The 64,587-nt window shown below is 43.9% G+C and overlaps 4 protein-coding genes across 7 annotated transcripts in view; 1 reads left to right on the forward strand and 3 right to left on the reverse strand.

Moving 5' to 3' along the window:
• Positions 1 to 6,914, forward strand: part of rad54l (RAD54 like) — an 11,877-nt gene extending 4,963 nt beyond the window's left edge. Inside the window, exons 8-18 of the mRNA XM_069151020.1 lie at positions 880 to 1,004; positions 1,085 to 1,235; positions 1,322 to 1,448; positions 1,930 to 2,004; positions 2,714 to 2,844; positions 2,922 to 3,032; positions 4,184 to 4,307; positions 4,407 to 4,485; positions 4,565 to 4,744; positions 4,991 to 5,154; positions 5,859 to 6,914. Of these exons, the coding sequence (XP_069007121.1) occupies positions 880 to 1,004; positions 1,085 to 1,235; positions 1,322 to 1,448; positions 1,930 to 2,004; positions 2,714 to 2,844; positions 2,922 to 3,032; positions 4,184 to 4,307; positions 4,407 to 4,485; positions 4,565 to 4,744; positions 4,991 to 5,154; positions 5,859 to 6,060 (1,469 nt within the window). The 3' untranslated portion in view covers positions 6,061 to 6,914. The remainder of the gene's footprint in view (positions 1 to 879; positions 1,005 to 1,084; positions 1,236 to 1,321; positions 1,449 to 1,929; positions 2,005 to 2,713; positions 2,845 to 2,921; positions 3,033 to 4,183; positions 4,308 to 4,406; positions 4,486 to 4,564; positions 4,745 to 4,990; positions 5,155 to 5,858) is intronic.
• A 10,849-nt stretch (positions 6,915 to 17,763) lies between these two features.
• LOC138199089 (prohibitin-2-like) lies at positions 17,764 to 27,939 on the reverse strand. Of its 3 annotated transcripts, none has more exons than XM_069151022.1 (10): positions 27,834 to 27,939; positions 26,488 to 26,617; positions 25,771 to 25,855; positions 24,761 to 24,840; positions 24,258 to 24,442; positions 23,264 to 23,393; positions 20,781 to 20,884; positions 19,703 to 19,780; positions 19,447 to 19,526; positions 17,764 to 18,287 (listed from the first exon to the last, which is right to left on the reverse strand). In XM_069151022.1, exons 1-10 carry the CDS (start codon positions 27,852 to 27,854, stop codon positions 18,263 to 18,265), a joined length of 918 nt encoding a protein of 305 aa, XP_069007123.1. In that variant the 5' UTR covers positions 27,855 to 27,939; the 3' UTR covers positions 17,764 to 18,262. The 3 variants fall into 3 exon arrangements, with proteins under 3 accessions (XP_069007123.1, XP_069007122.1, XP_069007124.1); XM_069151021.1 differs by lacking the exon at positions 27,834 to 27,939 and adding an exon at positions 27,602 to 27,802; XM_069151023.1 differs by lacking the exon at positions 27,834 to 27,939 and adding an exon at positions 27,478 to 27,798.
• Positions 27,940 to 29,039: 1,100 nt separating this feature from the next.
• pde6d (phosphodiesterase 6D, cGMP-specific, rod, delta) lies at positions 29,040 to 49,613 on the reverse strand. 2 transcript variants are annotated; one of them, XR_011178311.1, is made up of 6 exons: positions 49,379 to 49,613; positions 35,995 to 36,083; positions 34,902 to 35,027; positions 31,955 to 32,060; positions 30,261 to 30,392; positions 29,040 to 30,129 (listed from the first exon to the last, which is right to left on the reverse strand). XR_011178311.1 is itself a non-coding variant. In XM_069151024.1 (5 exons), exons 1-5 carry the CDS (start codon positions 49,537 to 49,539, stop codon positions 30,311 to 30,313), a joined length of 564 nt encoding a protein of 187 aa, XP_069007125.1. In that variant the 5' UTR covers positions 49,540 to 49,613; the 3' UTR covers positions 29,040 to 30,310. The 2 variants fall into 2 exon arrangements, 1 of the variants encoding a protein (XP_069007125.1); XM_069151024.1 differs by having other exon boundaries at positions 29,040 to 30,392.
• Positions 49,614 to 53,679: 4,066 nt separating this feature from the next.
• rpl36 (ribosomal protein L36) lies at positions 53,680 to 55,755 on the reverse strand. The gene is made up of 4 exons (XM_069151025.1): positions 55,685 to 55,755; positions 54,852 to 54,946; positions 54,060 to 54,194; positions 53,680 to 53,802 (listed from the first exon to the last, which is right to left on the reverse strand). The coding sequence occupies exons 2-4, from the start codon at positions 54,942 to 54,944 to the stop codon at positions 53,713 to 53,715; spliced, it is 318 nt and encodes a 105-aa protein (XP_069007126.1). The 5' UTR covers positions 54,945 to 54,946; positions 55,685 to 55,755; the 3' UTR covers positions 53,680 to 53,712.
• Positions 55,756 to 64,587: the final 8,832 nt, after the last annotated feature.

Here is a 64,587-nt window from a genome sequence, read left to right on the forward strand (position 1 = left end):
GAGGGAAAGAAAAACAGGGTTCACACTAGAGGTCAAAGGTCAAACTCCCCAACGGTCAGTGACTGAAACGCTGAAACTCCACGACCCGTAGTAAACAGAGAAACATGCTGCCGTTGTTCTGAACCGATAAGAAACAAACGTGTCTGTTAAAAACAGGCTGACACGTTCATCTGTTGGATATTAAAACTAGTTAAATCCATCTCTAAATCCTGGTTTCAGAGGGAAATAATTGATCTAACAATAACAGTAATTAGCTCACAGCCTCATAAACTACATTTTAATTTGTGTCAGTGAGCACTAATGCTACCAAACACAAACACACTGACAATAACTAGATAACTAACGTTACGGCTACAGACATGGAAGATATTACATTTGATTACATGAAAACTAAAAGTTTTAACATGGAAACAAATTCTGGAAAAGAGTTGTTAAGATTCCCTGATTCCCTGAAGTTCACCGACCTGTGGGAAACCTGAGAAAAGTTCATCGCACTCAGAGTTGAAGAGACATTGAAATTTGTAATGGGGCAGCTCATTTAGTGGAAAACAGCCCGGCTAACTTCACTTTAGAGCCTGATAAGTTGGTGGAGACCCAACCAGAGCGCCAAGGGGAGTGAACACTGGACATCACATGGACACAAACAGGAAGTGAAGTCCGTGATGATGTTGCTCTCCGTCTGCTGGATGTGTAGAATTAAAACAGTTTGGGTGACTTCAGGCGCCCAAAAGAATATCCTGATTCCTGTCAGCACTTCAGGTTCCCTTTTAGACGCCTTTCGGATTTGTTTCTGTTATTAAAAGTTCAAAATCCCAAACTTCAGATGTTGGCTTGAATCGCTGTGTGTGTGGACGATATTGGGTTTTCTGTGGTTTCTAGTGAACTTCATGTCTCAGCGCGGTTTAAGAGTGCCGACCCCCATCCTGATCATTTCATACGAGACCTTTCGGCTGCACGCTGCCGTTCTGCACAAGGGCAAAGTCGGACTTGTCATCTGCGACGAGGTAATTCACCTCATCCTTAATAATTCAAAGATATATGACAACAACAACAATGAGATAACGTTCATAGTTGTGTCCCGCAGGGCCACCGGCTGAAGAACTCTGACAACCAGACGTACCAGGCTCTCAACGCCATGAGCGCCCAGAGCAGAGTGCTGATATCGGGCACGCCGATCCAGAACGACCTGCTGGAGTACTTCAGTCTGGTCCACTTTGTAAATGCCGGCATCCTCGGTAAGCAGCACGCACACACACAACAGGTGGCACGTATCGGCCTCGTTTCTCATCCTATCTCTTTTGATCCTCCGCTTGGACGGCAGGTACAGCCCAGGAGTTTAAAAAGCATTTTGAGCTTCCCATCCTGAAGGGTCGCGATGCGATGGCCAGCGATAAAGAGCGACAGAGTGGAGAAGAGAAACTCAAAGAGCTGATCGGCATCGTCAACAGGTGAGCTCGGAAACTTTTACAAAGGTCGTCTGTCCTTCTCACTTTATTCTCTGATTTTCATTCTTTATTTTCCTATTTCATTTTCCTATTTTTTTCTTCTATTTAATTGATGGTATGTTTGTTGCATTATAAACTGGCTTTAATAGCCATTCGGATAGTTTAAAGTAAGATTTGTCAATATATATTAATATATTAATATATATTAATATATATTAATGATACAAATAATTTGAGATTATACAGCAAGTTGTTTGACAGTATTTATCAAAGTAGCTCACTCTTTTCTCTCCTCCATTAAACCTGTTTTCAAAACTCTTCCTATAATTAAACATTCGTGCCCAACTGCACATATTTGGAGGAGAAAAAAAAAAGTCTTCTTTAAGCAAATCTCATATTTTGCACCGTTTTCTTTCTTTACATACGTTATCGTCAGTCAAATTTCCTTTACTTCTGTCATACAGCCCATAATCTGTGTCCACAGGTGCTTGATAAGGAGAACGTCTGATATATTGTCGAAGTATCTTCCTGTGAAAATCGAGCAGGTTGTGTGTTGCAGGTAGGTTTCTTCACCTGCTTTCAGGTTTTGTTGCAAAAGCAGAGATGAAACATTGAAGAGATTTTTTTCATATATATCCGAGTTTCACTACCAATTCTATAATAGGATCTTTTTCGATGCGTTACTTGTAGGTTTCATTTACAACCATGTTTCCCAAAAAGTTGGATTTTGTCAAATGTAAACAAAAACAGAATGTGACGATTTGTAAATCACGTGAACCCATATTTAATATCAAATTAGATCAAAGACAACAAGACACATGTTGAAAAAGACATTTTATTGTTTAGTGAAAAATATGTGCTCATTTTGAATTTGATGCCAACAAACACATCTCAAAGAAGTTGGGACAGCTTCTTCTTTTAGCAACACTCCCGAAACGTTCGGTGAACTGAGGACAGCAGCTGCTGGAGTTTTGAAAGGGAAATGTTGTCCCATTCTTGCCTGATGTGGGCAAAACATCATTGTTTTTATTGACATTTCCCACAGCGTCCCAACTTTTTTTGGTAAACTCAGTTATATTCTTATAACCTTCAAGACAGTGATGCAAACAATACTTACATTTATTTTTAACTTGATTTAAATGAGGAAATATGTCTAGCGATACATATGTGTATTGTGATATTCTTTACAACAATATAATGACAATAATATCTGAAGGAAGATGTTACATTGAAGCATGTATGGAGGTAATGTGGCTGCTGCCCTGCAGGCTGACTCCTCTGCAGACTGAACTGTACAAGCGCTTCCTGAGGCAGGCCAAACCCATCGAGACCTTACAACACGGCAAAATCAGTGTCTCGTCTCTGTCTTCCATCACATCACTCAAGAAACTCTGCAATCGTAAGTGCTGAAAATGTGACATATAACGATTCATGTGTGGACATAATAAGGTAAGGATGTGTGTCCTCTGTCCTCAGACCCAGCTCTTGTGTATGAGAAGTGTGTTCAGGGCGAGGAGGGCTTCGAGGGGGCGCTGGATCTGTTTCCTCCCGGCTTCTGCAATAAAGCTGTGGAACCTCAGCTCTCTGGTAAGAACGTGTTCTTTTACATTTCAGTGCAGCTCCGATGGTGTTAAACACGAATCCAGACGTGGAGCAGCATGAAGGCGCCCACATGTCAGCGATCAGACAGACGTTTAACGTTGATGGATGGTTTATTACATATTAACTGTCATTCGCATCCTGTCAAAAGATTCAGATAAACCTGAAAGAATTAACAGGTAAATTCACGTTATTTTTTACCTGCTGTATTTCCCATAAAAGGGACGGTGGCTCAGTCATCATGTGATGTGGCGCTCCGAGAGACGAACACTCACTCTGCAGTGTTCCTCCGATCTGGAGAGCTTTTTCTTTTATTGGTTTTCTTCATCTCACAGAAATGCCACTCTGTTGGTTGAGTCTCAGGGCTCTCATCGGTCAGATAATAATGGTCTCAGGAGTGAAGTTGATGTTGGACACGAATGAATGCTCATTTTGCTCTGTGCTGCTACGATGTCTGATCTCTTAACTGTTTCCAAGTTTGCTATAACCAGAGTTCCCACTGGGAGGGAATTTTAAAAACTCTTTTCCAGACAGGGAAAGTCAGGAGATTTGATCATTTTTTGGGGCCAATTCCTGGAATATCAGGAAGTTATCCATTTGGTCTTTTTTTCACATGTATTTCCTGAGAGGTTTTATCGTCTTTCTGTACGTTCAGTGAAGACGTGTCTTCTCAGGAAGGCAAACATGCAGGAAAATGTAGATTTGAAGAGCTTTGACTACAAAATGATGAGTTCAAAGACCGGGTGATAGAAATAGACATAAAATCTAAATGTAAAGTTTGTAAAACTACTTTAGATCTATAAATGATGGGCGAGAAAGCCCTCCGTTGCTACGGCAACAGTAAGGAGCATGCTGCCTTCCTACCGTTCCCATTTGAAAACATTTTTGCACTGAGCGTCGGTGTTTTTGAGGGTGAACGGACCTCGTTGTGCGTGATCATAATTGTTCTGTTAGTTTTGTAAGTTGATGTGAATAACAAAGTGTCTGTTTCTCGTCTGCTCAGCATGTTTTTCTGTTCACGATCAGTCGTGCAGTTTCACCTTTTCAGTCCTTAAAGTTTGACATTTGAGAGTAGGAACCCTGTATCACGTCGTCTCAGGTCATAATGTGTCTGTTATTTCTGTCTTCCACTGTTCCAGGGAAGATGCTGGTTCTTGACTACATCCTAGCGATGACCAGGACGACGACGAGTGACAAGGTGGTGCTCGTCTCCAACTACACTCAGACACTGGACCTGTTTGAGAAGCTGTGCAGATCTAGAAGGTGCTTTGTTGGGGGAGAAACAAGCATTTAACTGTGCCTGAGAGTAGGATTGATTAGTCAGTTTAAGTGAGCACCAACCGTGTGCTCGGTCTGTTTCAGATACCTTTATGTTCGACTGGACGGCACCATGTCCATCAAGAAAAGGGCCAAGATTGTGGAGAGATTCAACAGTCCATCGGTGAGTTGGAGACTGTTTGAAACCACAGAGAGCTTTAATAACAACATGTGAACAGCATCTGAATCCATGTGTTTCTCAGAACCCAGAGTTTATCTTCATGCTGAGCAGCAAGGCTGGTGGGTGTGGCCTCAATCTGATTGGCGCTAATCGCCTGGTGATGTTTGATCCCGACTGGAACCCGGCCAATGACGAGCAGGCGATGGCTCGGGTGTGGAGGGACGGCCAGAAGAAGACCTGCTACATCTACAGACTTCTCTCTGTCAGTCCAACACATCACATCCAACCCGTCATCACCACACGTTGGGCCTCATTCACCAACAGAGCGTACCAACGTTTCACAAACAAATTTCTCCGCACATGTTAGTGAATGAGGCCCGGTGTGTTTCCACAGAAATGTGTTCACACAGAAAGTGGGCCTGACTTCCCTGCTGATAGATTCTGGACCTGTATTGACTGCTGCTCTGTAGAGGCTCCACAGTTGACCGGCGGTGTGTTTGTTTGACAGACGGGGACCATCGAGGAGAAGATCCTGCAGAGACAGGCCCACAAGAAGGCGCTGAGCAGCTGCGTGGTGGACGAGGAGCAGGACGTGGAGCGCCACTTCTCTCTCGGGGAACTCCGAGAACTCTTCACCCTCAACGAGGAGACCGCCAGCGACACGCATGACAAGTAAGAAACACTTTAGTCATGAAAATGAAACATCATAGCAGTGTCGAGCTTCTCAGTACAACTGGATGTCAGGACCCAATCCTACCTCCTCAGGAGGGTTCTCAGGTGGACTCACGTATCCCAAACTCTGACCTGTGGTGTTTCACTGCAGTCAAAGGTTAGAAAATATTCAATTCAATTTGATTTCTATAGCGCCAAATCACAACAGAAGTTATTTCATGGCACTTAACACATTAAAGTCCTTACAGTTGAACTTTACATCATTATACAGAGAAACCAACAATTCAACTGTCAAATATGTTTATAATAGTTGTTCAAAGTCAAATGTCTGCAAACACAGAGCTGCTAAATGTCAAGAACAGTGTGGGAGTGTTCAGTCCGTTCAGCTGCACCGCTGCGATCCTCCCTCACCCCCCTCACCCTCAAATCCTCCCTCACCCTCAAATCCTCCCTCACCCCCAAATCCTCCCTCACCCCCAAATCCTCCCTCACCCCCGTGTACACAATCCGTCTGACTTTGAGTTACTGTTGTTTAAAGAACAGAAGTCGTTTTGTTTTTGCTGACATATAAATCTATAACATTTTTGTTCAAATTGTATGTCATTTAAATTAATAATGACATATTTTTCAGTATTTTGTCATATAGTCAAGAATATTGTTGTCACAGAAATGACTGATCAGCCTGTCTTCCTCCCTGGTGGCAGGTTTCGCTGCCGTCGCTGTGTGAACTCCAGAGAGGTGCGGCCTCCTGCCGACGACTCCGACTGCACCGGCGACCTCTCCCAGTGGAACCACTGCTTCGACAGGAAGGGCCTGAGGGACCCGGTGCTGAGGGCCTCCTGGGAGGCTGCCGTCTCCTTCGTCTTCCACCAGCGCTCACACGAGGACCAGAAGGGCATCGTATAGCAGCAGGAACAGACCTCCACGTATATATTGTACATACTTGTTGTATATACTATTTATTGCTTGCTTCTTTTTTTCTTTTTCTTTTTTATATCAAATCAGGAAAAAAATTACAGATGAAAATAATCTGTCCATCATTAATGCGGGGACTTTAACGACATTAACCCATTTGTGCTGAGTCATCGATAGGTATACGATGACATGCACATAACTCCTTTCATGGTGTTTTAGTTTAATGCTGCTAACAGCCACTGCAGTCCTGATCTGTCCTCAGCAGGACGTTTTCATGGTAGACATGCTGACACGTCAGATATATTAATGATGGCTGCTTCCCTTCAGGTCCTGCTGTTGTGTGTGCAGGTTTACTGTCACGTGTAGCTGAACTGAGCCATCATTTCATCCTGCTGTTTGTTCCATCTTTGCATCTCCTGCTGCGACAAGTCAAAATATCTGCTGGTAAAAAGTCTCTGAATGAATGGGATTTACGAGTTTTAGCATTTTATCTTTCTGCTCAGACATTTTAAAGATCGATTGCACCCGTTTAATAATATTCTCTGTTCTGCCAACTAGTGGAGACGATATCATCTTTACACAACCCGTGCAGTTGAAATGCAGCATGCAGATAACCTCAGCCTCCATGGAGGTAAATCATTTCCTGTGTTGTCGGGGTTCCAGTCCAAACGACCCTGAATCTGTTTGTGTGTCTTCATCAGCCGCCGTTTAAACAGAATCACTAAACTTGTGTACAGTTCACTGTTTGCAGGTAGAACTTAAAGCTGCTGTACACCTGGTTTACCTGAAGTTGAAGTTAATAAAGTTTAGAATAAAGAAGGTTTATACAGCTCTGATTGTTTTATTCATGTTCAACATTTCAAATCTCTGTCACTGCTACGGTGGAATCACCCTTAATGGCTGCATTCTGCCGGTATCAGCTGTGTGTGTGTGTGGTTATATCTATATCTATATCTATATGCAGATATAGTTATCTAGATATATATATATATATATATACAGTGGGTACGGAAAGTATTCAGACCCCTTTACATTTTTCACTCTTTGTTTCATTGCAGCCATTTGCTGAAATCAAAAAAGTTCATTTTATTTCTCATTAATGTACACTCAGCACCCCATCTGGACAGAAAAAAACAGAAATGTAGAAATTTGTGCAAATTTATTAAAAAAGAAAAACTGAAATATCACATGGTCATAAGTATTCAGACCCTTTGCTGTGACACTCATATTTAACTCACATGCTGTCCATTTCTTCTGATCCTCCTTGAGATGGTTCTACTCCTTCATTGGAGTCCAGCTGTGTTTAATTAAACTGATTGGACTTGATTAGGAAAGGCACACACCTGTCTATATAAGACCTTACAGCTCACAGTGCATGTCAGAGCAAATGAGAATCATGAGGTCGAAGGAACTGTCCAAGGAGCTCAGAGACAGAATTGTGGCAAGGCACAGATCTGGCCAAGGTTACAAAATAATTTCTGCAGCACTCAAGGTTCCTAAGAGCACAGTGGCCTCCATAATCCTTAAATGGAAGAAGTTTGGGACGACCAGAACTCTTCCTAGACCTGGCCGTCCAGCCAAACTGAGCAATCGTGGGAGAAGAGCCTTGGTGAGAGAGGTAAAGAAGAACCCAAAGATCACTGTGGCTGAGCTCCAGAGATGCAGTAGGGAGATGGGAGAAAGTTCCACAAAGTCAACTATCACTGCAGCCCTCCACCAGTCGGGGCTTTATGGCAGAGTGGCCCGACGGAAGCCTCTCCTCAGTGCAAGACATATGAAAGCCCGCATAGAGTTTGCCAAAAAACACATGAAGGACTCCCAGACTATGAGAAATAAGATTCTCTGGTCTGATGAGACCAAGATTGAACTTTTTGGCGTTAATTCTAAGCGGTATGTGTGGAGAAAACCAGGCACTGCTCATCACCTGCCCAATACAATCCCAACAGTGAAACATGGTGGTGGCAGCATCATGCTATGGGGGTGTTTTTCAGCTGCAGGGACAGGACGACTGGTTGCAATTGAAGGAAAGATGAATGCGGCCAAGTACAGAGATATCCTGGAAGAAAACCTCTTCCAGAGTGCTCTGGACCTCAGACTGGGCCGAAGGTTCACCTTCCAACAAGACAATGACCCTAAGCACACAGCTAAAATAACAAAGGAGTGGCTTCGGAACAACTCTGTGACCATTCTTGACTGGCCCGGCCAGAGCCCTGACCTAAACCCAGTTGAGCATCTCTGGAGAGACCTGAAAATGGCTGTCCACCAACGTTCACCATCCAACCTGACGGAACTGGAGAGGATCTGCAAGGAAGAATGGCAGAAGATCCCCAAATCCAGGTGTGAAAAGCTTGTTGCATCATTCCCAAGAAGACTCATGGCTGTACGAGCTCAAAAGGGTGCTTCTACTCAATACTGAGCAAAGGGTCTGAATACTTATGACCATGTGATATTTCAGTTTTTCTTTTTTAATAAATTTGCACAAATTTCTACATTTGTTTTTTTCTGTCAAGATGGGGTGCTGAGTGTACATTAATGAGAAATAAAATGAACTTTTTTGATTTTAGCAAATGGCTGCAATCAAACAAAGAGTGAAAAATTTAAAGGCGTCTGAATACTTTCCGTACCCACTGTATAGCAAATCTCCAGAACTGCCTTCTGTCTAAAGGACAAATCCTCATCAAAGATGACTCCAAGGTTCCTCACAGTTTTGCTGGAGGCCAAGACAACGTCATCTAGAGTAACTAAGTGATTACAGAAAGAGTTTCTGAGGTGTTTAGGACCAAGTACAAGAACTTCTGTTTTGTCTGAATTTAGAAGCAGGATGTTTTTGGTCATCCAGGCCTTTATGTCTTTTAGACAGGCTTCAAGTTTTACTAACTGATTAGTTTCATCTGGTTTTATAGAAAGATATAGCTGAGTGTCATCTGCATAACAATGGAAGTTGATGCAGTGCTTCCTGATGACGTCTCCTAATGGAAGCATGTACAAAGTGAAAAGTATTGGGCCTAACACTGAGCCTTGTGGAACTCCATAACTAACTCTTGTTTGTCTGGATGACTCATTGTTGACATGGACAAACTGGAATCTATCTGATAAGTAGGATTTGAACCAGTCCAATGCAGTTCCTTTAATCCTCGTAACGTCTTCTAATCTCTGTAATAAGATCGTATGATCAATCGTATCAAAAGCAGCACTGAGGTCCAGAAGAACAAGTACAGAGACGAGTCCATTATCTGAGGCTAATAAAAGGTCATTAGTAACTTTCACCAGAGCTGTTTCTGTGCTATGATGAACTCTAAAGCCTGAAAATCTTCAAACAGATCATTCCTTTGTAAATGATCACAAAGTTGATTTGAAACAACTTTTTCAAGGATTTTAGAAATAAACGTCAGGTTGTAAATTGGTCTGTAGTTTCCTAAAACAGCTGATTAAGAGTCGGCTTTTGAAGTAAATGTTTAATTACTTTAAAAGCCTGCGGTACATAGCCGGTTACAATAGATAGGTTGATCTGATCTAATATGGACGTATTAATTAAAGGGAAGACTTCCTTAAAAAGTTTAGTTGGGATGAGATCTAACAGACAGCTAGAGGATCCAGATGAAGAAATAATTCTACTTAACTCAGAGAGCTCAACAGGAGAGAAATGTTCCAAGTTTACATCTGGTCCTACAGTTGCTTTCAGGGCTGCTGTTGCTTAGCAACACATCAGTGATGGTGTCAGGAAGGGTCGGCCCGATTCTCTCCCTGATAGTAAGAATTTTATTAGTAAAGAAGTTAATGAAGTCATTACTGCTGAGAGCTGAAGGAATAGAGGACTCAACAGAACTGGGACTCTTTGTCAGCCTGCTACAGTGATGAAAAGAAACCTGGGGTTGTTCTTGTTGTCCTCTATTAATGATGAATAATATAAAGGAGTGTCTTCGGGACAACTCTGTGAATGTCCTTGAGTGTCCCAGGCAGAGCCCAGACTTGAACCCGATTGAACATCTCTGGAGAGATCTGAAGATGTCTGAGCACCGACGCTCCCCATCCAACCTGATGGAGCTTGAGAGGTCCTGCAAAGAAGAACGGGAGAAACTGCCCAAGAATAGGAGCCAAGCTTATAGCATCATACTCAAAAAGACTTGAGGCTGTAATTTCTGCTAAAGGTGCTTCAACAAAGTATTGAGCAAAGGCTGTGAATACTTATGTACGCGTTTTATATATATATATATATATATATATATTTTATTTTATTTTATTTTTTTTAATTATTTATTTATTTATTTTTAATAGATTTGCACAAATTTTAAACAAACTTTTTTCACTTTGTCATTATGGGATATTGTGTGTAGAATTTTGAGGGGAAAAAAATATTTAATCCATTTTGGAATTTATTACATTACATTACATTTATCTGACTCTTTTATCCAAAGACTTACAATAAGTTAATTTCAACCATGAGGGTTCAAAACCAGAACAACAGGAATCAAGAAAATACAATTTTCTTCCAGAAAGCCAAACTACAAAGTTCTATCAGTAAGTTCTATTTTAAGCTACTAAAGTTCTACTGTTCAAGGTGAAGGAGGAAGAGGTGTGTTTTTAGTTTGTGGTGGAAGATGTTCAGAGTTTCTGCTGTCCTGATGTCGGTGGGGAGCTCACTCTACCATTTAGGAGCCAGGACAGCAAACAGTCGTGATTTTGTTGAATAAGGCTGTGACAACAAAATGTGGAAAAAGTGAAGTGCTGGCTGTGAATACTTTCCGGATATATACAACGCCTATACAAATATTCATATATTCATATAATTTGGCTTTTCTGACAAGAATTTGCAAAAAAAAAGCTTCTTTCATGTCAAAGTGAAAACAGATTTTTACAAAATAATATCAATTAATTAAAAATATATAGTGTAAAATAAGTGTTTGCATAAATATTCACCCCCTTTAAAGTGACTGATCTAATCCAACAGAGGTCCAGCGAGTTGATGCCAGCAATGTCACATTAGTGAAATGGAGATCAACTGAGTGCAGATGATGTGTGTCCAGTGATTGTAGTATAAAAACACCTGTCTGGGAGGTCCAGTCTCTGGTTCATCAGTATTCATGCTACAACTGCAACATGAAGACAAAAGAACACTTGAAGCAACTCAGAGAAAAGATCATTGAAAAGTATAAGTGAGGAGATGGCTACAAAAAGATTTCCAACTCACTGGACATCCCACAGAGTTAAATCCATCATTAAGAAATGGAAGGAGTATGGCTCTTGTTTAAATCTGCCTAGAGCTGCCGTCCTCACAAACTGAGTGACCGGGCGAGAAGAAGACCGGTGAGGGAGAACACCAAGACACCTACGACACCACTCTGGAGGAGGTGAAAGCTTCAGTGGCTCAGATGGGACAGACTGGACATACAACAACTGTTGCCCGGGTTCTTCACCAGTCGAAGCTGTATGGGAGATGGCAAAGAGGAAGCCACTGTTGAAAAGAGCTCATGAAATCTGGCCTGGAATTCACCCAAAGGCATGTGGAAGACTCCAAGGTCAGTTGAAGAAGGTTCGTTAGTCTGATGAGACAAAAACGGAGCTTTTTGTCCATCAGACGAGACGCTATGTTTGGTGAACACCAAACACTGCACATCTCCACAAACACCATCTCCACCGTGAAGCATGGTGGTGGCAGCATCATGCTCTGGGGAGGCTTCTCAGCAGCAGGCCCTGGAAGGCTTGTAAAGGTAGAGGGGAACATGAATGCAGAAAAATATCCCCAAATCCTGGAGGATAATCTGACTCAGTCTGCAACAGAAAGACGACTTATTTTATTTGTTATACTTTCCAGCGAGACAACGACTCCAAACATCCAGCAAAAGATACACAGAAATGGTTCAAAGACAACGAGGTGAATGTTCTGGAGCGGCCAAGTCAAAGCCCAGATCTCAATGCAGTCAAGAATTTGTGAAACACAATGCAGCTGGGGAGGAAATCAATCTGGATTTGGTTTGTAATTTTAAGGGAGTTTCTTTGTGCTTATATTTTTCAGGTGACAACTCAAATTCACGTTGTTCTTTCAAATCTTCCACGGTTTGATCGGCTCTGTGGAAGATAGCTTTAATCGTTCAATGATGTTTTTATGGACTCTATTGTTCGTCTCCAGCTGGCTGATAAGAACTTCATCCTCCCAGCTCCTTGTTACATTGGCATTGTCATCTTCTAAAACCTTCACTCTGGCCTTTATAGCTTTTACCTTCTTCTGGAGAGAGAGCTTTTTACCCTTCTCAGCTTCCATTTCCTGTTTTAAAGTGGAGATTTTTTGGTGATGCTCTTCCATCACGGTCTGAAAATCAGGATGTTTAGAGATGGGTGTAACGTGGACTCCCTGTGGTGGTGGTTTCACTGCTTCAATCAACTTGTCTGCAGCAACAGTTTGTTTTCTTATCATTTGATTTTGTTTCTCTCTGTTTTTGAGCTTTGGAGAGATCCTTTTGTACCTTACTGCATTTTAATTTCAACGCTTTCTCTTCTTCATCTAAACGTTTAAACAAATCACTTTTCTCTTCTTTGAGACAGGAATTATCATTTTGTAATTGAGTCACTTTCAGTTTTAGTTCTGTCTGATCTTTCTTCAGTAATTTAATCTCATTGTCTTTTACATGAACATCTTTTTCCAGCGTTGTGCAATTTAGTCGCCATTTTGGGCGATTCTGACACGTTGTACTTTGTCGAACTCCTCTGAGGGATTTGGTCCGACCGACTTGAATTTAGTTTCTCTGGATAGAAAACATGTTTGGGATTAAAAGTTATCAAAATAATTCGTTTTCGTCGATGTGTGTGCCCGTGAGAGGCGGCCATTTTGAGTGTCTGAGCGTCTCGCCATGAAACTATGAGTTGCTTTAAATCTTATGTACATGGACCGACCTTCTCCAAACATCACAGGTATGATAACAGCCCCGCCCTGAAGACCCCTGTGGGGTAATATTCGCTCATAGTCATAGCGCCCCCTGTTGGCCACTGGAAATGACACTTTTCATACTTTCACATTCTACGTCGAGCTGGTTGATCACATGAACCTAAAGTCGGGTCACAATAACCTAAACATGTAGTTGATGATATATTGAGACATTCGTTCGACTTTGTCAATGGGTGTCGCCGTGACGATGCGGCAAAGTTTGATGTCTCGCTGTGACACAGGAAGTTGATGTTTAAGGTCAAGGGATGCTTGAAACCTCACGAAACGTGTCACATACATCCGGCGTAGTGAGACGATACATCTGATGTGTTTTGCAAGTCGGTGTGGCCAAACGGCTCGCCAGCGCCCCCTGCTGGAGACAGGAAACGATACAAAAATAGCAACTTTAAGCGGGGATACGCGGTCCCTCGCGCGCTGCACGTCGGGGAGGCGGTGCGCGGGAGTGCGAGGGCCCGTATATCACTGCTTGCAGTTTTAATTTTCTTTTACATTTCGAATCACTGATTGTTTTTCTTGAAAAACCGGAGCACCCGGAGAAAACGAATTAAAGACAGACAGGTGATCTGGACCCACAGCCACAGAAATGAAGGCCGAGGACGTACACAGAAATGCCCGAGCTGACCAGCAGGACCAAACCCGGGACTGTTCTTGCTGTGAGGTAACGGTGTTAACCACTGCACCATCATATGGACATTTTTACTTCTTCATGTAATCTCTATTTTTTTGATTTTGAATCACTGAACCACTGCACCAGTGTGCCGTGTTGTGATTGCTGAATAAAGAATTGCTGAATCCTAATTGTCTACTGTTGAAGCACCACGTGAACATTCGGAGAAAGAAGTTTCTCTTCCCACGTTTCTTTGGAATCTGAGATTTCTGTTCAAACTCTTCCTCCTTTATCTGCAGGACAGATCGTTTCTTTCTACAACCACGCGTATGAAGGAAAATCGGGAAATTCAAATGGGATTTTGTCGAAAGAGCTGTTAGTTTTCTGTTTGACCCAAATCCCCAACTAGGTGACTGTTTGCGTCAGCTGTTATTCACTGAATCGCTGATATTTTTTCTTGAAAAACCGGAGCGCCCGGAGAAAACAAATTAAAGACAGACAGGTGATCTGGACCGCACAGCCACAGAAATAAAACCGAGCTGAGCAGCAGGACCAAACCTTGTTGCTGTGATGTGCCAGTGTTTAACCACTGCACCAGCAGGTTGTTTTAGTAAAGTTCAGGACGGTGGTTGGACCACTTTAACGGTAACTCTGAGCTCTCGTGGAGCCTTCTTAAAAGGTACAATGAGCTTAGTTATTAGCTCGTTGAATTGATAGCGAAGAATACTTCCTACTGTTTTAACTGTGGCATTGCATGTCACATTTTGTTTCATGAATTTAAAAAAAGTTGAGGAGCAAGGACCACCGCCTCAATGAAGTGTTAACAGAATGAATGGAGGAGATGGTGGACTGCGGTTTGGAGAAGGCTTCATGGAGAATCCACTGCGGCTCTGTTGAGAGAAGACACGGCTGGAAGGAGTGGCCAGTCAGAGAAGTGGGGAGAAGATCCAACGTGATGAAAGGGGGGGGGGGGGGTGCATACAACACAATGCATTGCAGCTGGGGAGGAAATCAATCTGGATTTGGTTTGTAATTTTAAGGGAGTTTAGCACTCAACTTGTGGCAAAGCTCGATCTTCAACCGGCCTTTTTGCCCTGAGAAGCTTTGTTTTCGTTTCAAGAAGTTGTTTACTTAAATTGTGGATTTCCACAACCAATTCATTATTAATTCGGAGAACCTCGTGGGTACTTTTAGATTGGGCAATGTCCTTCTTCAAAAAGTTTGCTTTTAAACGCATTGTTTCTCTTTGCTTCGCCTCCACAGCTTTTTCCATATGTTTCATCCTTTCTGCGCAAATCACCTGCATTGCCTCATAGCCCATCCTAGTTATTGGGTTTATCGGCACTTTGTCATCGCCGTCTACATATCGATGTTTAAGGTTTATAAATTTCTCACGAAATTGCTTGTCATCATTGAAAACTTCTGCGCACGCCTGCACATCCTGCTTGAATCGAAGTTCACACGTACGCTGCAGCTGCATCTTGTTTTCCAACTTGTCGTATTCGGAGTCCTCATGGCTCTTTTGTTTCTTGATCATTTCTAGGTCCTCAGTCAGAAATTTGTTTTCCCTCAACAGTTTTTTGTTTTGTTCTTCAAAATTTTCATCTGATTCTAACTTTCTCTTTCGTTCCGACTCGGCCTTTTTCATGTTAATAGCATTTTCCTTATTGAGCTCGTCTGCCAAAACATACTTATCCTTCAGTTTTTTCAAATGGCTTTTTGAATTTTCTAATCCTTTCCTTAAGTCTTCAACGGTGGTACGTTCATGACTAATTTGAGAGTCCTTGAAACTGATTGTGCTTTCTAACGTTTTCATATCTTCTCCCAAATTGCTTATATCCTTTTTCAGAGATGCAATATTAAGATCCTTATCTTTGAGCTCAAAGTCATGTCCAAGGTATTTTGCATTGAGTTTACGATTCGAACTTTTTAGTTCCAATGTAACGTTCTGGAGCTCAAGTGTCCTCTCATCAAGCTCTTGTTTTAAGTCGGTCACCTGCTGTTGGGAAAGCAACAGGGAGTGTGACACCTCACTTAACTCCTTTTGGAGGTTTTTCACGTTGTCCATCATTCCAGCCAACTCTTTCCTTGTGTGGTCGTGGCGTTCACACAACGCTTCAAACTTATGCTCCAACGCCGCGTATTCCTTGTCAGCTGCCTGTTTAAGGTTCAACACGTTCAATTCATGCTGCGCCGTCTTTTTTGTCACATTTTTTTCATGCTTTTCTTGCTGCATTATCAAATCTGTTTGAAGGTCTTTCACCTTGTGTGTTAAGGTCTTATTCGTACCACGTGTCATCTTGAGCTGATAGCTATTGACTGATTCTTGATCCTTTGTCTTCTCTAATAGTTTACTCACTGTTTCCTCTGCAGCCTCCAACTTCTTCTTCAAAGAGGCGCTGAAAGTCTTTTCTTCACTTATTTGATCCATGTAGGTGTAATTTGATTTTTGAAGCGCCCCCACCTTGAGGTCCTGGTCCTCCATGAGCCTCTTCAGCTTCCTCTGAAGGATTTGGACATCCGGCTTGAGAAGGCGCTCCTCAAGGTCTCTCACTTTCTCCTTTAGGTTTTTAATTGTTTGATCTTGTTTTTCATTCTGCTCATCGAGAACCTCTTTTTCCTTTTGTTGCTGTAATAAAGTGCCCTGCAGCATTTGTATTTCAGCCTTCAAAATGTCATTATGTTCCAGGTGTTTTCTTTCTGTAGCCCTGGCTTTTACCCGAAAAGCCTTAAAACTATCACTTATTAATGTGTTAGAGCCCTTTAAAGTTTGAATCTCCTTGTCTCTTTCTTTGACCTCATTTTCTGACGTTATGTTCTTCTTTTTTTGTTTAGTTAAATTGTTGCAAACTTTTGCGTGTTTTATTGTAATTTCATCGAGGTCGAACACCGTATTCCTCGTCTGTTTATCGACGTCTTTGGTGTCCTTGCTCATGTCACTGAGCCTCCTTTGAAGGACTTCACAGTTCTTTTTTAATGTATCATTTTCTGCCCTTTTATCTTGAAGTTCTTCGGATAATGTTTCAATTTTCTTAGCTGAGTGACTGAGTCTCTCTTGATAATCCATTTTATTACTTGCTTTGTTGTGTTTAAATAATTTTTTCAGTGACTTCATGGCTCTAAATAAATGTAGATATTTATAAATATGCTGTAAATGTCTAATTATATATTTTTAAACCAGTTAAATTCTCTCAATCTCCAATGAACTTAGAATGTAGAAGCCACGCCCCTCCAAGGGGCGGGGCCTGTATGAGGTACAATTATGACGTAATGTCAACGTAACGTGAGCGTAATTGCGTCACTTCCCGTTTACGAAGGTTCGTTGTATTTAATCTTTTCCTGAATTAAACGTCCCGTAATCTCTCTGCACTTCTTTTAGTTTCAAGTCCAAACTCTGCTCGCTCTACTTGAGCAGTTCTGCTGTTAAATCTTTGACCAACGTTCACGAACTTGGTGTTTCGGTACCGCTAGCTTAGCAGTGAGCAACGTCTTCCTGCCCCATGTTGTTCCTGCTCGGTGACATGTTCAGATAGAACCCGGCCTCCTTTAACGAGAACGGTACCTGGAGAACATGGAGTGTCCTCGGGGCTCTGGAGGCTCACCGGGTCGGATTCATGCTGACCAACAGGGACCGGGACGCTCCGGGACGGCGGAGGAGCCACCGGCAGCACGCGCTGCTCGGTGAGGACAGGAACCGCAGAGCGACACGTGCTTCACGTCCGAGTCTCCAAAACGGAGAAAGTCCAAAAAGAGCCATGAACTTAAAATAAAGAATTTGTGTGAGAAAGGTTTCTTCAACTTCAATATCATTTTGATTCAATTCTGAAATGAATTTGAATAAAACAAATATTTTGAATTGAAATGTTCTTCCTAATTTTGAAACTTGAGCACTTTTCATCATTAGAGAGAGTAGATGTTATGCTTTCAGATTCAGATCTTATTTTTTCACCTTCCGATCATACGAGTTCAGTTCCTGATTAAATGGTAAATATTATATTACTACATTTTGATCAAATTTAAACATCCAAACAAAATGACCATAAAATGATCATCTCCCCTGATTTTCCTGGTCTGGAAAAGCGTTTTGAAACATCCCTGATATTCACGGAGCAGTGGTAACCCTGAATAAAGGGATGACGTCAGGAAGTGTACTTCCAGTAAAAGTTTATTAACGTCAGTCAGGTGGTGTTCAGTTGGTCTGCCGCCCGGCGGAGGAGAAACGGAGCCCGACAAACATTCCTGCGTGGAACGTTTGGGGAGCGTCAGGAGGACGGCCGCAGCGTTTTAAATTCATGTGACGGATGAGCGCTGCAGCCGTGTCTCATGATTTGTTTGACACTTTGGACCAATCAGCTCCTCCGGACACAAAGACACAGATCCTTTACATCGTTCACAAGTATCGCTGCATGAAGGTTTTGCATTGGTTGATGACGGACTGACAAACTTCAGAGATAACACAGGCCACTCCCACATGTGCTAATTAAAACAAAATCAACAGCAACCAAAGAAAAAGCTCTTTCTTTGTCCGCGGTCACTTGTTCTTGAGTCATGAATGTTGATTTTCAAAGTCACAAGCAAAAACCAAGAGAGTTGTGGTGGAGTCGAGGACCGTGACGGTCCTTCTGCCACTCGTCTCGTCCTCCTCTTCACTTCTTTTGGGCCGCCGACAAGCTGAAATACAACAGGACACTTGGTTAGTGCCATCAGACAGTTTGCGCGTCTGTCCTGCCTGTAACCCACAGGACAGCATTCGTGTTTTAGAGGTATCCATAAAGGCAATGCCCTTAAAAGTAGTAGTGCTGGTCTTTTATTGGTTTTACTCAGATGTGATACACGTCATGTTTCTGTCTTTTTGAATGTGTCCTCCTCGTGCTCGTTTCCCTCCATGTCGGTCCAGACTCACATCATATACGTGGTGAAGACTTTTAAAGCAATTCGCCCAATAACGCTGCTTAAACACAAGTTCAACCAGACAGTTTACTGGTGGACACCAAAGACTAGTGTCACCAACTAATCCACTTCAGTTATGTTGCTGAGTGACAGACAGAAACATCAGGATGTCACAGTGAAGGTGACCTTTGACATTTGGATATAAACTGCCGTCACATTTTATCGTATTCAGTGAATGAATTCTGGAGTTTTGGCCATATACATGTTTTGTCTGCTAAAATCTAATCAGCTCATCCAGCTGACTGAAGCACACTCCTTAGAAGAAAGTGGTATACAACCCGTCCTTTTAAAGGATGTGATGGGTTGATCAAATAAAAAGTGCTTTAGCTGTTTGTGTGATCACTGCTGATGAAGGCTGGAACAGACTCCAGTCAACAAACATCTTTCATGTCTGTGTTCTTGTGTTGAGTAGAAGAAGTGAGCGTCTCTGATGAGATCCTCCACAAACATCATCCTGCACAAAGAATCTGGAGACTTTCATCAACCTCATTCACAGTCTGAAAAATATTTCTCTGACCTCAGAAGTTTTCTACTTTGATGAAGAAACTCTTCATCCTCCTAAAACTCCTCCTCGCTGCTCCTGACAGTTTTTTGTTGTTGTTGTTTTTTTAACCTTAAAAGCTCTCTTAAGGGCTAAAATGTCTTTTATCTTGACAAAGATCTACTCTGAACTTTAAGGGGAAATTCTTGGAAAACGTCACAACTCTAAGAATGCTCTCAGAATCTCGTCACTGGGAGGAACTTTTAGTCCTTTGAGTCTTTGTTCATACGGTTAAGTTCGAACAAAGCTAGTCAGGTGGAGTCTCTGAGAAATGGAGGTGAACGTAGAGTCCTCTCAGAGCATGTAGACTTTCCTGGGTGTTTATTTGTGTCGACCTACTTGTTAAAAAACGCCTGGTCTTGAAGGTTCAGGACCAAACTGTCAGCGTTGAGGTACACCTTGTTCTGAGATGAAGCCACCTGGAAACAGACACATCATCCTCATCATCATCCTCCTCAATCTTTAACTCCACTTATGTTGGGGAAATAATTTTTTTTTAAAAATCCCATTTTTACTGTGTAATCGTGGTCTCACTGAATATAAATCTTGTGTATCTTGTTGAAAGTCATCAAGGCAGATAATCAATAGTACGTACCGTCTTAGCGATGCTCTGAGCTGCTCTGATTCTCCTCAGCTTCAGGTAGCCGGGGTTCTTCGTCACCGCTTGACCCAGCTGGCAGAAAGAGTTTTTGCAGTGTCAGCATAAAGAGTTAAATTGTACTTGAATTCCTCACAGTCAAAGAAAACAGACTCTGCAGGTTTGTTTCCAATGAAGACAGTGAAGCTCAGAACACACAGGTACCACGACGCATCACGAGCCAACAACTAACAAGATGAACACACCACAGAGAAAACTACAGGATGGATTGACCTTGAAATAATGACCATGACAATTACTCAGTGTTCAGACTGCAGCCCAACTCCCATTTATGTCATCCAGGCTGATTTTCAAAAGTCTGAACAGCCAAATAAACACGAGATGTGATTTTTACAATCTGGATCCGAACAACATGTGGAGGTTGGAAATGAGATTTCTACAGATGTGTTTCAGTCAACAGTCTCAGTCAACAGTCAACAGTCTCAGTCAACAGTCTCAGTCAACAGTCTCAGTTAACAGTCTCAGTCAACAGTCAACAGTCTCAGTCAACAGTCAACAGTCTCAGTTAACAGTCTCAGTTAACAGTCAACAGTCTCAGTCAACAGTCAACAGTCTCAGTTAACAGTCAACAGTCTCAGTTAACAGTCTCAGTTAACAGTCAACAGTCTCAGTTAACAGTCAACAGTCTCAGTCAACAGTCAACAGTCTCAGTCAACAGTCTCAGTCAACAGTCAACAGTCTCAGTCAACAGTCTCAGTCAACAGTCAACAGTCTCAGTCAACAGTCAACAGTCTCAGTCAACAGTCTCACAGCTGCACGTACGTCGTTACCATAGCAACCCGTGCAGATAAGTTCGTGATGTCTGGACGCACCAAATCTGATCTGTTTACTTGCAAATAACAGTGCGGACAGTCTCCAGGAGCAGTGATGCTGGATATAGGACTGTGTCGCTGGGTGACCCCCACAGCCCCCTCACAGGGTCGTACATGGAGAATAACAGTAGCGCCGCCGGTTTGCTGTGGCCCACGGAGACAGAGATGCTACGTAGCTCCGCCCAGTCCACACACTCAGTTACCATTTTGGCAGCTTCAGCCTCTCCCTCCGCCTGGATGACCTTATGCCTCTGGTCCTGTTGAGCTTTCTCCACGTAGAACTGGGCTCTCTGGGCCTCCTGCTGGGCTAAGCGCACACACACACACACACACACACACACACACATTATCACTGATAGTTCAAATGTAACCAACCAAGCCGTTTAGCCAGGATGGAGGGTGGAGGAGCTGGGGGAGGAGCCAACGGTGGATCTGACTGATCTGATTGGAAACCTGACGATACTACATCCCGCCCACCGATAGCTGTAACCTGACTGCACCACAGGCCTGTCAATCAAACAGACACGCCCCCTAAGAAGACAACTCCATCTGGCCTCAACGACTACCGACCGGTTGCCCTCACATCTCATGTGATGAAGGTGCTGGAGAGGCTGGTCTTGACCCACCTCAGACCGCTGGTGAAGTCTTCACTGGACTCTCTGCAATTTGCGTACCAGCCTCATGTGGGAGTGGACGACGCCATCATCTACCTGCTGCAACGAGCTCAGTCTCACCTGGATGGAACCGGAGACTCTGTGAGAATCACTTTCTTTGATTTCTCCAGTGCATTCAACACCATCCAACCACTGCTGCTGAGTGAGAAGCTGCAGGTGGTGGGGGGGTGGAGGGGGTGGACACGTCCACCGTCTCCTGGATCACTGACTACCTGACAGACAGACCACAGTTTGTCCGTCTGGGCAGTGTGCTGTCTGATACGGTGGTCGGTGGTACTGGAGCTCCTCAGGGAACTGTTCTGTCTCCTTCCTGTTCACCTTCTACACCACTGACTTCCAGAACAACTCAGAGTCAAGACATCTGCAGAAGTTCTCTGATGACTCTGCAGTGGACGGATGTACAAGGGATGGACAGGAGGAGGAGTCAGTGGTCGGTGTATAAGGGATGGACGGGAGGAGGAGTCAGTGGTCGGTGTATAAGGGATGGACGGGAGGAGGAGTCAGTGGTCGGTGTATAAGGGATGGACGGGAGGAGGAGTCAGTGGACGGTGTATAAGGGATGGACGGGAGGAGGAGTCAGTGGACGGTGTATAAGGGATGGACGGGAGGAGGAGTCAGTGGACGGTGTATAAGGGATGGACGGGAGGAGGAGTCAGTGGACGGTGTATAAGGGATGGACGGGAGGAGGAGTACAAGGCAGTAGTGGAGGACTTTGTGGAGTGGGCTGGTAGAAATCATCTGCTCCTGAACGTGGCCAAGACCAGAGAGATGGTGGTCGACTTCAGGAGGAAGACGACGGCTCCACAACCGCTGAGAGTTCTGGGAGAGGAGGTGGACATGGTTGAGGAGTACAAGTACCTGGTGTCTCCATGACAACAGACTGAACTGGAAGACCAACATCAACGCTGTCTACAAGAAGGGGAAGAGTCGACTCTTTTTCTTGAGGAACCTTCGATCCTTCAATGTGTGCAGCGAGATGTTGGAGATGTTCTACCATCTGTTGTGGCCAGTGAACTGTACTTCGCTGGGGTCTGCTGGGGGAGCAGCATTGGAGCTGGAGACACCAACAGACTTAACAAACTGGTGAAGAAGGCCGGCTCCATCATCGGCTACAAACTGGACAGTCTGGAAAAGGTGGTGGAGAGGAGGACGCTGAACAAACTGTTATCCATATTGGATAATCCTGACCACCCTCTCCACCTGCTGCAGGGACAGAGGAGGACGTTCTCCAAAAGATTCCTCCAGCTCCGCTGTCACAAGGACAGATACAGGAGATCATTCCTGATACAGGAGATCATTCCAGATACAGGAGATGGTTCCAGATACAGGAGATCATTCCAGATACAGGAGATCATTCCAGATACAGGAGATCGTTCCAGATACAGGAGATCATTCCAGATACAGGAGATCATTACTGATACAGGAGATCATTCCTGATACAGGAGATCATTCCTGCCGACCGCAATAAGACTGTACAATAACTCACCTCTGGCAAAATCCATCACACAACAATAACACTGTTGTCTGTGTTCTTGGTTGTTTGTATATAATATATATATAGATATATACTGTACTGTATATACTGTGCATTTTATATTTAAGATTTTTTTTTTACTGCTATTTTATTGCTTTCTATTATTATCTTATTGCTTCCTGTCTGCTGCTGTCGTGAAAAAATTTCCCCTCTGGGATTAATAAAGTAACTATCTAACCTAACCCAAAAACAGGTCTTCTTGAATCTTCTTTTCTAATGAATGAGGGATTATTTTCAGATGGACCTCCAGAAAACTAATAAGAAGGAGTGACTTTACTCCCGCAGAGCAGTTACATACAAAGTCAATGCAAAGATGCAAATGTGCGTTAACTCTCATCAAGGCCGTACTCGCGCCAGTAACACCAGACGAACATTCGTCACTACGCCTACTTCCAAATAAACAAAAGGCCCACATGATGAAGTGCTTTCTGTCTTTTGAATTTAACTTGTCGAAAGGAAGGAAGCAAACAAGCCTTACCGACTTGCTTGGCCTCCACAGCAGCAGTGTACTGGCTGCTGAAGCTCAGCTCAGTGATGGACACGTCATCCAGGATGATGTTGAAGTCTTTGGCTCTGTCAAACAGCTCCCTGCGCACCAGCAGCGACACCTGGAGGACAGGAGGACAACCGGCATCACACACTGAGCTGACCGCAGCGAGGAGACGAGCATCCGGTACCGATCATGTACTTTAGACAAGTATCATCCGTGCAAATGGATCCAAAATCCGTGTTGATGAAGGGTTCTAACAGACACTAGCTGTGTGCACACATCTACACACTTCTCGCCTCCAACTCTGAGACACACACGCTCTGTCAGCCAGTTCAGTCGCCATGGCGATCAACAGCAACCTGCAACTCTCCTGGTTGATTTCTGTCATCGGCTCATTTCAATCAGGTTTGTATAAAATATCTTCAGCCGAGTTACTCGGAGAACTTTGTTGTTACCGGCCGAGTCGCAGGTTACAGCTCGTCACTCCTTGTACAGTCTCTCCTTCCTCGTCAAGATATCTTCACTCAGCTGACTGCTCTCAGTGAGAGGCTGAATGCATATTTCAGTGTGGACAGTCGGCATAAATCACCCAGCTTCACACCATCAGTTTATTTAATAAAATAATATGACCAGGCTAACGATCTACAACAGTAAATAAATATCGCAACTTTTATAAAAAAAAAAAATAAATAAATCTGTAAATAGTTCTCTTACTCTTACATTGCTCTGAAGCTCAATTCTGGGGCTGTTTTGTAAATAGTTTTCTCTAATGATCAACTTCAGGTTGGTTCTGAACCACTTAAGCCCCACCCATTTCTGGTTTAAGCCCCGCCCCATCCGAGTACAGATGCGGATCATTTAGTTGGTTTAACAGACAGCCAACGCTCCACTCACTCGTCCCCAGCTGACAGCATCACACTGTATGGACTGCTCCAACAGTTGATTATCTAAATGGGATGAACTGTCGCCGTGACAACAGTACCTGTGCTCTCTGTGTGATGAGCTGCGAGGCGTTGAACTTTGCCACCACAGACTTGAGGACCTCGTTGACGATGGAAGGCAACACTCTCTCGTCGTAGTCCTTCCCCAGCTGCTGGTACATGGACGGCAGGTTGGACGCCAGCGGCCGGGACAACACCCGCACCGCAATGTTCACCATCTGCAGATCTACACACACACACACACACACACACACACACACACACACACACACACACACACACACACACACACGTTGGGCCACATTTGAACCTGAACAGGGCTCACCTGCTGCGTTGTGCCTTAAAATGCTGCTGAACAGGTGATTTAAAAGGATGTGTGGAATGTCAACACACTGCAGCATCTTTCTACTCCAAACACACGGGTACGTTTTACTTGCCATGGAAACAGCAGGTTGGTTAGAGCGCGTGTGTGTGTGTGTGTGTGTGTGTGTGTGTGTGTGTGTGTGTGTGTGTGTGTGTGTGTGTGTGTGTGTGTGTGTCTTACCTTTGCTACCAGTCAGAGAGGAGATCTTCCTGGGTTTGGCTCTGATGTCATAGATGATGGGGTACTGGAACCATGGTATCCTGCACAGGAAGTGAACGTTATTCACACAGGGACTTCCCAGAGTGCCTCTCTTTCATTAGTCGTGTCTCACTGACAACATGCCTGCTGTCAGCTGATCTGATGGGAACCATCAACAGGTTAACTGAGAGCTTCCAGGTCAACTGGGTCACACCTGTAATCCAACTCTGGGTGACTTCTCTTTATTGTATTTGAAGCAGTTGGCAGCGACCGACCGTCAACCATCAGTGATGTCATCAACCATCAGTGATGTCATCGTTGGTTTGTGAACGTTATGAATCCTCCAGTTCAGATTCTGTCCGTCACCATCTTTGCTAGTTCGGAGCGGTTTGGAGCAGGAAGTGACCATATTTGGACGAGCTGGGGGAGGAGCCAGCGGTGGATCTGACCGATCTGATTGGAAACCTGACGATACTACGTCCCGCCCACCGATAGCTGTAACCTGACTGCACCACAGGCCTGTCAATCAAACAGACACGCCCCCAAAAACAGGTCTTCTTGAATCTTCTTTTCTAATGAATGAGGGATTATTTTCAGATGGACCTCCAGAAAACTAATAAGAAGGAGTGACTTTAGCTAACAACACCGAGATAACTGATGGACACATTTTATTCACTTTGGATTTGATGAGAGAAGTAAAGTTTGTTTCTAATACTCCAGACTTTTGCGTGGGGAGCGGCGGACGTCTTTCAGGACCCGTTTTGTGCATAACGGTTCTCAATGATTATGATTAGTTTCAGTTACACTGGTGTACTGATGAAAATGTTAAAAGGGACAGATTTTGGTTGAATGTGTGACACGTCTGTGTGCACAAGACCTGCCTCCTTTAGGTCGGCACCCAATCAGAAATGACCAATAAAAACTTAAACAAGACAACAGGCTGATCAATATAAATACTGAAAGACATCAGGGAGCTGATTTATTGATCCTACCTGAAATGCAGCCCCTCAGCCAGAACAGTGTCCATCTGCATCCCTCCGATCCTGTTGAAGATGATGGCTCTCTGACCTCCTTCCACTGAGAGAGAGAGAGAGAGAGACACACACACACACACACACACACACACACACACACACACACACACACACAATACCAGATTGTATATAGAAACACACACATCACTGCAGTTGTCAGGGTTTCATTGTCTGTCTGACATTTCTCTGAGTCTGAGTGAAACCTCCATGAATGAAAGTGGACAGAAAATACAAACTGATCAGACAAAAGGAAAACAAAATCATCTTCACCTTCATCTCCACGCGGCACATGTTTAACTTTGTCATCACCTGGGTTGCAGAATATTTCCTCCATCTAACATCTGCACATCTAATCAGCGGAGTAGACAACGGATAACACTGTTGGTGTGTCTTTATGTTGAGTCAGCAGACCGAGGAAGTTGATAAATCTGTCGTTTTCTTTTAAAGCAACAAATATATCACGTGTTTCCTCGTGTCCTGTTGCGTTGATGACTCAGAACCACAGTCTGGGTTCAGTCTCTGTCTCGTAAACAATCAGTCAAGAAACCTTGATTCACAGAAACATCGGAGGGCTTCATCCTGAACTGCTGTTCGTCACTGCGGGTCGTCGGTGTCGGGCGGACGTAAACCGTGCGGAAAGCAGGAGGTCAAAACATTGGAGATGTGCGTGTTTACCTGTGTAGGTGGCCTCTTTCAGTCCGTAGATCAAAGCACCGGCTCCCAGCAGCACTTTGACTCCTAACCCCGCCCCCCGGCCTCCGGAGGACATCCGGCTGGCCAGATCCCTCAGGTGCTGCATGAGGCGCTGCAGAGGGAGATGACAGATTAGCAGCATCACCTCGGAGGGAGATGACAGATTAGCAGCATCACCTCGGAGGGAGATGACAGATTAGCAGCATCACCTCGGAGGGAGATGACAGATTAGCAGCATCACCTCGGAGGGAGATGACAGATTAGCAGCATCACCTCGGAGGGAGATGACAGATTAGCAGCATCACCTCGGAGGGAGATGACAGATTAGCAGCATCACCTCGGAGGGAGATGACAGATTAGCAGCATCACCTCGGAGGGAGATGACAGATTAGCAGCATCACCTCAGAGGGAGATGACAGATTAGCAGCATCACCTCGGAGGGAGATGACAGATTAGCAGCATCACCTCGGAGGGAGATGACAGATTAGCAGCATCACCTCAGAGGGAGATGACAGATTAGCAGCATCACCTCGGAGGGAGATGACAGATTAGCAGCATCACCTCGGAGGGAGATGACAGATTAGCAGCATCACCTCGGAGGGAGATGACAGATTAGCAGCATCACCTCGGAGGTTGATGGCTTCAGACTAGTGCTGGTTCCATCAGTCAATACAGCAATACATTGTGAGAAAGTTTATAGTCACCAACTTGGACTGTTTAAGTCATTGATCAGGTCCAAAAAGGGTTTTCTGCAGCACTGGTGCTGGATAGTTTTAGATTTTGGACTGAAGTGGGACCGACCAGGACACAAGGACCTCACTTTGTTTTAGTCTTTATTAAATACATGCATGAAGGTCATTAGACTTCCGGAGCCTTTCTGCACATCGTCAGGAGAACCCGCTGAAATGGTAGAACCACATCGGAGTACAGAGCTCTCCAGATCATCTAACGAGCACCGTGAGTCATCCTTACTGCCAGCAGGTCAGAGGTTCGTTTCGTCCAGAAGTGACGCTCTGATCTACAGACAGGAAACACCACCAGCTCCACCTGTCTGCACCCGGCGGGGCTGCAGGAGGACCCCGGACTCCCTCCTGACCTCTCTGTCCGCCCGGACTCTCCTCCGGCCGGCCTGCTTCGTGAGCCCGGGCCTGCTGACACCAAGCATGGACTGGTCGAGGCACGTTAACGGAGCTGACCGGGCTCCACCGGCTGTTTAACGGAGCCTCGTGAGCTCATCGGCAGCTGAACGTGTCCCACAGCAGCCCGTGAAGTCCCGCGAGTGGCTGTGGAAAAAGAGGCTACTCAAACAAATGAAGTCGTCCACTTACACTCGGCTCTTTGCTCGCCATGTTGCCGCGCGTCAAAATCCAAGGTCGATCCTGCTGCTCGTGGGCCGCAAAGCCTGCTGGGTCGTGGAGTTCCACTTTGTGCTCTTCTTCTTCTCCTCTCGGCGACCAGGCGCGTTACCGCCCCCTTCCGGACGGAGCAGGTGATTTGAGCTGCTCCAGAGTGCTGCGTATCGAGTCGACACGAGGATTTTCACTTTTAAAGTCATTACATGTAACATTTGTAAGAAATTAAACGAATAAAGTAATCTGTGAGGTATAATATTTAACCTGGTAGTTCAGTTTAACAGGAAATATGAGAGCTCAGTAAATACTTTTTGAGACGTGTTGCTGCCATCAAATTCAAAATAAGCACATTTTTCATTAAACAATACAAATTAATCTGTTTCAGGATTTGATATGTTGTCCTTGGTTAATTATCAATTAAATGTGGCTTTATGAGATTTGCAAATCATTGCATTTTGTTTTTATTTACATAAACATTGTATATCTTTACTTTAGGCTACTGGCCTTAGTTTGCACTACCGTGCCTGTAAAATGCATTTTGCTTTGTCTATATTTTAACTGTACTAACAAGATCCTAAACTCTGTTTTCAATCTCTCTGAATGTACACTGGTAATAACAGATGTTCTTTTGCCCTGACATTGTAGAATATGTGTGTACCGTGCAAACAGAGTCCTGCAGGCTGAGTTTAGATCACATGAAGACTCCACAGAAGAAGTGCAGACGTCTCTCCAACCTGTCAGGTACCTCTAACCAGAGAAGCAGTAGCCACAAACAAACCGTTTTTCTGTTTACTACACCGTGTTTGACGTTTACTGATGGCAACATCGTTCCTGTACTTTGATTTTCACATCTTCTGCACTGTGCAGTGTGAGGGAGGTCTGAGCAGTGAAAGCATTAAAGACGACAAACTAGTGGTTTTATTCACACCATTAAAACCTCGACAGATCCAACAAAACACTCGGTGTGGTCCCACACTGTGATTCAGAGCTCGTTTTAAACAGCTGCATGGACATCCTTACCGCAAACAAACTATTTAGTAAAAGAGTTTTACAATCCAGTGAATGATGGATCTGCTTTAAACCACTGGGGTGGTTCCTTCTCTGGCTGTAAGCCAAATAGATGTTTGTGCTAGAAAACTCTAAATAAAAAAATAAAGCACCACAATAAAGACTGCACACACATTGTGTTATTACAATATTGTATGACTTTAATCCACAACTCCTGTCATATTAAAACACAAGTCTATTTTACACAGCTCAGTTAGCAGCTAAGAAAAACAATGAATGTCATGAACACAGTGATGTGTGTGTGTGTGTGTGTGTGTGTGGGGGGGGGGGGGGGTAAAAACCTGGCCAGAATGTACAGAGACCGTAAACAGCTGTTAACATCTAGGATCAAACGAAGTGAACTACCTGGTGATGGTGGGTCAGGTGGTATGTGAATATTTTTGAAGAAGGTTGATGTGATGTAATTAGTGTAGTTCCTGCAGTTTGCTGACGAATGTCCCTCAAACAGGTGGTGATGACGGCGTGCTGGTTTCCGTCTCCAGACGTGACCCGGTGACCTCGGGGCTCTCCTGCTGGACTCTACCTCACTGCACCATTACACTCGTCCACGTGCTCAGACACTAGCAGGGTTTTCTGGGTGGAGTGTGTCCGGCCTCACAGAGACCACCGTTCACCGTGCAGCCAGGCTGCCCGTGAATCTGTGACTTTACTTTCTCCTACAGCAGCTGTTCTCTTTACCAGCAGATGATTTGGGGATTTGGAAGTTGTTTTTTGTCACAGACATGTTGACAAAAGGAGGCTGCACATCACGTGGCGCACTAATTTACCGATGATGATGCACTCGACCTGGAAACTGAGACTTTGCAGGAGATAAAACCTCTGAAATGGGACGCAAGTATTGGAGTTATCTGGTGTTTTGTATTTCCTGTTTGATCTGAGAGTTGCTGGACTAGAAAACACCTACGATGATGTACGATGTTCCCTCAACACTGACGGCCCGTTAGGAGCAGAGGACACGTGGAGAGCAGCGCTTCTCACACAGGACACAAAGGTTACAGGTCTGATGGTCTGTTCCTGAGTAAATGCAACCTTGGAGTGAAAGAGGGTGAAATAAAAAAAATAAAAAAGAAAGAAAAGAAGCACAAATCCTGTCGTTTCGGAGAGGCTCCCTGGCTGGCTGCAGATCAGTGGTGGTGTGTTTGCAGTGGAACAGTCTGGAGGGGAAACCACAGAGCTCTCCTCCTCTTCCCTTGTCTCCCAAGGTCTACAAGAAGGTTTCAAATCAACACAAAATAAGAGAACAACCCAACACAGAGCTCACGTTACTGACGGTGGCACCGCAGCACGTCGGCGCTGAGCTGCTGAAGACTGGAGCTAACGTGGACATTTATAGACCTTGGCAGGATGTCAGCATTTCTGGAAGGTAGAGTCGGGGGGGTCAGAGGTCAGACGTAGAAAAGTCGTACCCTGGAAGTACTGACGTGGAGCTCGTCGTCGTAGAACTTGGTCTCTATGATCACGTTACCACTGCAACACAAAGACACGTCGACTTCAGCTGATGGTTCACAACGGACGTCACAGATCCACTTTTTACTGCTTTTCAAAGGAAACAATGGAGAGACTCCAAAACTCTGCAGAAGAGAGAGCACATTAGTGTCTGACTTTCACGTTCCTCACGTACGAACCTCTGAATGGGCTCAAACCGAGTTACATCTCAGACTCTCTGGTGAACTATGAGCCTCCGAGAACACGGAGATCATCTGCTGCTGGTTTATTGAAGGTTTCCAGCAGCAGCCGAAAGAAAATTGGGGATTCCGTTTTTGTGAGTTCTGCTCCAAAGATGTGGAACAAACTACCTGCAGATATCAGGGCAGTTCATACTTTTAAAAGAAAGATATTTATAGATGTGTTGCTGCCATCAAATTCAAAATATTTTTATAAAACAATAACATTTCTCCGTTTTAAGATTTGATATGTTGTGTTTGGTCTATTTGCAATTAAACATGGGTTTATGAGATTTGCAAATCATTGCATTTTGTTTTATTTACATAAACGGGGTTGTACATCTTACCGTACTTTGCACTACTGCACCTTTAAAATGCATTTTGCCTTGTCTATATTTTAACTCTATTTTATCAATGTGTTGTCTTGTGTTTTAATTGTATGTGCATTATTTTTTTTTACATTTTGGAACATTTTTAATGTTCTTTCATATCTGTTTTTATGTGAAACACCGAAGGTAATTTTCTTTGAGCTGCATTTCTTGTATGACAGGTGCTCTGCAAATAAACTTTATTATCATTGAAGTATGAAGTGTGGAGCTGTGATTGTAACGATGACAGACTGATCAAACTGTACTCACCAAGCCATCTGTCCAAAGATCCCATCCAGGCCTGATGCTTCACTCTGAATTATATTTTGTGTCTGAATTTCTAAAAGGGACATCTTCTCCCCTCATTAAAGAAGCCAGAGTATTTATCATTTTTAAAGTTTGCTGACTGGATCGAAGACGTCGCTCCCTTCAATCAAATCATTTTCCTGTTTTGGTGCGACGTCTGCGACACACTGGCTTCCTGACTGGTTATGATGTCACATCATTCAGTGAAGTAACACTGACTGATCAGTTTAGAGCAGAGGGAACCACGAAGAGACCGGAGATCATGCTTTTTAAAGTCTGACAGAACAAACTAAATAATCGGAACCATTTGATTTGCAGGTCAAACAGGAAATGAAGCGCACTTTGAGTTTATGACCCCAAATAATCCCACAGGGCACAGAAAATAAAAAATCAGGTCAGCTGCGAGCTGAAGCAGGAAGTGGGTCTGTGAAGGTTGACGTTAGTTACTGCTCACTGCTAAAAGTTCAAGTGGTTTTAAATAAGAATTAAACATTCCTTGATCAGTTGTAAGATTGAACACATTTCTGCAAACATCCTAATATTTCCCCCCTTAAATATATAATATCGCCATCCTTCATTATAAACGGCAGTAAATCAGGTTGTTAGGTCACAGTAAACAGCTGGTTGGATCCCGGCTGTACGGATGAGACTGTGGATGTGACAGCAGTAACAGATAAACAGCGTCACTCACGTTAAGACGTTCGCTGGCATCATCTGGGACTCCGGAGCGGCTTCTATCAGAGACTGCCACGTGTTGGTGGAGTTGGGGATGACGAACCCGAACTCAAAGAACCATTCTGGACGGAGACAGACAACGAGCTCAGGGTCACACGGTGTGTCTGAATACTGCACATTCACAGAGTTGTCTCGTCTCTGGTGGAGACCAGCAGCGCGTTGTGTTGGTGTGGACTGTGTGTTGTCCTCACCGGGCCCCCGCTGGGCCCCCGAGGACAACACACAGAACCGGGCCAGCAGCAGCGGCGTGCAGAGATCACAGCTCCTTCCTCTAATCACTCTGCACAGGGGACCTTTCAAAGAGGAGTCGGGTTTGAGGACGTGGGCCGTCATGAAGCACCTGAGAGACACATCTGAGGAGCCATGTTAGCCTTCATCAGTATATTTACCAGTTCCTGCTGCTGAAAAACATCCCCACAGCATGATGCTGCCACCACCATGCTTCACCGTAGAGATGGTATTGGTCAGGTGATGAGCGGTGCCTGGTTTCCTCCAAACATGACGCTTGGCATTCAGGCCAAAGAGTTCAATCTTTGTTTCATCAGACCAGAGAATTTAGTTTCTCCTGGTCTGACAGTCCTTCAGGTTCCTTTTGGTAAACTCCAGGTGGGCTGTCATGAGCCTTTTACTGAGGAGTGTCTTCTGTCTGGCCACTCTACCATACAGGCCTGCTTGGTGGAGTGCTGCAGAGATGGTTGTCCTTCTGGAAGGTTCTCCTCTCTTCACAGAGCAACGTTGGAGCTCTGTCAGAGTGACCATCGGGTTCTTGGTCACCTCCCTGACTAAGGCCCTTCTCCCCTGATCGCTCAGTTTGGCCGGGCGGCCGACTCTAGGAAGAGTCCTGGTGGTTCCAAACTTCTTCCATTTACAGATGATGGAGGCCACTGTGTTCATTGGGACCTTCAATGCTGCATAAATGTTTCTATACCCTTCCCCAGATCTGTGCCTCGATACAATCCTGTCTCGGAGGTCTACAGACAATTCTTTGGACTTCATGTCTTGGTTTGTGCTCTGACATGCACTGTCAACTGTGGGACCTTATATAGACGGTGTGTGTCTTTCCAAATCACGTCCAATCAACTGAATTTACCAGGTGGACTCCAATCAAGTTGTAGAAACATCTCAAGGATGATCAGTGGAAACAGGAAGCACCTGAGCTCAATTTTGAGTGTCATGGCAAAGGCTGTGAATACTTATGTACATGTATTTTTATTTTTATTTTTTTTTATTTTTAATAGATTTGCAAAAATTTCAAAAAAATGTATTCCACGTTGTCATTATGGGGTATTGTGTGTAGAATTTTGAGGGAAACAATGAATTTAATCCATTTTGGAATAAGGCTGTAATATAACAAAATGTAGAAAAAGTGAAGCGCTGTGAATACTTTCCGGATGCACTGTAGTATAATTTATAATGGGAACCGAGCGTGCAGGTGTGCACGGTTTTATAAATCTGAATATTTGCTTGCGGATGCAGTTTTCAGTTTCTGTGCTCACGTACCCTTTTAGTGTGGATCCTGTTGAACCTGCCTGACTGTAACAGTGAACTTCACAACATCTAAATTACTCCATTAGAACCCTATTTTCTCTAATTGGACCTAATTAATATTGTTCTGGACGTTTGGAAATGTTGCATCTTAAAAATTCAACACTTCTGTCTGGCCCTTTTATACAACAAGATAACTAGTTCACTGGAAGAGTTACTCCATATTTAGTTCCTTAGAGTTCATCCCCCTCTACTTTACATTTTGTTCACGAATGACTTCCAGACAAAACACACAAGTTAGAATGACTAAGTGTATCGAACACAAACACTCCACGTGTGTCTAACGTGGTGAATGAATTTCCTTCCTCAAAAAACATATTTCTGACAATTGTGAAACAGTGAGGGCCTGGTTTACTAAAGGTTTTAAAATCAGGTGCAAACTTCACACCATCCTCAGAAAAATGTCCCAACTGATCTACTAACGACATGCTTAGAGGATTGGGTCCTTAAAATGAGCAATTTAACACAAGTTGTCCAGTTAGCATTGTGCGAGGAGCCACGTAATACCAGCAATGACAGAACTTCTGAGGACTCAGCATTTTCTCTCCTCTGGGTCGTTCCAGCGTACTGTAGTATCTCAGCTGGGATATCCTTGTGCAGTTCTTCAGGTGAGCTGTCCCAGGCGCTGAACGGGTCGCTGTCCCAGGTCCTTAACGGGTCCCTGTCCCAGGTGCTGAACGGGCCCCTGTCCCAGGTCCTGAACAGGTCACTGTCCCAGGTCCTGAACGGGTCCCTGTCCCAGGTCCTGAACGGGTCCCTGTCCCAGGTCCTGAATGTGTCCGTCAGAGTTCACAGGTAGCTTCATCAGGTTCCCACTGAATGAAACCAAGTCAGCTGATCATCACTGAACGATCTGGACCTGCTGCTCAGAGTTTGTTAGAGGTTCTCATCCACCGTCCATGTTTTATTATGAAGTCCTTTTTTTTCTGTCGCCTCATATCTCACCATCTTCTCTTAATTTCATCTCTCGATCTTTTTGTTTTTCCCACAGCGTTAACTTTCTCGCTGATAATCCCCCAAATAGCGCTTTGTTATTATATTTATATTTCTTAATTTCAAAGGGATCAGATTTCCTTTTCCTTTTGCGCTCATTCTGTTTTTTTTCATGGCTGGAATCTCTTTAACTCACAAACACCTCATTTAAATAGAGCGATCAGTGATGCAATTGGAAACTTTTGGAATAAACATGCAATTTAGTACCTTTATTGGAGATCTTAGTAAATCAGGCCCTCAGTGTTGTAATTCATGTTAACTTGCTCAGTCTTCTTGCAGGACTTTGTTGGCTTCGTACTGACACCGGAACAAACGGAAACACGGTGTGAAATCACCTGAGGGGATGAGTGTTTCGGCTGATTTACCTTCTAGACACTGTCCTTTGAAGAAAACTTTCTGCTCCAGCCTGAACTTCTCCAGTTTCTCTGAGGAGGAGAAGTTCAGCTCTCTGGACACCGCTTTACACTTCAGGATCTTCTTCGGGACTCGAGCTGAACACACAGTGAGAAAGTATCTTGAGTTTGTTTTAAAATGTTTACAGCAGAGCTTCATTAAGCAGAGTTATGGATTTAAGTCATGAAACCTGTCTCGGTTTTTCCATTAAACTGAGAACATGTGACACTGACCCACTACGACCTGCTCTCCTGCATCCTGCCTGATTACCCCTCATTACTTTTTGCATAATTGTATGTGATCATTACTTTATACTGTGACATGGACGTTTTTTTCCCAGGAGTTTTATGTAAAAGTTTAACCAGGTAAGACTAGAGGTATAAATAAAACCTCGGACATAAACATGAACCTTTCTGTGGTGTTTAAAAAGTTTGGCCACCCTCCTCCTAGCAAAGTTGTCATTAACTCGTTAGGCCTTAATTTATCTGTTAGTAATTGTAAGGCACGGTAACCAACATTGATCCCTGACTGAGGGCCCGAAACATAAAAGTACACTGTAAGCGCCTCCTGCAGAGCGAGACACAGCTGAGTAGAAACTAATGTTCCGGTAACCAAACACTGACGTCATTACTGTCTCATCAACATCCATAAAGTCCATTAAGATATGAAGAAATGCTCATTTTAATGTCGGTTTGCTGCACTAGCTCCATTTTCCTTATTTCACTTTAAAATCAACAACTTGTGTGAATTACCAAGAGGCACCTGAACATTTTCTCACTACGATATATACACATGCATTCAAACTGCATTTTATTTGATTTTTTTATGTTTATGTTTCCTTTTTTCTTATTTTAACACCAAGTCGTCGCCTCTGAATCCTTTTGCGTCTACAGACCTACAGAAGTTGATACGACAGATGAAAAGCTTTGGCTAACAACACCTGTAATGACCAGGTGATCATTTTATCTTCATGTTGTTAAGGAAATAGTTTAAAGCGGTCTCATAAAAAGTTAGACTTGGTTTGTTCTACATCCAGTGTACTACATGTGTGGCGTGTGGACGTACCTTCATGTTCGACCCCTGGGACAGACAGGTCCTCCGTTCCCTGCCACAGCACTTTACCCGTCTCTGCATCCCGGAGGTTCATCCAGTTTCTGGCAACAGAAGGTTAAGTGACCAAAACTAAAAACATACATGTGATAATGGCCTTCGAATGAAGAGGGTGGTAGACCGCTGCCCTCCACGTCACTGACCACATTCACACGTGATCTCCACCCACTCAAACCATGAACCTGACTGGAGGAGCCCTCGTCCATTCGTGGGAATGATCCCAGTCACAATAATGTTGAAACTTCTATTATCACTGCTTCATCATCATCACATGACCTTTTTAGAACGAACAGTAAAACCAACACGTTGTATTCATGAAAGAAGCGTCTTTCCCTTTGGACGTGGACAGGGAGGTCAGTCACTAAAACAGGTCCACAGTCAGTTGGTTCTGTACCGAGCAGCCGACTCTCTCTTCGTTTGGAATCTTGAGGGTGAAGCGTGGGTTTCTTTAGAGAAGGATGAAGGTCGGAGAGAGAGATGTTAGGATGGTGTCAACGACCTTTTTCCTGTCAGTGCAGAACAGCAGTGTGATCTGAAACACTACTCTGTTAAAACTACACAGTAAGAGTCCTGACGTGGAAGAGGACATCTGTTAGTGTACTGAGGGAAGGATGTCTGTGAGTTTTGTGTAATATGACTATAGATGCAACTACCCCGTTTTCAATCTGGAAATGAACCAAATATAACAGATTCCCATAACAGTAAGAACGGCCCGATAGCTAGCAGTATCTTTGCTGAGGTTAACGATTTCCCTTCAGCATCTGGAGGACGACATCTCCTCCACCTCGATTGCTAACGATGATCGCTGCAGCCTCCTGACGGCAGCAAACGTGAACCTACAGCTCACAAACAACAAAGTCTGGACTTTTCTTTCTCCAGATGTTTCATTCTGTTTCAGTTTGACCAGAGAAAGCACCAAGGACTAACTGCCTGTCCTCGTCATGCATGTCCAGCAGGATTCTTCTGTTACAGGATGTTTTGGTGACTTTTCATTATGTTTCAACCTCTTTCTAACACTGATGATTTGTGACCTCTAGGATATAATCCATGCAGGTTCAAGCTGATGAAGGAGACATTTCAAAAAGAGATGATTTATTAAGCCAAAAAATAGCAGATGTGCAAAACATTTAGGCGAGTTTGAAATTCAGAGTACAGCAGCAAACTTTACTGCTTCAAAGAGGACCAATCACGCGTTAGCAAACTACAGCTGATGGAGAAAACTGCTTTAAAGACCAAGTCTCACTGATGAAGGAAGTAACGAATGATACTATTATACAGTGGTGTGAAAAAGCGTTTGCCCTCTTCCTGATTTCTTATTTTGTTTGCATGCTTGTCACTTAAATGTTTCAGATCATCAAACAAATTTAAATATTAGTCAAAGATAACAAGTAAACACAAAATGCAGTTTTTAAATGTAGGTTTTTATTATTAAGGGAGAAAAATAATCCAAACCCACATGGCCCTGTGTGAAAAAGTGTTTCCCCCTAAACCTAATAACTGGTTGGACCACCCTTAGCAGCAACAACTGCAATCAAGCGTTTGTGATAACTTCCAATGAGTCTTTTCCAGCTGTGGAGGAATGTTGGCCCACTCATCTTTACAGAGTTGTTGTAATTCAGACACATTGGAGGGTTTTCCAGCACCAACCTCCTTTTTAAGGTCATGTCACAGCATCTCATAGGATTCAGGTCAGGACTTTGACGAGGCCACTCCAAAGTCTTCATTTCGGTTTTCTTCATCCATTCAGAGGTGGACTTGCTGGTGTGTTTTGGATCATTGTCCTGCTGCAGAACCCAAGTTGGCTTCAGCTTGAGGTCACGAACAGATGGCTGGACATTCTCCTTCAGGATGTTTTGGTAGACGGTAGAATTCATGGTTCCATTTATCACAGCAAGTCTTCCAGATCCTGAAGCAGTAAAACAGCTCCAGACCATCACACTACCACCACCATATTTTACTGTTGGTATGAGGTTCTTCTTCTGAAATGCGGTGTTACTTTTACGCCAGATGTAACGGGACACACACCTTCCAAAAAGTTCAACTTTGGTCTCGTCAGTCCACAGAGTATTTTCCCAAAAGTCTCGGGGATCATCAAGATGTTTTCTGGAAAAAAATGAGATGAGCCTTAATGTTGTTTTTGCTCAGCGGTGGTTTTGGTCTTGGAACTCTGCCATGCAGCCATTTCTGCCGAGTCTCTTTCTTCTGGTGGAGTCATGAACACTGACCTGAACTGAGGCAAGTGAGGCCTGCAGTTCTTTGGATGTTGTCGTGGGGTCTTTTGTGACCTCTCGGATGAGTCGTCGCTGCTCTCTCGGGGTAATTTTGGTCGGCCGGCCGCTCCTGGGAAGGTTCACCACTGTTCTGTGTTTTCTCCATTTGTGGATAATGGTTCTCACTGTGGTTCTCTGGAGTCCCAAAGCTTTAGAAATGGCTTTAGAACCTTTTCCAGACTGATAGATCTCAATTACTTTCTTTCTCATTTGTTCATGAATTTCTTTGGATCTCAGCATGATGTCTAGCTTTTGAGGATCTTTTGGTCTACTTCACTTTGTCAGGCAGGTCCTATTGAAGTGATTTCTGGATTGAGAACAGGTGTGTCAGTAATCAGGCCTGGCTCGAGAAATTGAACTCAGGTGTAATAAACCACAGTTAAGTTATGTTTTAACAGGAGGGGGCAAACACTTTTTCACACAGGGCCATGTGGGTTTGGATTGTTTTTCTCCCTTAATAATAAAAACCTTCATTTAAAAACTGCATTTTGTGTTTACTTGTGTTATCTTTGACTAATATTTAAATTTGTTTGATGATCTGAAACATTTAAGTGTGACACATGCAAACAAGTAAGAAATCAGGAAGGAGGCAAACACTTTTTCACACCACTGTATGTTTTATTACATATTTTAGCAGAGGGGATGTGTGACAAGCCTGTTTTATTTGAACAGCAACAGCTCTTTTACAAAGAGCAATCAGTGTGTTAATAATAAACGAGGACAAGCGCTGGTGTTTGATTTCAGAAAGTCATATTGTTAAAATTTCAGCCAGAATGAAAAGAAATCCTGCTGCCTCCTAAAGACGTGTTGCTCTGTGGTAGATTACCTGAAGATAAAAGTGTCTGAGTGAGAAAGAGGAAGCTGAAGATGATGCTGGCTGCAAGCTGTCTCATCAACCTGTCAGTCGGTCAGCTGTTTCTGAGCTCCACAATCACTATCAACACAATATACACGTCAATCACAGAGCCTGAGGACCCCGTCTGTTACTCCCCTGGTTTCCTTACAGTGGGAGGAGGCAGCATGGAGGACAACGCTGCTGATGATCCATCAACGTACACACATTTCTGACGAGGGCAAACAGGGAAGGACATTGAATAGAAAAAGACCGAATTTAACAGGTGACTCTGTCGAGGTAGAAGACAGACGGCCACAAATTGTGTGAAATGAACTTCATGAGAAACGGAGAAAAGTCACGTCATATCGTGTCTATTACGATCAACATCATGACGATGTGAGCGTCTGGTCTGGTTACTTCTGGTCTGTAAATAGTCTTTGGACCATTTTGTTGGCCAGGGAAGGTGCTTGGATCAGTCATGTGTGTCTCATCTGTTTTTTTTCCACCAAAAAAACTTTAATTATTTAATAAAACTTAATACAAATTATATCTACTCTTTCTTTCTCATAAAAAATTCCAGAATCTATGATTATGCAATTATTTTTAATTTCCAAAGTGTAACTTCTGGACAGAGACGTTTCCCACTTTGTACGTTTTAACATCACATTTGTGCAATTTGAATAACGGACTGCAAGATCGGCTTCAAAAACTATTAGTGATATCACATGTCATGTTTGTAGCTCCGCCTCTTCAATCTGAGACACTTTCCTCCCTCAGCATGTAAAAGTGAAAACAGACCTGCAGTTTCTCTGATAATCCATCGATCCTGGACCCGGTAAAATGCCACATGCTTTGTAGGTTGATCACTATGGCAAACATGCTACATGTCGGGACACTGTGGCAGCGCCACGACAACAAATCAAGGTTGAGTGAAGAAAAGGTGAGACCCTGGACGTCCGACTGCTGGACACCAGTGAAGAAGCATGACCTCCGCAGCCCTCTTGTTCCAGACCATTCTCCACTGAGTATCTGTCACACTCAGATACTACTTAGTGTCACACACACTCAGCTTCACACCATCTGTGGAGCCCCTCATCTCACCACCACCACCACCACCATCAACGTCTCCAAGCTCTCCAACCTGCACGCTCACATCCAAACTGTGCGAGGACAATCCACATTCAACCGACACGTTCAGGTTTTCAGCTTTCAGGTGTCACATTCAGGGACTCTCTAGTTAGACCACTGAGTGTGAAGTCAGGATAGTGTCGGAAGTCTCATGAAGTATTCAGGAGAAGATACAGGATAGGTTTGTGCACGTTGCACTGATGAGCAGCATGTTTACCAGGAGACTTCTGCATGTCAGATTATTACTTAAAAAGAAATCCTGTCTTAATTTAGCAAGTCTCCAACAACATCTTGAATGCATTTCTTCTCTCACATTTAAGACCTTTGATAATTTAGTATCTTTCATAAATGAAATGTGTAAAAACGTTTGCGAGGAAGCCGTCCGACCCTCCCCCACCTCTTCCTCTGGCTTTATACTAAAGTGTGCTGAGCTGAATGGTTTCTCTAATCCCCTCAAGCATAACTAAATCTAATCTCCTCCATCAAACTCATCGGACTGCACACCTTCCAGAAGAGTCCAGGCCTCTTCCAACGTCCTCCTCGTTCATGCTCTATCACCAGGTTGCCTACACCGCTCACTAAACAAAAAAGGAAGCCAGAATGAAAGCTGGAAACTGAGGGAGTGAAAATCATCACTGCATGTACTGATGAAGTGTTTTTTTCTTGTATCTCCTCCTCACAACCTGAAAACTCCCCGGGGCCGTGGCAGGTCGTGTGTGTAAACCACCGGGGGGGTTGGTGCACATCTGTCAGAACATACACAGACCATAATGAGCCCCCGGTGACGAGCTGCCGTCACCACTTAGTCTGCATGTATTTTTAAAGACATGTTAATGAGTCAAAGTAACCTGGACCTCCACTCAGCTTAGCCACCGGTTCTTCTCTCCATCCACCTATCTATCCATCCATCCATCCATCCACCCACCTATCCATCCATCCATCCATCCATCCATCCATCCATCCACCCACCTATCCATCCATCCATCCATCCATCCATCCATCCATCCACCCACCTATCCATCCATCCATCCATCCATCCATCCATCCATCCACCCACCTATCCATCCATCCATCCATCCACCCACCTATCCATCCATCCATCCATCCATCCATCCACCCACCTATCCATCCATCCATCCATCCATCCACCTATCCATCCATCCATCCATCCATCCATCCATCCATCCATCCATCCACCCACCTATCCATCCATCCATCCACCCACCTATCCATCCATCCATCCATCCATCCATCCATCCATCCATCCATCCATCCATCCACCCACCTATCCATCCATCCATCCATCCATCCATCCACCCACCTATCCATCCATCCCATCACATGTAAACACTGGTATGTATTCTGACTGTCCATCTTACAGGGAGCTTGTGGTTTACAAGTTGCTATAGTAACCAGAGGGGCACTCACATCTCCACTAAGCTAACAGTCCAAATCCAAAGTGCATATGTATTTACAGATCAGTTCGAGTGGCCTGTTTTGCCACTAATGAAATTTAGTATTTTGTAACGTTAATGAAAGTTTAAAATAAAAAATTGTGGCTCCGCCCCCAAATGTAATAAAGGCTCCTCATCCAAATCGACATCCTTCCACCAAGTTTGATGAAGATCAAGCAGCTGTTTTTTTTTAAAAATCCTGCTGACAGACAAACTGCAGAGAACAGGAGCTCTTTGGTGGAAGAATTAACGTCGTCAGATTAGTGAGATGTCGCCACCTTTATCATTTTGTAATGAATTCTGCCTTTTGTGCGATAAAGCGAAGGCAACGACAGAGAAACCTGAGCTGCACTAACAGAGGAGGGCCAACAATCAGACACATGATGGCTCTCAGCTTCACCTCGCCACTAATGATCACGGAGCTGGACCTCATCTCGGCCAGTAATGATGACCAACTGAAAAACTGCTTGTTAAATCAGTTTTTCTTAAAAGTTCTCGGTTGTTTTTTTATTTGGTTTTTCAAAACGAATCAAAAAAAGTAAAAACAAAAGAAAAAGCTAATTACCAGTTCCTCTAAAATACTTTGACATGTCTGCTATCTTCATTTTTATAATAATTTAAAGATAGCTACCTATTTTTTCCTTTTATCTGTTAGTCTGTATTAATAACATCCCATCATATCACAGGATCAAATCAACATTAGTAATCCTCAGAACAACATACAGACTTTAGGAAGTCAAACCAGTTATTTTAACTTTGATTACATTAAGCACTTTATATTTTACTTTACCGCTATGAAACCAAACAAAAGATGCTTTTTTTTTTATTACAAATGTATTATGTAAATCAATTGATTGAATTGAAAGTTTTGATCCTATTTGAAAAAGTACCTTCATATAAAGGAGAAACTTAGCATCTTTAATGGTTTATGAAACAGAAATTAAAGCATCAGAAGCTAGTTTTTCCTCCTTTAACAGAAATAACTTCCTGTAGGTGTTATACATAGTGGTCCTTTCAGTTATTGACTTGATGAAATGTTTGATTACTCCTCCATGAAGGATCCCTTCAGTCGCTGACGTTGGAGGCTTTTCTTGCTGTTTCAATACCACAAAACATTTTAATGGGATTCAGATGTGTTCTTGGACTTGTTGGTTCCATCACCCTCCATTTCCTCGTCCCCAGATGTCCCTCGGTAGATGTTGGTCTGGACTTACTTTTTCTTTGTAACGACCTTTTTTTATTATTTGAAACCTAAAAATGACTATGACATGATGAAATTAAATTGTAATGTTTGAGTATTAGAGAGTACTTTTTTAAAGAGGATCAAATGTTTACTTGTTCAAATGTGTCTTAACAGCCAACAGTGTCCACTTGCATCCCCATCTCACCCAGAGGACATCCTGTTGAAGTTTGGGACCAGATGTTTAGAAACATTTGAATAATCCTTTAGATTTTCTAGTGTTATCCAAGTACTTAAGTGAAGCTGCTCCTGGGAGGTAAATGAACCCAAACTGTGTCTCTCCTGAACTCAATGACTCCATCACGACGGGATCCAGTGGTGCAACTGCTGCATTTAGACTCTATTTGCATTTACAATACAAACCATAAAGATAAAATGGTAGTTTTTAATAAGAAGGAAATACAATTCTGGAAATACAAATTCATACTTTGTTGTTTTTTTTCACTGTTGTCGTAATGACTTGTTTGGAAGTTATCTTGGATGACGTTGGGTTTGAATATGTGAGAGCAGAGTGCAGCCGGCGCTGCTGCTTGTGTGAGCATCTTAAGCTGCTTTCCCACGTGCACTGCAGTCCTGAACAGATCCAGCCGTGATCCAGAGGAGACACACCTGAAACACACACAGTACCTCCAGCAGGGGCGAACACACCTGACACACATCATCTGCTGTTGTGTGCTGCAGGTGTGAAAAGCTGAACAGGATCTCTGTGCTCTGAGCAACAAACAGAGATAACCTCACAACCAAGTACCCACCAACACTTTAAGAATGACCACTTTCACATTATAATTATTATTAATGTTTGCAATGGAGATTTTGGATCAAGAGACGGCAGCTGTTATCTTTACAGGGAGGAAGGAAAGAGAAAATTCTCCCGAGTTGGCTTAAATAAGGCTGAATAGACAGAAGGCGGCAAATCCCTCCACTAAATCATGGATTTAAGCATTACCACACTACAGCAAAGGGCCTGACCTCACCAGTCAACACACCCTCATCATCTTCTGTTCACACAGCCAGATGAGTCCAACCCACCTGGTTGTCGTGATCTGACAGAACAGATTTTGCTCTCATGGATCCAGATGTCCACACAGGTGTTCAACTTCAGGTCTGTTGTTAATGTGACCTACGACTCAGCGCTGCGCCTGAACGCCTCCTGTGTGGACGGAGACCGGAGCTGCTGTGGTGATAAGACACCTCTGAGGCCACTTCGGTCCTACGACGATCACATGGACACCATTAGACTGCATAATGTCTGCAGGACAACAAGTGGTCCCTGTCAACAGCACCAACCACACCGTCTCCAAAAAGCACGTCGATTATATTCCAACATCTCGATCAATTCAGTCTGAAGACTGATACGTTTAGATTCACAACAAAGGAGACAACCTTTTCCGAATCAGAGTTGAGGCTGCAAATGAACCTGACGACCTCTTAAACACCGACGACCTGCAAACTGACAAACTGTCAGGAGGGTCCCGAATGATGAGCAGCCAGCTGGACGGCCGAGGGACATTTACTCTCCTCGTTCCTCCAAAACATACAGGTTGTCATCAAGGACTGAAAATGCAGGAGTACAGACAGAAATATGAATAATTCTACAGGGCAGACAGTCATGTAGGAAACCGACAGCGCTGGGTTTACCCCCTGCTGATTTAATGTAAGGTTACCAATATAGGGGATTCTTCCTCCATGTCTTTATCCAACTTTATGACAATTAACAGTCGGTGATGAGCTGCTGTTTAAAAAGTCGTTTTTATCTTTACTACAAATATACTCACTGCTTTAACATGTAAATCTACCCATTTAAAATAAAACATCCCCTTTTCTCCACGTGCATCATTTGGAACCAGACAACTGTTAAACACAATTTACGTTACACTGAAAGCAATCGCAGGCAGGTGGTTCAGAAAATATATAATGTTGAAAAAGAGTATACCATAAAACTAATGACGTGGTACGTTGGTGTCTCTGCTGCTCTGTTCAACACCAGCAGGCTGATTCCTGTTGGGATCGCTGGACTTCACTGACTGGTTTCTGTTCTAAATGACATCCTCTATAATACAACAACACAATGACACATACAAACTGACCCGTGTGTGTGTGTTAATTGTGGGGTTCTTCTCTGTAATGTTGTTGTGAGGTCTCGGCCTCACTAATCGTCCTCAGAGTTGTGTTGTGTTGGGATGGGATGTGTTGTGATGTGATGTGTTGTGTTGTGTTGTGTTGTGTTGTGTTGTGTTGTGTTGTGTTGTGTTGGGATGGGATGGGATGGGATGTGTTGTGTTGTGTTGTGGTGTGTTGTGATGGGATGTGTTGTGGTGTGGTGTGGTGTGGTGTGGTGTGGTGTGTTGTGGTGTGGTGTGTTGTGTTGTGTTGTGTTGTGTTGTGTTGTGTTGTGTTGTGTTGTGTTGTGTTGTGTTGGGATGGAATGTGTTGTGTTGTGTTGTGTTATGTTGTGATGGGATGGGATGTGTTGTGATGTGTTGTGTTGTGGTGTGTTGTGGTGTGTTGTGTTGTGGTGTGTTGTGGTGTGTTGTGGTGTGGTGTGGTGTGGTGTGTTGTGGTGTGTTGTGGTGTGTTGTGGTGTGTTGTGGTGTGTTGTGTTGTGGTGTGTTGTGGTGTGGTGTGGTGTGTTGTGGTGTGTTGTGGTGTGTTGTGTTGTGTTGTGTTGTGTTGTGTTGTGTTGTGTTGTGGTGTGTTGTGGTGCGATGTGTTGCGATGTGTTGCGATGTGATGTGTTGCGATGTGTTGGGATGTGTTGCGATGTGATGTGTTGCGATGTGTTGCGATGTGTTGCGATGTGTTGCGATGTGATGTGTTGGGATGTGTCGGGATGTGTTGTGTTGTGTTGTGTTGGGATGGGATGTGTTGGGATGGGATGTGTTGGGATGGGATGGGATGGGATGTGTTGTGTTGTGTTGTGTTGTGATGTGTTGTGATGTGTTGTGATGTGATGTGGTGTGTTGTGTTGTGTTGTGGTGTGTTGTGGTGTGTTGTGGTGCGATGTGTTGTGTTGTGTTGTGTTGTGTTGTGATGTGTTGTGATGTGTTGTGATGGGATGTGTTGTGGTGTGGTGTGTTGTGGTGTGTTGTGTTGTGTTGTGTTGTGTTGTGTTGGGATGGGATGTGTTGGGATGGGATGTGTTGGGATGGGATGGGATGTGTTGTGTTGTGGTGTGTTGTGATGTGTTGTGTTGTGATGTGTTGTGATGTGATGTGATGTGTTGTGATGTGATGTGATGTGATGTGTTGTGTTGTGTTGTGTTGTGTTGTGTTGTGTTGTGTTGTGTTGTGTTGTGTTGTGGTGTGTTGTGGTGTGTTGTGGTGTGTTGTGTTGTGTTGTGTTGTGTTGTGTTGGGATGTGTTGTGTTGTGTTGTGTTGGGATGGGATGTGTTGGGATGGGATGTGTTGGGATGGGATGTGTTGTGTTGTGGTGTGTTGTGATGTGGTGTGTTGTGATGTGTTGTGTTGTGTTGTGATGTGTTGTGTTGTGATGTGTTGTGATGTGTTGTGTTGTGGTGTGTTGTGATGTGTTGTGTTGTGATGTGTTGTGATGTGTTGTGGTGTGTTGTGTTGTGTTGTGTTGTGGTGTGTTGTGGTGTGTTGTGTTGTGGTGTGTTGTGGTGTGTTGTGGTGTGTTGTGGTGTGTTGTGGTGTGGTGTGGTGTGTTGTGTTGTGGTGTGTTGTGTTGTGGTGTGTTGTGGTGTGTTGTGGTGTGTTGTGGTGTGTTGTGGTGTGGTGTGGTGTGTTGTGGTGTGTTGTGGTGTGTTGTGGTGTGTTGTGTTGTGTTGTGTTGTGTTGTGTTGTGTTGTGTTGGGATGGGATGTGTTGGGATGGAATGTGTTGTGTTGTGTTGTGTTGTGTTGTGTTGTGTTGTGATGGGATGGGATGTGTTGTGATGTGTTGTGTTGTGGTGTGTTGTGGTGTGTTGTGGTGTGGTGTGTTGTGTTGTGTTGTGTTGTGTTGTGTTGTGGTGTGTTGTGGTGTGGTGTGGTGTGTTGTGTTGTGTTGTGGTGTGTTGTGTTGTGTTGTGTTGTGGTGCGATGTGTTGCGATGTGTTGCGATGTGTTGCGATGTGTTGTGTTGTGATGTGTTGCGATGTGTTGGGATGTGTTGGGATGTGTCGGGATGTGTTGTGTTGTGTTGTGTTGGGATGGGATGTGTTGGGATGGGATGTGTTGGGATGGGATGGGATGTGTTGTGTTGTGTTGTGTTGTGATGTGTTGTGATGTGTTGTGTTGTGATGTGTTGTGATGTGATGTGTTGTGGTGTGTTGTGGTGTGTTGTGGTGCGATGTGTTGTGTTGTGTTGTGTTGTGTTGTGATGTGTTGTGATGGGATGTGTTGTGTTGTGTTGTGGTGTGGTGTGGTGTGTTGTGGTGTGTTGTGTTGGGATGGGATGTGTTGGGATGGGATGGGATGTGTTGGGATGGGATGGGATGGGATGTGTTGTGGTGTGTTGTGATGTGTTGTGTTGTGATGTGTTGTGATGTGATGTGATGTGTTGTGTTGTGTTGTGTTGTGATGTGATGTGGTGTGTTGTGTTGTGGTGTGTTGTGGTGTGTTGTGGTGCGATGTGGTGCGATGTGTTGTGTTGTGTTGTGATGTGTTGTGTTGTGATGGGATGTGTTGTGTTGTGGTGTGTTGTGGTGTGTTGTGGTGTGGTGTGTTGTGTTGTGTTGTGTTGTGGTGTGTTGGGATGTGTTGGGATGTGTTGTGTTGTGTTGTGTTGGGATGGGATGTGATGGGATATGTTGTGTTGTGGTGTGTTGTGGTGTGTTGTGATGTGTTGTGTTGTGATGTGTTGTGTTGTGTTGTGATGTGTTGTGATGTGTTGTGTTGTGATGTGTTGTGATGTGTTGTGTTGTGGTGTGTTGTGGTGTGTTGTGGTGTGTTGTGGTGTGTTGTGGTGTGTTGTGGTGTGTTGTGGTGTGTTGTGGTGTGTTGTGGTGTGTTGTGATGTGGTGTGGTGTGTTGTGGTGTGTTGTGGTGTGTTGTGGTGTGTTGTGTTGTGGTGTGGTGTGGTGTGGTGATGTGTGGTGATGTGATGTGTTGTGTTGTGTTGTGATGTGTTGTGATGTGTTGTGTTGTGATGGGATGGGATGTGTTATGTTGTGTTGTGTTGGGATGTGTTGTGATGTGTTGTGTTGTGTTGTGTTGTGATGTGATGTGTTGTGATGGGATGTGTTGTGTTGTGTTGTGTTGGGATGTGTTGGGATGGGATGTGTTGGGATGTGTTGGGATGTGTTGTGATGGGATGTGTTGTGTTGTGTTGTGATGTGATGTGATGGGATGTGTTGTGTTGTGATGTGATGTGATGTGATGTGTTGTGATGTGATGTGTTGTGATGTGTTGGGATGTGTTGGGATGTGTTGTGATGGGATGTGTTGTGTTGTGATGTGATGTGATGTGATGTGATGTGTTGTGATGGGATGTGTTGTGTTGTGATGTGTTGTGATGTGTTGTGTTGTGATGTGTTGTGATGTGATGTGTTGGGATGGGATGTGTTGTGATGTGTTGTGATGTGATGTGTTGTGTTGTGTTGTGTTGTGTTGTGATGTGATGTGATGTGTTGTGATGTGTTGTGATGTGATGTGATGTGTTGTGTTGTGTTGTGTTGTGATGTGATGTGTTGTGATGTGTTGTGATGTGTTGTGATGTGTTGTGTTGTGTTGTGTTGTGATGTGTTGTGATGTGTTGTGTTGTGATGTGATGTGTTGTGATGTGTTGTGTTGTGATGTGATGTGTTGTGATGTGTTGTGATGTGATGTGTTGTGTTGTGTTGTGTTGTGTTGTGATGTGATGTGATGTGATGTGTTGTGTTGTGTTGCCAAAACAAATGAAGGTGAATATGGAGGCTGGTTCAGGTCAACCCTCTATGAACATAAAACCTTTAAGCCTTCTGTCTCATGAAGAGACAAACGGTCACAAACCCATTAAAAGCTGTAGTCGGTAACAACACTGACTTGTGCTGCACATTTAAAACTCTAACTTCCTCCACAAAGATCCAACCAGCTTTAACCACAGGTTCATGAGTGTCTCTAACTTCCAGCTGGGATCTCCATGTCAGCCGGATGAAGGGTCCGTCCTCCATCATCGATCCAACACTGAGCCACAAAGACAGACCTCTGCTGTTAGAGCCGTTAAAACACCCCGACCCGTTTCTGGAGCACCACGGACCGACCCGTTTCTGGAGCACCACGGACCGACCCGTTTCTGGAGCACCACGGACCGACCCGTTTCTGGACCGACGCTAGCGGCTCTGACAGGTTAGCCGCAGCAGCTAGCCGCGCTGTAGCCGCCGTCCCGCTAACGTCCTCCGGTTGTCCAGCTAGTCACGACCGGGACAGACAGTTAGCCTCTTACTGCGTGTCCACCGTCCGCAGGACACCACCCACACTCAGCCCAAAGGATACAGTTTGAAGCCCTTCAAAATCTCCTTGGCCCTGTCTTCGTCTGAAGACATTTCACCAGTCGTGTTTCCGTTCCTCCGAGACGAGCCACAATCTGCCGGATACCTCAGCCGCTGCTCCACGTCGCTTCCCCGGTCCGCTCCCGACCGCCAGGTAACGTTCATGCACGACTTAACTCCGGACTGGTGGACTGCAGGTTAAATCTGATCCGATAATACAATCAGCTAAATATACCGAGCAAACCAACGGACAGCTCCGCCAGCCAATCAGAGGCAAGGGTAGCTGCTGCTAGCCAATCACAAGGAGGCTGAGGCGCACGGGTGCGCCTTAAGTGGATAGAGACGCGTCACCAGTGGCAACGACAAACACACATAGTGTGGATGTTTAAGAACACACACACACACACACACACACACACACACACACACACACACACAACACACACACACACACACACACACACACACACACACACACACAATTAAGATAGTTGGGGCCATGGTCCAGGTGCGCTCTGCTCGTTTTGTAATAATAATAATAATAATAATGAACTATATTGGTAAATCACCTTTCATACAAGAAATGCAGCTCAAAGAGTTTCACAACATAAAATGACATGCACCGTTTCACATAAAAACAGATATAAAGGAACATTTAAAAATAGAAAAAAGAAATAAAATGCATACAATTCACACAAAGAGTTAAATTATTAAATAAATCAATATGCATTTTAAAGGCGTGGTACATTAGTTCTGAGCTTTCCTTTAAAAGTATTCACTCTTCCACTCTCTATAACTCATATCTCACCATTACATCTCATTAACTTCACTCTTTCACTCTCTATAACTCATATCTCACTGTTACATCTCATTAACTTCACTCTTTCACCCTCTATAACTCATCTCTCACCGTTACATCTCATTAACTTCACTCTTTCACTCTCTATAACTCATATCTCACCGTTACATCTCATTAACTTCACTCTTTCACTCTATAACTCATATCTCACCGTTACATCTCATTAACTTCACTCTTTCACTCTCTATAACTCATCTCTCACCGTTGCACCTCATTAACTTCACTCTTTCACTCTCTATAACTCATATCTCACCGTTACATCTCATTAACTTCACTCTTTCACTCTCTATAACTCATCTCTCACCGTTACACCTCATTAACTTCACTCTTTCACTCTCTATAACTCATATCTCACCGTTACATCTCATTAACTTCACTCTTTCACTCTCTATAACTCATATCTCACCGTTACATCTCATTAACTTCACTCTTTCACTCTCTATAACTCATATCTCACCGTTACATCTCATTAACTTCACTCTTTCACTCTCTATAACTCATATCTCACCGTTACATCTCATTAACTTCACTCTTTCACTCTCTATAACTCATCTCTCACCGTTACATCTCATTAACTTCACTCTTTCACTCTCTATAACTCATCTCTCACCGTTACATCTCATTAACTTCACTCTTTCACTCTATAACTCATATCTCACCGTTACATCTCATTAACTTCACTCTTTCACTCTCCATAACTCACATCTCACTATTACACCTCATTAACTTCACTCTTTCACTCTCTATAACTCATCTCTCACCGTTACATCTCATTAACTTCACTCTTTCACTCTCTATAACTCATATCTCACCGTTACATCTCATTAACTTCACTCTTTCACTCTCTATAACTCATATCTCACCGTTACATCTCATTAACTTCACTCTTTCACTCTCTATAACTCATATCTCACCGTTACATCTCATTAACTTCACTCTTTCACTCTCTATAACTCATATCTCACCGTTACATCTCATTAACTTCACTCTTTCACTCTATAACTCATCTCTCACCGTTACACCTCATTAACTTCACTCTTTCACTCTCTATAACTCACATCTCACTATTACACCTCATTAACTTCACTCTTTCACTCTCTATAACTCATATCTCACCGTTACACCTCATTAACTTCACTCTTTCACTCTCTATAACTCATCTCTCACCGTTACACCTCATTAACTTCACTCTTTCACTCTCTATAACTCACATCTCACTATTACACCTCATTAACTTCACTCTTTCACCCTCTATAACTCATATCTCACCGTTACATCTCATTAACTTCACTCTTTCACTCTCTATAACTCATATCTCACCGTTACATCTCATTAACTTCACTCTTTCACTCTCTATAACTCATATCTCACCGTTACATCTCATTAACTTCACTCTTTCACTCTATAACTCATATCTCACCGTTACACCTCATTAACTTCACTCTTTCACTCTCTATAACTCATCTCTCACCGTTACACCTCATTAACTTCACTCTTTCACTCTCTATAACTCACATCTCACTATTACACCTCATTAACTTCACTCTTTCACTCTCTATAACTCATATCTCACCGTTACATCTCATTAACTTCACTCTTTCACTCTCCATAACTCACATCTCACTATTACATCTCATTAACTTCACTCTTTCACTCTCTATAACTCATATCTCACCGTTACATCTCATTAACTTCACTCTTTCACTCTCCATAACTCACATCTCACTATTACATCTCATTAACTTCACTCTTTCACCCTCTATAACTCATATCTCACCGTTACATCTCATTAACTTCACTCTTTCACTCTCTATAACTCATATCTCACCGTTACATCTCATTAACTTCACTCTTTCACTCTCCATAACTCACATCTCACTATTACATCTCATTAACTTCACTCTTTCACCCTCTATAACTCATATCTCACCGTTACATCTCATTAACTTCACTCTTTCACCCTCTATAACTCATATCTCACCGTTACATCTCATTAACTTCACTCTTTCACTCTCTATAACTCATATCTCACCGTTACATCTCATTAACTTCACTCTTTCACTCTCTATAACTCATATCTCACCGTTACACCTCATTAACTTCACTCTTTCACTCTCTATAACTCATCTCTCACCGTTACACCTCATTAACTTCACTCTTTCACTCTCTATAACTCATATCTCACCATCACATCTCATTAATTTCACTCTTTTTCTCTCCCATAGTTTCTTCATATTATCTGTTGTCTCCATTCAGTTCCTTCGCTAACATAGTTTCTCTCCTTTCTTTTCCAGATGTCCCGTCATGGAGCTGCATGTCTCTGCTCTGTGATTGTCGTCTCCACCAACAGTTCATGTCTTCTATCTCTATTCTGTCCTTTTCTCTCTCTGCTCTCCTCTCACCCTAACCGGCCGAGGCAGATGTTCTCCACCTCTGGTTCTGTTAACAGATGTTCTCCACCTCTGGTTCTGTTGACAGATGTTCTCCACCTCTGGTTCTGTTAACAGATGTTCTCCATCTCTGGTTCTGTTAACGGATGTTCTCCACCTCTAAGCCTGGTTCTGTTAACAGATGTTCTCCACCTCTGGTTCTGTTAACAGATGTTCTCCACCTCTAAGCCTGGTTCTGTTAACAGATGTTCTCCACCTCTGGTTCTGTTGACAGATGTTCTCCACCTCTGGTTCTGTTAACAGATGTTCTCCATCTCTGGTTCTGTTAACGGATGTTCTCCACCTCTAAGCCTGGTTCTGTTAACAGATGTTCTCCACCTCTGGTTCTGTTAACAGATGTTCTCCACCTCTAAGCCTGGTTCTGTTAACAGATGTTCTCCACCTCTGGTTCTGTTAACAGATGTTCTCCACCTCTGAGCCTGGTTCTGTTAACAGATGTTCTCCACCTCTGGTTCTGTTAACAGATGTTCTCCACCTCTGGTCCTGGTTCTGTTGGAGGTTTCTTCCTGTTAAAGGGAGTTTTTCTTCCCTCTGTTGGAGTTTTTTCCCTCCTAGCTTATGTGGGAATTATTGAATTGTTGGTTTCTCTGTATAATATTGTAACGTCTTGCTGTAAAGACTTTAATGTGTTAAGTGCCATGAAATAACCCATGTTGTGATTTGGCACTATAGAAATAAAGTTGAATTTACTGAGCCAACCTCCCTGATGTCTACATGTGGTCAACACAGTTTGCAAATGCTTTGTTTTCTGTATCCAGCACTGTTGATGGAGTTCAACACATTCATCACTGAATACAGACTGAGCTGCCAGATACACATCCAGTGACCCGACACAACAACCCGGCAAGGAAACCTGGTGATGATGTTGGTGTTGTGAAGTGATGCTGAACAAAAACAAAACAGAAAAGTGTGGAGGTGTTGCAGGACATCAGAACCGGATTGGATGACTGCTGACAAACAGCGTGAACAGAACACAAACGACCACCAGTCTGGATGTTGTAGTCTAACAAACTTTTATTGAGCAACAGTTTAGTCCTTCTTGGCAGCGGCCTTTCTCATGGCGGCCAGCACATTGCTCAGCTCCTCTCTCTTTCTCTTGGCCCGGATGTGAGTGCCGATCTGGAGGGAAAGACACGGCGCCGTTAGACTGAATCACCTCAGCTGAGTAGAAAGCTCAGCCCCTTCAACTGTGTGCATGCTCACATCTATCTATTATCTATCGATCGATCTATGTAGTATTGATCTATCATCTATCTATCTATCTATCTATCTATTTTCTATCTATCTATCATCTATCTATTATCTATCTATCTATCTATCTATCTATCTATCTATCTATCTATCTATCTATCTATCGATCTATCATATACACTCACCCTCTTCTTGATGAACTTCAGGGCTCTCTTGTCCTTGGACACCTTCAGCAGCTCCATGGCTCGTCTCTCATACGGAGCGAAGCCACACACTTCACGGATCATGTCCCGAACAAACTTGCTGTGTTTGGTCAGACGCTGCACAGTAAAGACGTGGTCGTTAAACACCTCAGTCACTCTGCAGCTCAAATGTCCAACAGTAACCAACACCTGAAGCAATCCGACAGCGGACAAAGAAAATCTATGACGGTGTAACTTATATACATGCATGACTGAAGAGGATTTCTACGTAGCGTGTCAGGAATTATCTGCAGCAGCTGGACCTGCTTGATGTGTTTGAAGACATTTCAACTCTCATCTGAAAGGCTTCTTCACATCCAGCTGACAGGTGGGATGTCGTGAGGCCTCTGGTCGAGGTTAAAATCCCTCGACTGCCCCCGAGATGAGAGCTCACACTTCCTCAAGAACCCTAAACAAGTCCTGCTGCCCGTGAATAAAACGTTCAGACCCACACCTCGACTCGTGCTTTAAAGTCTGGAAATATTGATTCCAGTGTTGACTGTGGATGTAAAACTGTCAGACAAACTTTATTCATCTGTGCTGATCATCACTTTGGGTTTTTGTAATTACCTAAAACATTATGAAACATTGATCACCTTTCATAGCTTCATACATTTTTAAGGACATCTCTGTAACTCCTTTAAACTCTTATGGTTCCCCACCGACTGAGATACGAGTTGTTTTTGGTTGTGCGACCGACCGGCTGCGTTGAAACGATGAGGAACAGATACTCACTCCGCGTCGACGACTGTGTTTGGGAGCCGTCACATTTTTGGTGACTGGATGACCTTTATTCAGGCCAACGGCCATGGGGTAGCGGATAGCCATATCTGGAAGGAAGACAACACAGGAGACGGTTACAGCAGACATGTCACATCATCACGCCCAATGTAACCGTGGAGACCTGTCGGAGGCAGACATCCTGACAGGTCCAAACTCAACCGTTGTCCCTCAGCTCTGACTGTCAGGCTTCCTGCTCCCCCACAACTAAACACCAAGACAGGCTTCCTGAACTTCAACAGTGTAGTTGTATCAGCCCACTGTGGGGACACTGTGTGGACACTGTGTGGACACTGTGGGGACCGGTGTTACAGCTCCACACCTCCATTATATCTGATATATGTATTACATCAAATTAATGACTGCGAGGAAACCACGAGGACATGTCCAGCTGATGTCCAATAACCCAGCTGTGGATGGACCAGCCTCCTGGAGGTGATCTGGGCTTCGTGTCCGTCCTCCGAGCACCGCCGCTCGGCGTGTTGCTCCACTCCCTTCGGCCCAGAATAAGACTCCGTCTGCGGCTGTACGATGAGACTTCCACCGGTGTTTCTGGGGTCGCTCCGCCGGGTCGTTGCGCTAACAGCCCGGGGACTGCTGCTCGGTCTGGACCCCGACTCGCCTCCTAATTTACACCACTTTCACGTACATGCTACTTTGCAATACTGCACAGACCGGTCCGGTAAAGTCCCAGAGTGCCAGTAATGTCCGTGTAACCGGCAGAAAGCAACGGATGGCGGAGATTAAAAGTGAGTTTTAGCTGATATTTATCGGCGTTAGATTCCTACCTGCTGTCTGTGATGGCGGTCAAACCGGAAGGACTGGTGTTCGAGCGAGGCGGGGCAATGAAGACTTGACCCGGAAGACATTTTTGTGACGCCGGCATGGCGGCGCACAGAGTACACAGCGCCCCCTGTCGTCTGGGAAGACGTAGTAATATTTTGGTTTGTGCTACCGACAGCGATTCTTCTTTGGATTTTAAAGGCAGCTTACATCCAGGATGTTGCACTACTGCCATTTCCTGGCACTAATTATTTATTATTATTATTATTATTATTATTATTATTATTTTCTTTCTTTTAATCAGGCCTGTTCTCACCTTTATTTATGTTTGTGTGTGTGTAGTTTGTGTGTGCTATATTGCCTTTTCTTACAGCTTGTCCGCTCTTTTGCTGCCTGTATGTGCCGGAGCCCAAATGAATATGACCTAGGTGACTTGTCTCCTCATCCTTGTGTGTGCTGACATTATTTGGTGAATCACATCCTGGCGTAGGAGCACTCACACTCCGACAATAACATTATAATAATATTAAGAGCCATATCGCAGCACCACCAAATTACAAAGAAGTTTCTGTACATAAAATTTGAATTTTTCCAGTTCTTTTGGGAGAGCTGATAATTGTTTATATGTTTTGGTTTCTATTATCAAAGTAAATAAGTCAATGTTTTCTGAGGTCTGGTCTGTTTTAACGCTTCAAATCTCATTTATCTTCGCAGATCTAAACTGTGTTGGTCAAAAGCTTTCTGCAGGATATTCTGGTAAAATCAGGGTGTTGTCTAATAAACCTTTGATTGTTACGATGGAAACAGCTTTTAATTCTGAAAATGCCTCTTTTTGTTAATTTTATTTACAGAGCAGTAATGCTTGTAGAAGCAGTTCCAGGTGACTCCACTAGAGGGACTCTAGTGTGTGTGTGTGTGTGTGTGTGTGTGTGTGTGTGTGTGTGTGTGTGTGTGTGTGTGTGTGTGTGTGTGTTATTTATCATCACCAGATGTGCTCAGATGTAGTCAGGTGTGCTCAGGTGTGGTCAGGTGTAGTCAGGTGTAGTCAGGTGTGCTCAGGTGTGGTCAGGGGACGTCCGGGGTGGTCAGGTGCGGTCAGGTGTGGTCAGGTGCTGTTAGGTGTGGTCAGGTGTGGTCAGGTGTAGTCAGGTGTGGTCAGGTGCTGTTAGGTGTGGTCAGGTGTGGTCAGGTGTAGTCAGGTGTAGTCAGGTGCTGTCAGGTGCGGTCAGGTGTGCTCAGGTGTGCTCAGGTGTGGTCAGGTGTAGTCAGGTGTGGTCAGGTGTGCTCAGGTGTGGTCAGGTGTGGTCAGGTGTGGTCAAGTGTCCTCGCTGTGACCGTTCTCTTTGTTATCAGCTCTTGAGAACAACACTACATTATTAGCACATTGATAGTTGTACTGGAACAGTTTTGATGCAAAATGTTCTTCTTATTTGTAAAGAATAATATTGTTGGGGATTCGACCCAAGAGGCTGGTGTAAAGATGAATATTGACCACTACAGGGTTCCGGTCAGAGAACACACAGACATCTGATTGTTCCACACGTTACTGTATTGAGTTTGGCATACAGTATTATAACTTGGTTAACCGACGGTGAAAGATTTTGAAAGATGTTGAAAGATTTTATCATCAGTGACTCGATCTGACTGTACCGTCGGTCCTGCGTAGCATATACGATTAGCGCAACCGGAAGCGGAAACAGTTTGCGACGTCAAAATACAATTTCAGAATAAAAGCGTCTCAACCTTATCGTCTCTGTCTGTGAAGAATTCACAACGAAGATGTTCACAAACAGTTTATTCTGGGGTCAAACTGAATAACTGAATTGTAGGTGCAAGTGTCTTCAGGAGGGGCGCTGACGTTAGCTCGATGCTCTGGTGTGGTAGGATTTGAGTTTGGAAGCGCTCCTGCTTCATCGTCGGACTCTTGTCTTATCAGGTTAATGTGACCTTACTTGGACCAGCCGCTAACAGAGAAGAAGCAGCCAGTAAGAACGGGAGCAGGTGAGCCTAATGAAGTGCCTCCTGGGTGATGCAGTTTATTTGGGACAAGATAATCTGATACAGAAAGGGCAGAACAGCGTGTCAGTGTGCAAGAGAAACCTTGGTACACTAGAGAGTAAAATGTTGAATTGTTAATACTTTATACTGTTCTTTTCTCTCTCTGCTCTCTCTCCTCTGTCTGACCTGTCAAAGGGAGTTTAATTTCCCAGCTATGTCATTATTTAGGAAAGAAATAAAACTCTATAATCAGCAAAATAAACTTACAAGAGTAAAAAAAAGTATTCATTCATATGCAATTACCTCTTGACCTGTAGCCTCCAGGACCTCTAGGATGTGCAGACTCCAGGACCTGTAGCCTCCAGGACCTCTAGGATGTGCAGACTCCAGGACCTGTAGCCTCCAGGGCCTCCAGGACCTCTGGGACCTGCATCCTCCAGGACCTGCAGCCTCCAGGACCTGCAGCCTCCAGGACCTGCAGCCTCCAGGACCTGCAGCCTCCAGGACCTCTGGGACCTGCATCCTCCAGGACCTGCAGCCTTTCAGGACAGATCATGGCTGACCCCTTTCCCTGAGGACATAAACTTTGTCAGTCCTCTCCAGGAAGAGGCTGAGGTCTGTCGAACCTTATCATCACGGCACAAGAAGAGTCTCTTCTTGGCCTGCAGCCTCGGGAACAAAGTCCAGGACCCCCTTTAACAGAGACTCACTCAGAGACTTACACACATCACATGAACGTGAAATCTACAGTCCTTTAGTGCACATCCGTGACCTCATCACATCCAGTAGAAGTGTGTCCAGACTTCTGACTGGCACTAACAGACGTTGGTCTGTGTATGTGCACCGTGGTACCAACCTTGATCTTTTCAGTCCCAGCTGTTCGTTGAGAAAGAAGTAGTTACGTCAGCGTTAGAAGTGGTGTCAGGTGTATTACTGAGCAGCACAGAGGCAGAACAGCTGTTCTCCCTTGTTTCCAGTCATACTAAGCGAGGTAACCAGATTGTCAGACTCCTCCTGTGTGTACAGGTAAATTTCTCCATTGAGGTGTTTTGTGGTTTGTGCATCAGTTGTCACTACTTTTGATCTATTTTCGTGCCATACGCTGCCAGCATCACACAGTTGAACATATTTGTCAAGGCTGCGACACTTCACAAGATCACTTTTAAAATGAAACATAATGTAAGTGATTCAAACCTCAGAAATTACAACACACCTCTCTGCATGCTGAAGAGGAATCAGAGAAGCTGACGTTAACTTTTCAGGTTTACAGAATTAAAATCCTTCAGCATCAGCGTTGTAGAAAAGTTCAGTGTAGCACACAGCTGCAGCGGCTGAGTGTACGTTCACCGCCTCCTCCCATGGACCCAGTCAATCCAGGTCCGGTTTGCACGGCATGCTCCACTCTGGGTTTTCTTTGTGTCCTCTCTGCTGTACTACGGCTCTCCTCCTCTCCATAGACTGTACTCTCCTCTCTCATCCGCCATTTCAAATAGCCACCTATACGGTCTGTCCTGTGATGGAGGAAGACGGAGCTCTCTGGACCGGAGAACAGAACGAGATAAAAAAGCAGGTGGAGAAATTACAGCTGCAAGCAGCAACAGTGACCTCAAGAGCACAAAGGAAAAAAAGGTTTTACTTGCAGAGACACATTTTTTTAAAGTCAAAGTTACAAAATGTGGACTTTTGTCTTTTTTTCTGATAAATAAATTTTAAACAAATAGTAAAACAAATACACAAAAGCCATAAGAAACACATAACCTCAAAAAACAACAACATTGTGAACAAACCCTAGAAACTAACAAATAGTCTTAAATATGTTTATCTTGATACACAGAAAACCTACAAATGTCTGGACCATCAAGCCTGACGAGCTACTGAGAAAAGATCAGGCACACTCACTGAAATCTGGAGGGAAATCTGATATACTGTCATTCTTTGTGATATTAAGACACAACACCATAGTGGATAATAAACAAATCGAACAGATGAGAAAGCTGGACGGGGGTAAAAAACAAACAGACTCAGTTAATGATGTTACTTAGTGTCTGCTAAGCAAAGGTCACGTTTAATGGAGTAGGTCCTGAATGACTGAAGGGACCAGTTTTTACAGTCTAAATCCGAGTTTTCTCACTTAGTTGTACCTCCCACTTCTCTCTCTATTTTAGAGCCAGCTTGCACTGTTCTGTTATTGTTAGAACAGTATTAGTATTAACACAACTGTATAATATCTTCAGGGCTTTTTTTTCCCAAGTGAAAAAAACTGTTGGGAAGGGAAAAGTCGATGATTAAAATGAAGTGATCGTTAGTGGTCTAAATATCAATCAACACACCCATGACAGTGGTAGGAAGGATGGGACTGCTTTTCTTCTTCATCGTAACAATGTTATTAGAAAAGATGTTCAGGAAGTCGTTCCTACTGTGCTGAGGGAACATTAGTCTGTCAGGTCTTATGAAAATGATGTCATCTGAGCAGCCAAGTGAGTCAAATGTTCTGATTGCAACACGAGGAACCTCCAGCCAGAGTTCATTACCTGCTCCTCAGTCCACTGAAACCTGTATATTTGGGTCAACATTTGGGGGGGGGGCGGGGGGGGGGGGTCCTCTGCAGAAGGTAGAAGGAGGCTAAGCATCCACCCAGTTGGGAGGTGTCATGGACGAAGCTGTTACCACCTCTCCACTGCCGATGTGAGCAGGAGGAACGCCTCCCCCTGTAAAGGTCTGTCTGGCTGATGATTTGGAAGACATCCCTCCGGCCCTGCAGGGATTTTTCTCAAGCATGTCTCCAGCATGTCAAAGGAGACAACAGTGGTGCCGGTGTCCGTCAAGACCAGAACCTCAAAAGGGGGCTGGAGCAGTGCTGCTGCGTCGACCTGAACTGCTCCAGTCACAGAAAACATTTAGAAAACAGTTTTGGGAAGCTCACACATGACCTGAGTTTTTTGTGGAACTCTTTAGCGCTAACATCCCTTTCAGTCTAACTATGTGACCAGTTGTGTAAGTTTGTCTTCAAAGAAACAACCATAATTTAACTTTAACACCTGTTAATGACAGAAAGTTTCTATTTTATTCGCACTTTAAAGAACATTTCAACTCTCAAACGGTGCGTGCAGTGATGTCTCCCAATTCTCTCATTTCGTGTCTTTAAAATCTTTTAATCTGAGTTGAGTAAACTTCAGCTGTTCATTTTTTCAACTCTTCTTTTCAAATCAAAAGGCTTCAAGTCGTTTGTTTAAGTTTTGAAGCGAAATAAAAAGGAAAGTTAAAAGTGTGGCTGGATGGAGACAAGATGGAGGAGAAATTGTGCTCAAAGTTTGTTTAAACGAACGGCCTAAGATGGCTCGCGGCAGCCTGTTACAGCAGCTCCCCCCGAGTGTGTTTTGTTTTAAGTATTTTTAAGCCTTTCTTCTCTCTTCGGAGTTGTTGTTTTCTTCTCTTCATGTGTGTTAACGAACAGTCAGACAATGGACCGTAATTTTTCCACGTTTCTGGATGGGGGCTCTGTTATTGTTTACTCTCGTGATCAGCTGATCACGCTGAGTAGACCTCTACTGCTGCTGCCCGGAGCGAGGCCTGAGATCCCCGTTGAACTTCAGAGAAGACGGCGGGGTTGCAGAGCTGGAGCTAAACTAAAGGCGGAAAGGAGGAAATATAAACCATTGGTACCGGAGATCTTAACGGGGAACGTGAGGTCGTTGGCCAACAAGACGGACGAGCTCGGCGCGCTGGTAAAAACCCAGAGAGAGTACCGGGAGTGCAGCATCATGTGTTTCACCGAGACATGGCTGCACTCACATCTCCCGGACCACAGCGCGGCCGTACCCGGCTTCAGGACTGTTCGGGGGGACGGAGACGTTGTTCGGAGCGGCAAGAAGAAAGGTGGAGGGATTGAAGTCTATGTGAACGAGAGGTGGTGTAATCCCGACCACGTGTGTGTGAAGGAACGTTTCTGTAGCTCGGACATTGAACTGCTAGCCGTGGGGATGACTGGTCCGCCATTGTTATTGCTGTGTACGTTCCTCCATCAGCTGACGTAGAGGCAGCAGTGGACACCATCCACTCCACTGTGGCTAAACTACAGACTAAGCATCCCGGTGCATTTTTGTTAGTTACTGGAGACTTTAACCAGTCTGGATAAAGTACTGCCAACTTTGCACCAGTATGTGAACTGCTCCACCCGGAACAATAAAACTCTGGACTTACTGTATGCTAATGCCATGGATGCATACAGTACTACTGCCCCCCCCCTTGGTAGATCAGACCACAACCTGGTCCTGCTGACACCAAAGTATGTTCCTCTGGTGCAGAGACAGCCTGTAACCACCAGGACTGTGAGGAGGTGGACACAGGAGGCTAAAGACACCCTGCAGGACTGCTTTGAGTCCACGGACTGGGATGTGCTGTTTGGACCACATGGGGAGGACATCAACAGCAGGACGGACTGTATCACAGAATACATTAAATTCTGTGAACACACCACCGTACCATCCTGGACTGTAAAATGCTTCCCCAACAATAAGCCGTGGATCACCAGTGACCTGAAGGTGCTTCTTAATAAGAAGAAAGCAGCCTTCAGGTCTGGGGACAGGGAGGAGCTCAGGAGAGTGCAGCGCCACCTGAAGGAGAAGATGAGGGAGGTCAAGGACTCCTACAGGAGGAAGCTGGTAGGGTGGGGTGGGGGGCAGCATTGGAGCCGGTGACACCAACAGACTTAACAAACTGGTTCAGAAGGCCGGCTCCATCATCGGCTACAAACTGGACAGTCTGGAAAAGGTGGTGGAGAGGAGGACACTGAGGAAACTATTATCCATGTTGGATAATCCTGTCCACCCTCTCCACCTGCTGCAGGGACAGAGGAGGACGTTCTCCAAAAGATTCCTCCAGCTGCTGTCACAAGGACAGATACAGGAGATCATTCCTGATACAGGAGATCATTCCTGATACAGGAGATGGTTCCCGATGCAGGAGATCATTCCTGATACAGGAGATCATTCCAGATACAGGAGATCATTCCTGATACAGGAGATCATTCCTGATACAGGAGATCATTCCTGATACAGGAGATCATTCCTGATACAGGAGATCATTCCAGATACAGGAGATCATTCCAGATACAGGAGATCATTCCTGATACAGGAGATCATTCCTGATACAGGAGATCATTCCTGATACAGGAGATCATTCCTGATACAGGAGATCATTCCAGATACAGGAGATCATTCCAGATACAGGAGATCATTCCAGATACAGGAGATCATTCCAGATACAGGAGATCATTCCTGATACAGGAGATCATTCCTGCCGACCGCAATAAGACTGTACAATAACTCACCTCTGGCAAAATCCATCACATAACAATAACACTGTTGACTGTGTTTCTTGGTTGTTTGTGTATAATATATATAGATATATACTGTACTGTATATACTGTGCATTTTATATTTTATATTTATATTTAATATTTTTTACTGCTATTTTATTGCTTTTCTATTATTCTATTATTATCTTATTGCTTCTGTATGCTGCTGTAGCGAAAAAAATGTCCCCTCAGGGATTAATAAAGTAACTATCTAACCTAACCTAACCTAACCTAACCTAACCTAACCTAACCAGAAACATTCAACCGTAGCGCTGATTGAGGAGCAGAGCTGTCTGTCCACTGCTGCCCTCTGCTGGTGATCTGTCACTTCTACACAACATGCACTTTAAATGACCCTCCGGTCCACTCAGCTGTATGTATGGACGTCATATGAACTGGACATGTAAACAACGGCTCATATGTATCACATAGACAGAAACACAGCATGAAAACTCGCTGCGTTATTTTGTTTATTTGTTGGTTGCATGTTTTTTTGTTTTTTTAAACAATCCTACATAAAACCCACCAAGCACTTTACTGGGGTGTCATGGATCCCCGGGATGATGGAAACCTGCTTCATGTGATTCATCAGCTCATCACTGCAGACCTGATCTGCTCCCCCACTGGATCCAGATGTGCTGACTGGGCGAGGCCTCTTGAAGTCCACCGAACTCTCCGTCGTGTTCACGGAACCAGCTGGACGTTTGCTTTGTGACCTTCTGCCTCACGGAGCTGCGAGGAGCCTGGAGAAGATGGTAAACTGAAGCACGGGGTGGGCAGCAACACTCAGACAGGATGATGACTGTTGGCATCGAGAAGAAAACTTCAGCTCCCCATCACACCGGCTGCAGGTTGGATTCATGACCGCCATCTGCAAACTCAGCACAAATGAGCTTCATCACATCAAATGATGCTTGTCCATCTTCAGCTGTGGTTAGTTAGAGTTAGTTATATTTAACTATCAGTTATCATTTAAATAAAGAAAGGGGAGCGTGTTGTTTCGGGTAGCTCTACTTTATTGAATGTGTTTTAAGTTCGGAGGGTCCGAGTCCGGCTCAGGAGCAGCCGGTCCGTTCTGCCTGTGATTCGCTCCTGACCTTACCTGCTGCCAAACCCCGCTCCCCCCGTTTCATAAGCCGGCTGCCCTTGATTGACAGCTCTACCGGCGAATCGCAGGGCGCAAAGCGTCAGCTTCATGTTCACTCCAGTTCACCAACCAATCAGTTGACATGCTCAACAATCGCGACGCAATACGGACTCAGCGGGCCGCCATGTTGGTGAGGGAAGCCGGACAGAGAAACCAGTTTAATATCTCGGTGTTTTTTGTTTTCCACTGAGGACTTTACATTTTCTGTTGATTATTATTTTTGGGTGTTTTGGGTTTATGTGTTGTTGACATTATTTAATCTGTTATTTGGTTTAATATTTGAGAATTTACTGTACATGATGAAACTGTTATTAAAACAGTCAACCAATAATCAAATCCTGCTGCGTCAGTTTGTTTGAACATTATATCTCACACACACACTCACTCACACACTAACACACACACAC

This window comes from Embiotoca jacksoni, unplaced genomic scaffold, assembly GCF_022577435.1.
Source record: "Embiotoca jacksoni isolate LCO1_2020_lvr unplaced genomic scaffold, fEmbJac1.0.p SCAF_16, whole genome shotgun sequence".
Lineage (NCBI taxonomy): Eukaryota > Metazoa > Chordata > Actinopteri > Embiotocidae > Embiotoca > Embiotoca jacksoni.

Excerpts from the sequence above, each read along its gene's own strand:
- LOC138199089 (XM_069151021.1), bottom strand. The coding sequence starts at position 27,670 with ATGCTTGGTGTCAGCAGGCCCGGGCTCACGAAGCAGGCCGGCCGGAGG. Across the intron at positions 26,618-27,601 it reads GAGTCCGGGCGGACAGAGAG|CGCCTCATGCAGCACCTGAG; the intron begins GTCAGGAGGGAG and ends CTCCCTCTGCAG. Across the intron at positions 24,841-25,770 it reads GCTGAGGGGCTGCATTTCAG|GATACCATGGTTCCAGTACC; the intron begins GTAGGATCAATA and ends CTTCCTGTGCAG.
- pde6d (XM_069151024.1), bottom strand. The coding sequence starts at position 49,539 with ATGAACGTTACCTGGCGGTCGGGAGCGGACCGGGGAAGCGACGTGGAG. Across the intron at positions 36,084-49,378 it reads ATTTTGAAGGGCTTCAAACT|AAACTGGATGAACCTCCGGG; the intron begins GTATCCTTTGGG and ends TTCTGTTGCCAG. Across the intron at positions 35,028-35,994 it reads CCCAGGGGTCGAACATGAAG|CTCGAGTCCCGAAGAAGATC; the intron begins GTACGTCCACAC and ends CTGTGTGTTCAG.
- rpl36 (XM_069151025.1), bottom strand. The coding sequence starts at position 54,944 with ATGGCTATCCGCTACCCCATGGCCGTTGGCCTGAATAAAGGTCATCCA. Across the intron at positions 54,195-54,851 it reads AACACAGTCGTCGACGCGGA|CGTCTGACCAAACACAGCAA; the intron begins GTGAGTATCTGT and ends TTTACTGTGCAG. Across the intron at positions 53,803-54,059 it reads TGAAGTTCATCAAGAAGAGG|ATCGGCACTCACATCCGGGC; the intron begins GTGAGTGTATAT and ends CTTTCCCTCCAG.